Source organism: Ochotona curzoniae, unplaced genomic scaffold, assembly GCF_017591425.1.
Source record: "Ochotona curzoniae isolate NIBS_2020 unplaced genomic scaffold, NIBS_Ocur_1.0 scaffold_3835, whole genome shotgun sequence".
NCBI lineage: Eukaryota > Metazoa > Chordata > Mammalia > Lagomorpha > Ochotonidae > Ochotona > Ochotona curzoniae.
The window spans coordinates 2,975,620-3,046,526 of NW_024467114.1; the positions used below are offsets into that span (position 1 = coordinate 2,975,620).

Consider the following 70,907-nt stretch of genomic DNA (forward strand, 5'->3'; position numbering starts at 1 on the left):
CAGGGAATTCCAGCACTGTCCACCAGGCAAAGTGAGCTAACCCAGGAGCCCAGGAGGGAGCCCTCACCTCCTGGCCTGGGAGCCCTGTGTCTGCAGAGGACAGGAGATCCCTTCCCAAAAGGTGCCAGCCTCAGGGTCACCAGGAGAGTGGCACTTGCTGACAGGTTTAGAACACACTTTGGACATGGTATCAGTCTAGGTTCTGGGAATGCCTGGAAAGCAAGTACTACACACCTACCCACCAATGCCCAAGCCCTCAATTATCCCTCCTGCGAGGTGGGGACACAGCAGCAGCTGGCACAAGTGTGTAAGACGGGCTACGCAACTCACACCACTGGAGTGACATTCGCAGGGCCCCCTCACCCACTGCTCCTAACTGCCCGAACAGCGCCTCCCCGATTCCCCCGCAGGCAGCCGGAAGATTGGGCAATCCCCACTCTGAAAACAATACGCAGAGGCCAAGGGCAAAGTCGGGCTTTCAAAGGGAAACACGATGCAATTCCCTGTGGAGGGGAAATTGTTTTTAACCTGGGGACACACACACACACACACACACACATGCTCTGCCCACATTCAGGTCAACACAGCAATGATGTAATCCCAGGCAAAGCCCTGGCTGGCCTCGTCTCACAGGCAGGTGAAGGGCACCGCTGTGCAAACTAAACCAAAACAGCCCAAACCCACGCTCCCCACGGCGGGAAAGTCACTCCGCTCTTGTCACATCAACAAGCCAGGTTCTGAACACGGGGAGTCAGAGGTGTCCCAGCCAGTGCCCAGGGCCGGAGCCCAGGAGACTGGTTAACAGGCCTGGCTACTAATGCCAGGCCATCCTCGAGCACTCACATTCAGGTTACAGCTGTCCCCTGGTCCTCTGGGTCCTCAGTCAACGGGGGAGGTGTGTGTAGGCACAGTCCGGCCTCAGGCTGCCTGGGAACCTCGGTGGAAATGCAGATCCCCAGGCTCCCCACACCTTCTGGCCTCTCACTCATTCAGAGCGCCTTCCAGCACAGAAGGCTTGAGGGCTGAGGGGGCCAGAACAGGTGCTTCTGGAAGGCAGGGCAGTCCCCAGGGGCCCGAGTGCATCCCATGTCTACCGAAGGCCTCCACCTCAGGCTGGTCTTGGGAGGGAGCCCTGGGGACTCGACCCCCCAGGAGACCATTGTGTACCACCGGGGTCACCGGTGTGGAAGCCCACACCCCAGCCACCTGCAGGACCCCGGGATGGACATAGATCTCCCCTCAGGCCTCAGCTCATTGCTAAGTGCCCCTCACACAGACTACTGCATGTCAGGACCACCAAGGCTGGGCCACTCCTAGCCATCTAGGGATCCATGACACAGGAAGGCAGACACGACCCCAAGCCTGAAGCCAAGTACTCTCAGCCCCTGGTCCCGTGCACCTGGGGAGGCCCTGTCTCTGCTCTGAGCTTCCACCACCCCTGGCCCTGCTATACTCAGGCCCACCAGTACAAGCACACCACCTCTGCTTGAAATTTGACCCTCATCTCCATGGGCAGAGTGCTCTTGGCTATGACCAAGAGGACCAACAGGCTCCGGACACCGGGCATGGCCTGAGCTCTCTGCAGGCCACTGTCCCAGGCCATGCAGCACTTGGGACACAGTCAGGTGTACCTGTCTTACCTCGCCCTGGCCCCAGGAGCTGTGCTGTAACGCACCTGCCATGTGAGAATGCCTCGCCCTTCCCGTCTTCAGTCATAGCAGGTGGCCAAGCCTCTCCCCTCTGCTCTGTCAGCCTCTCCTGGAATGGACCATGCCAAGGGAGCTCCCCTTGTTAGAATTCTGTCTTATTCATCTCAACCTTCTTACAAATGTATGAAAGGGAATTTAAAGTCCACCCCAGTTTGCCTGCTGGATGTCACTGATGCTACCTCATCCTGCCCCTAGAAGATGCATTCATTTAAACACACACACACACACGTCATCGGCTGCAGAGCTCTGCTTCCCTTAAGGGTTGTCCACAGGGACTTCTTTAATGTCCTTGCAGTGTGCGGTGTGCCCAGCTGGGCCCTGAAGATAACCCTCAGGGGGTTGGCCATGGCACTGGCATTCCATAGGCAAAACCCTGTGGTCCTCTGCTCACTGCCTGCGAATGCCTGCTTGCACCCCAGCAATGCTCCATTCCCAGAGCCCCAGCAGGGGGACCAGCCCTCTTCCCAGCACCTTCTACAGTCATACTTTCTGCACATCACCCAGCTGGGCAACTGCACCACCAGGACAGAGCAGGCGGGTCCCAAGGAGACCCCGCCCTCTGGACCTACACGCCAGCCCCAGGCATCAGGCATCAGCCTCTCAGGCTCCGACCATGCCCTCAAGGAAGCTGTCGGGGTGGTCTATGGGCACCTGAGCTGAACGCTGCAGTGCCCTCTGCAGCCACCTGTGCCCGCCTGCCCAAAGCTCCTTTGTGCACAGAGGCAGGGCCAGTGGCTGGATTCCCTGGGACCCAGGGGGCGGAGTAGCAGCCTTACTTTTTTTTTTTTTTTTTTTTTTTTGCGTTCTCACAACAGCTCAAGAAAAAGCTGTCCTTTTTATTTACTCAGACACCTCACTAGCTTCTACACAAGCAACTAATTATTCTATTTTTACTTCAAGACTAAGGGGGCATGTACAGACATTGGGTCACTCCTTATGCACTTCAGGGCTGAGCAGGTGCCCCTAAAGATAATTCTGCAAAATATTGTATTCATATTCTTCAAAGCAAGCCATTACTCATTCTTCAACAGTAGCCATGGAGCAACAGCCAGGATACTTTTTTATAATATAAGAGAACAGGGGCCCAGCTCAGTGGCTAAATCCTTACCTTCAATGCACCCAGATTCTATATGAGTGCCGGTTCAGTGTCCTGGCTGCTCCACTTCCCATCCAGCTCCCTGCTTGTGGCCATGGAAAGCAATCTCAAAGCTTTGAGATTCTGCACCTGCATGGGAAACTCAGAAGAAGCTCCTGGCTTCAGATCGGCTCAGCTCTGCCCATTGCAGCCACTTGAGGAATGAACCAGTGGATGGAAAGATCTTTCTGTCTCTTCTCTCCGTAAATCTGATCTGCCTTTCCAATAAAAATAAATCTCAAAAAAATAATAATAAATAAATAAATAAATAAGAGAGCAAGGTGGGTACAGAGTGCTTGAATCAGACAGTCCTGATGGACATCACGCCTCCCCCCGCCCCCACACACACACCCTGGGCTTCGTCTTCCCCTTCACCGCAGGGATGAACACCGCTCTCTGACCTCCAGCTGCTGGGTGCCCAACACCAGCAGAGTCCTCCAGAAAAGCAGCCAAGATGAAATTCAACAGCAAGAATATTCAAAGGCCAGGCATGCTAACACAGCTTTTCCACAAACTCACTGACGACCGGACTTATGTCTGACAGTAAGCCGTCCAGGCGGCGGCTGGCTCTGGTCAAGGTGTGAGGTGCCCCAGTGATCGGGGGCTGGCAGAAGGGTTAGCTTGGTGCTGATTCCTGCCCACCTCTGAGGGCCCGCTGCAGAGCACCCCCTGCCAGTTCTGAGCAGGGCCCAGCTAGACAGGTCAGCCAGGTGGAGGCCCTCCGCATGTAGGCGGCTGAGCTTGCCCTGCACCTGCCCCGCACCTGTATCCACGTGCTCATTGGACAAACTCGGCACAGGTGAGCCAGCTCCTGCTCGGCCCAGCGTGCACAGGCGGGGCCACACCGGTACTTCTTGGCACTGGAACTCTGGGGGCTTGTAGCACCAGCACCATTCCCTCACCCTCCCTGGTCGAGAAACAGGATGGAGCCCAGGACACAGGTAAAGGGGAGAGGCTTTGGGCAGGAGGCAGATGGGGTGCAGGACCTTGGGGAGCAAGGGTGCTGGGGAAGGCAGGCCTCAGGCAGAGTGAGGACCCCACAGGTCCACAGCGGTGCGAGACTGCAGCTCGGCCCTGGCTACCCTCCTGCAGGAGCTGACCACACAGGCACCCTGGGGTCCTCCAAGACTCGGCTTAGAACCCCTACATGATGACCCAGCCAGGCAAACTCTACCTCCATGTCCTCTTTCCTGGGCCAAGGCTTAGAGAGTGCACCCCAGGCCTGGCCAGCACTTCAGCAGGGTTTGGGGCAAGGGTGTTCTGTTGAGACAAGGCAGTGGTGGGGTTCGGGTGGCCATCCTGCTCCCCAGAGTCTCAGCCAGGGGCAGTGGCGACCTGGGGAAACCCTGACACAGGTTGGGCAGGTGCCATGCCATCCCAGGTGAGGGCCCGTTCTGACCGCCCTGATGATGACCTTGTAACCAGCTCTGAGCACCCTGAGGCCCCTGGTACTGGGATCCACGTTGGTACCACACGTGTCTGTCTTCAGGGGTGTCAGCTGCTCCCAGGGGTGCCCCAGTCGACTCCCTGCCCTCTCTCACTCCCTGGTCTGTTGCTTCACCCTGTAGGTTCCAGCCCTGAGCCCTTCTCCAGAGATGAGCCCACCTGCCAGACAGCCCATTACACACAGCACCCCTGCAGGGCCGGTCCTGGGCTACAGCCCTCCATCCCAAGGCGGGGCCTCCTGCCTCGGCGAGTCCCCGGAGCCTGTGCTCACCTCCCAGGGCCTGGAGTCCCACCCAGCAGTGGTCAGCCCCATGGCCACTGCTAGGAGGAGGCGGCGGCTGTCCACCATCCGAGCATCCAGCCGGACTTCAGGAGCCCCCTCAGGTCTCTCTGCTCCAGGGGAAGAGCCAGGCACGTCAGTCCCTGAGGTTCAGCTGCAGCAACCAGAAGTCACGCAAGCAAAGAGCTGGCTGGGCAACACCGGCCTGCCTGGGATTCCCAACACTGCCAAAAGGAGTAGACGCCACCTGCCAGCACGCGCTGCTGCGGTAGGCCCTACCAGCCGCTTCCTTGGGGGGAACAGGGTCCCCGGGATGGTCGGGGAGTGACACTGCCCTGGACGTGGGTTTTCAGCACCTGCCTCCAATGGCTGCCGTCACTGTGGTCCTGGGCTCCAGCAGGTAGTGCCACCACACTGCAGGGGAAGAAGCCACACGGGCTGCCCCCACCCCCCACGGCCTTGAAGTCAAGGTTTCCCCACATGAAATGGCTCTGCTCAAATGAGCTCAGGTGCTCTGCATTGCCCTCAGAGAGCTCGCCCTGGGGTCCCGGCTGCTCCTGGCCTCTGCTGCCCCTGCTCAGTGGTGGGGGAGGGGCAGCAGCTCCTTGTCACAGCCTCTTCTGTTACAGAATTCCTGGGAGCCACCTCCCAGGTGGGAGGCGGGAAAGTCTAGGCTAGGCCGTGCCCTGACTTCCTCCCGCCGCTTCCCAGCAGACTGTCTGGTCCTGGGCTCCAAGGTGACGGCAGCATGGCCTGTGGCTAGAGCTGACCCACCTGCACTCCACAAGGCTTCTGGTCACCTATGCTGCTGGGGACTGCCGCCCCTCCCCCACCAAGCAGGAGGTGCTCTGTCCTGCAGCCCTGCCAACATCGGGGAGGACTGCCTCTTGGCTGTGACTTGGGTAGGGGTCTCCTGGCTGGGTGGGCACACCTGGGTGAGGATCACAGGCTTGGGACACCAGGACCCAGCCCGCCTTCAGGGAAGACAGGGTGCTTCTCCTGTGTGCAGATGGAGCGAGTGAGGCAGTGGGAGGTCTGCCTGCTGCAGGACATCGAGGAGGCCGTCCAGCATGAGCTCACCGTGGAGGTGGAGTGAACGCCGAGCCCCGACCAGGGCTGCAAGGGCTGCTCCGGGGTCGCAGGGTGGGAGCCTCCTGGGGTCACAGGAGCCGGCAGCGAGGCAAAACTATGGCTGCATAGCAGAGGTAAATTGTTCACAGTAACGCAATCTGAGAAAATAAACTTCCTGTGAGAACTGTTCCGGAAGACCTCATCAAGGCTTGGTGGGTCCTGTCTCAGACGTTTTCCAAAGATTTTCAAGTTCGGAGAGCGTCGGGGCAGGGGTGGAGGGGGAGCAGGCACTCGGAGAGGTGTCAGGTGAACAAGGACTTCCTGGGAGTTTGAGATGATCTCTTACTGTACCCCAAATGGCCTTTTATTTGTTCAACTGACCAGGTAGTTGTCCCTGGCACAGTAACATAAATAACAGCACGTGGTTCTCTGGGCTCGTGCAGGAACTGGAGTCATGGGGACAGGAGCCAGGACGCTGTGAGATGAGGACAGGCGACAGGGATGCTGTGTGACTGCCCAGGCGACGGGAGCAGCTGGGCTCCGAGGCAGGGACGTCTTTGGGGGCCGAAAGGGCAGCGGCCCTGCGGCGGGCCCAAGTGCCCGCTTGGAGCTGGATGGCTCTCATTTGTGCCATTTGTGGCAGGAAGCATTCCCCTACCCTCGAGATGTGTACAGACCCTTGTACTTGGCAGAAATCACACTTAACAACCTATGCGCAGGAGAAACGCATTTTTGGCTATGTGTCTACAGCTCCATGAAGTCTAAGCACTTATTCCATCTAGTCTCCATTACAATACTTTTTCCAGCTAAAATAAAGGCCCCATTTCCACACACATGCCGGCGTCACACATGGCAGTCACTGAACATGGCTCAGGGACCTGCACGGTAGGAGCTGCCCATGTCCCGTGGCGAAGGCTCCTGTGATCACACCGTCTCATTGGCAGCCATACAGCCATGTGCCCCTGCCTTCCCATGGCTGTGAGAGGGTTGGGACAGATGCTCTGGAGGATGCCAGTCTCATGGCAGTGGCTCACCCCCTACCCCAGCACAGCAGCCCACACAGTGCCCGTGAGCTCCTCCTGCAGTGCTCTGATGTTGTGGGCTGTGCAGCAGATGCTGTACACTCGGCTCTGTCACTGGCCACCCCACCAGCAACCCCCGCCCCCCGACCCCCTGTGCGCCTCAGTCCTGGGCTCCAGGGTGGCTCTCAAGTGCGACTGAGAAGAAGCCACTCAGAAACCCACCTACAAAACGGCTTGGTGGGCACAGCCCAGGCTGTCTCCTCTGGGGGTCTGGGTGGCCGGGGGACTGCCATGCTGGTCCAGAATCCCCGAGTTCCTCGCCACCTGGCCTCCCCAGCCTCCCAGCCCCCAAAGGCCCAACCAAACTTTCCACCTTGAAAACCCTGCCCCCTCTCCCGCCTCCAGCCAGTCCCCGCGCCAAAGACTCCCGTGAGACCCATCCCAGCCCCTCCATGGGCTCAGGACACAGGGAGGTCAACGTTAGGATTCTGCCTTATGTTGAACCCGAGTTCCCGCTGAGACGGCTGACCGCGATGCCCACTTGGGCACAAGGATTTGTTGCTGTGCCTGCCCGTCCATCAGGCTCCATGCCAGAGGCGATTTTACTGGGCTGAGCAGGCACAGGTGTGACCTCAGGGAGGCCTACCTTAGCCCTTCATCCTTTACAAATGGTCAGCACGTGAACAGGTGGACATGGAAGGCATGTCCTGAGCTGGCCGGCCCTTCTTCAACAGTTGTATGCAGCGCAAGTGTCCAAGCGTGTCCCGCTTGGCAGTTTCTCAGAATGCCACTCGTGCCATTTAGATTATTTTCTGTGGCAGGCTTGCTCTTTGTACAATGACTTAAAACAACAACCCTTTGCTAGGATCTGACTTGAAGGTGGGAGGCCAGTGAAGAATGACTCTGCTTTCCATGTGTAGTGGCCAGTTTCACAGGCGGACCTGGCGGTGGCTGCGTGAGCAACTCATGAAATGGCTTTGAGCTGGGACTCGTGGAAGGCCTGGGGGATAGCTTGAGGACAGAGACTAGGCCCCCAACACATCCGACTGCAGACGCAGCCCCAGCCGGCTCATAACCCTCACACACCCAGGACACTGAGGCAATTCCTGCTAGGCTCCAAGTGCACGTGCGTTTCATTGCTGCCCACTCCTCTCCCAAGAACAGAGCTGGGTCTATGCAGGCATAAATACGCATATGCACACACACGTGCGCTCCAGGGGTTCCCCTGGGAACCGCAAGACAGCATCTCAGACCTGCTAACATGAACAAGGCATCTTCAACGCTGAAGGGGACTGACCAGCCAAGCCTGCCTGTCTCTTCAAGGAGACGCAAGGTTCAAGAGAAACAAGAAGGAATCCATCGCCAAACCCTGGGCAGGACCCGCGATGCCACCGGAAGGGAATGTCAGCGGTAAGCCATGAGTACAGCTCAGGGTACGGGGCAGGCACTCGGCCAGCAGCTGAGATGCTCCATCCATCCTGGGGCCTGCCTCAGGCTGCCAACTCCTGGCACCCACCAGGGAGACCTGGCATGAGCTCCAACTCTGTTTGGGCCTCAGCCAAGCCCTGGGCACTATGGCCATTTGGGAATAATATAGCAGATAGAATGTGCCCCTGTTAGGCACAACGCGTGGGGCCAGGAGCAGCTGTCCAGCTCTTTGTCTGTCATATAACAACCCCCTCCAAAGGCACAGAGAGGACGCAAGGCCCCTGAAAGCCCCAGATCCACATGACTTAGTCAAGCAATTTTTTCCTTTATTTTTGTTAAATAAGACTCCCGAAAGTCTAGTGCAAACACTCGGTACAAAAGTTGCAGTTAAGAAATGTACATTCACAGACAACGTATCAGGCCATCCACTTTGTGAAATAAAAATAAGAAATTATTCCATGACTTGTCTCAATTGAACAACCTTGAAAAAGACTGGAAGGAGCTCTACAGTGTTGACATAAAAATAGACCCGTATTGATCATACAAATCTATCAGGAGAAGTTACCCAGTGAGACGGAGTGACCGTCACTTGGAGAGCAGCGTGCGCCCCTTGCCCACGACGTACCCCCATCCCAGCGAGGACCACAAGCCCCTCTGGGAAAACCCAGGATGCAGGGGCTCACACAATGTTGTCAACGGGTAAGTCCGGAAGCGGGCTGGGGACCCGACCTGAAGTCGGGATGGAATCTACTGCGGACGCAGGGTGGTGATGTCACATTCCTCCGTGCACAAGGGGGGAGACGGTGCATAAGTGCACGGGCCACGCAATGCGCAGGCTGCACGGCATTTGCCGTGGCAAGTGGCTCAGAGCAGACTTAGGCCTGTGCCTCCGTGCATGCTACGTGATTTTGAATTCAAACTCAACTCCACCCATCAGGGAGCTCACGGCATGCAGACCCGCAGCGCTGTTGGCTTGCACATACACGGTTTGAATAGGAATGAAGGCGACACCGGAGGCCACCCCCACGCCGGGCAGGCATGCACCGGGTGGCAGGAGGTGCTGGCACTCCCGGTATGTGCTGGAGGCAGCAGTGGACTTCCTCAAGACCCCCACTTGGGGGAAGGGTCCCCTGAGACTTGAGCTTCAAGTGCCCAGGGCCCCAGGGTGAGTGGCGCTTGCTGGTGGGAGGTGAAAAAAATCCAGGTTCTGGCTGCTGTGGGCCGCCTCCCTACTGCCCTGCACGGGAGGCGGCGGCTATGGGTGGACACTCAGGGCAACTGTGCTCACTGCCGGCCCCGTGAGTTGGCTGAGCCCGAGAGATGCCACCGAGGTCTTGGAGCTCATCTAGCATGTGCCTCTGATTAAACAGGGATTCTTGACCCTGCAGCTGGATTACGGTGGGGGATGCTGGGCTCCCTCCCTGTCTGATGTCAGAGCCGACCCCTCCCCTGAGGCAGAGGGCAGCTCTCCCATGTTAAAGAACTTCTTGGACACCAGGCTGTACACCTGCAACGCTTTGGAACCTAAAGTGTATGCCGACTAGGCAGCGAGCTCTCAAGCCCACTGCTGTGTTTCCCTGCTGGGAGGGGTTTCTGGTAGAGGAGTGTATGGCTCAGCAGCATGCGGCCGCTGCACCCGGGGTAGGCCTTGGAGCTGGCCTTGCCCAGAAAGAGCCCTAGCTGCACAGAGAGCCCTCCAGCCAGGGGGCACTGCCACCCCAACACTGGAGTGCAATACCCACTGTGAGGTCTGCAGAGGCTGCAAAGGAAGAGAGATGCGGGGGGGCCAGGATGCGACACACAGGAGGTGCAGTGTAGTCCTGCTTCTCAGGGCTGTCGCCAAGCTCACCTCCCAGGTCTTCCACAGAAGACTGCATGGCAAGGTGTAACCTCCCCCTCCACACCTCCCGTCTCTCCTCAGCTCCTGAACACGAGCACCAAGACCCAGTCACCCAGCCAAGACGGTCCACTGGAGACCTGTTCACTGCACAAGAGGGCAGGAATCTGGGTACAGCGTGGTGATTCCCAGACCTGGAGGAAAAAGATGTCCATTCCCCAGCCTGAAACAACGGAGACTGCAGGGGCTAAGGACACACAGGAGGCCAGAGTGTGGCACCCACAGCTCTGATTTCCAAGGTGCTTTGTCCAGCCAGCTGAGACCCCATATCCCAGAGGGCCATCTGTTCCTCTCCCCCTCCCGCCCCGCCTGCCTGCACACCTAAATGGGAGTGGACAATCTCAGAGGGAGGGCCTAGGAAGAGAGACGGGTGGGGCCCGGGGATCCCAGCAGCCACACCCACCCGATGTATGGTCCCCTTGGCTTCCACACAGCAGTGGACCAGTCCATGCTCCAACGTGCCCAGACGTTAGCGCTGATACTAAGCAGAGCTTCATGTTTCAAAAGGAGACCTGAAGTGTGGCTGCCATGGGGAGCTCAGGAATGCTGAGACTCTCTTGGGGGGCCTGCCCTGCCCCTGCCCTGCCCTGTTGCTCCAACAAGAAGGGTTTTCCAGGGAAATTGAGCTGGACATGGGTCAACAGGATCCCTAAACACCCCCACATGGTCATCATAGCTGGCTGAGAATACGTGTTCCTTAAGTGAATTCGTCTTAATCCCAGGAATAAGTGATTTTCATTGCCCATGCTGACACATGCATGACACAGGTGAGGGTGTGCAAGCATGCCACACGTGCTCAAACACGCACATGCAATCCCTCAGAATACACATGCAGACATGCACAAATGACCCATGTAGGCACATTCACATGTGAGGCATGTTTCCAACATGTATGTGCAGCACACTTGGACAGACACGCACATGTGTGCAGAATACACATATCAGTGCTACAGGCACACAACACACATGTGCAGACGAAGGTGTGCGCTGTCCCACTGGCCTGGAGCATGGCCCCCACTGGACCCATTATGTTCCAGACAGTGAGATCCGACCAGAACATAAGGATGTAAACTTCCAGGGGACTGAAAGCGACAGGTGTCTGGGCATCACCCGGCGGTTGAGGGGTAGATGGGGCTTACACGACAGACTAAAGTGACAGGTCTCGCTACGCCCCATTGCCTGTCTGGCCTGCCCCAGCAAGAGCAGGGACATGAGGACAGAACAGGAAACCAAACCTTCTGAGTATCCCCGCAGGTCCCCATACTGATGCAGCCCAGAAGGCTCTGAGCTCCCAGGGCACCTAACCCTGCCAGAGACCCTGCCCTGCCAGCCCTGGAAGACGTGCTCCCGACCATTCCAACACCCACAGCCCCTAATGCAGAGAGGGCACAGCAGACACCAGAAGGAGGACTGAACTCCTTAGCCATGCCCACCAGCATGCACAAGACCCTCACCCCTCCACCCCGCTCAGGGGCGCCAGCCAGGACATTCACCTGGTACAGGAAGCAGAAGCCACCTGATGCGCCACCACATGCCCAGCCATGCCCTCCCTCGCCAAATGCCTTGTGATTTGTGGGCAGATAGAGATCTCAGCTTTCTGAGATCCAGTTTGTCTCTCTCTCACTCTCTCTCACTGCCCCAAGCTCAGTTTGGAGGCTGAGCGGGAGGGTTCTCTTGCTACAGCCAGGCCTGCCCCAGGCTCCACAGCCCCTTTCATCAGACACACATCCAGTTCTGGGCAGCCTCCCAACACCCTGGCCTGTGGAGCCATGGACCAACAGAAAGCCAGGGCTGGTACACACCGGGTCACCTGCACCTCATCCTCTCACAATTGAAGCAATTTCTACAGGAACCCGCCAAGCAGGTGGTGGGCAGCTCAGGGCCTAAACAACCCATGCCACTTGAGGGCAGTCAGGTCTGTGACCACAGGTCTCTATGTGTCCCAAGACGAGCGCTCTGAGATCCACTGTCATCTAAGAAGGCCTGGCTTTGCAGGCAGGCATTCCTCTACACAGTTTCCTAACTCATGGCCCTGAGTGGCCCCTCTGCCAAGGCTGCGGATGCAACTGGAAAGGGCCCCTGTGGGCCACAGGCTCCCTGGGGACCACCAGACAGGCCCCTCACACAGCTCGAAATAGCATTACAAACCTGTGAAGCCACGGCCCAGGCCAGCGCCAGGACCTCACAGCCTGCCTCAACCAAACCACTCCTCCTTGCCTCTCCTGCTGCTCACTTGCTCAAACCCACCTGGCTGAGACCCCTCCAGGCCTCTTACTGCTACCAAGTACAGCAGCCACCTGGCCCACAGGACAGAACTGGGTCCTGAGTGGAGGAAGGGCTACCCAGCAGCCGCCTCCCCCCAGATGAAGCCAAGGGCATGAAGGTCAGGTGCCCACACTGTCTGCTCACCTGCTGGAACACGGAATATGCAGAGGAAGGGGGGTCACACAGCTACGCACGCACGTGTGTGTGTGTGTGTGTGCGTGTGTGTATGGCTCATCTCTGGGCAGACTCATCTGGACTGGTGGAGTTGGGGTTATTGCTTCTCTGACAGAAGGGTCTAGAAACCCTGAGGGCCTTGGTTAGAGTCAGAAACCTGGGCTGGCGGCTCGGCTGCTGTGGGGCACAGGTGCCCGGGGTGGAAGCATTGGGGGCGTGTCCTCATGGAGGGCAGAGGCACGGGAGGCATGCGAGGGGCACCAGAGCCCCACAGTGTCCCGCCGAGCAGGGTGTCTGGTGCCAGGTTCTTCCTCGGGTTTGGTACGAATGTGCAGGCAGTGCCTGCAGCAGGTGCACTATTTACACAGCATCTTACAGGAAGGAACCGAGAGAATCCTACACGCAGGGCTGTTTGTACATGGGTACTTACAAGGTACAAAGTAAATAAGGCAGTATCATACAGTTTCTTGTACATAAAAGAGGCCTTTCCCCCAGCCTCTTGGAACATATGGCTAAGCCTGCTGCTGAGCGCGCAGAAGGCGGCCTGGGTTTGGAGCTGCTCATGCTGGGAGCAGTGGATCCGCCCAGGCCTGCTGCCCAGGTCCCTGTGGCACTGCACACACACGCATGTGCCCAGCTGTGTCAAAGTCCTACGAATCCAGTCTCGGTGTCACCGAGGCTCTGCTGCGGAACGTGGCTGCTGTGGCAGTGGGAGCCCCGGGTTGAAGCATGGCAGCACGGCTGCCTGGATCTTCCCCCACCCTCCCAGGGCTCAGTCCCTGCCCCATCACCTCCACAGTTCCTCCCAGTCCCCCCCGGCACACCTCCCTGGACATCCTGGAGGAGGGGCTCTCACACCTACACAAAGACAGGCCCTCACTTCCCTTCTGCTGTGGACACAGCACAGCCACAGGCATTGGCGGGGTCACTTCTCCATCCCCCTCCAACACGCACACCTGGCTAGCCTGGGCCCACAACAGCACTGGGCACACAGAAATGACCAGGCTGTGCCAGGGACAGGGGGTGGCCTTGACTCTCCGAACACATGGCAGTGGAGGCAGCGGCCCCGGCCTGCAGACCAAGTTCTGAGAGACAAAGACCCTGACCACCACACACTGCTCACGCCTCATGGTAGGGACAGAATGAGGAAACCCTATGGGAAGGAGACAGAAAGGACAGGCCATTGCCCCCAAGCAGGAGGCATTCCCAGCCCCTGGGTTCCAAGGGCCAGGCTTACCAGATGGCCCCTGCCCTCAGCGGGAGCTTCAGCTCAACACCACTTCCTGCCACACCTTGTCAGGCCCTGGGGCAGCCCATCCTGCCCCAGCACCCACGTCCACAAGCAGTCTGTGAGTTCAAGACCTGGAGGAAGACGAAGCTGCCACCTTCATCCTCCAAGTGCAGAGTCAGCCACACCCAACAGGAAGGAGAAGGGACAGGGCTCCTCCCAGGTCCCACCTGGCCCCTGAGGTTCCCCAGCCTCGGGGCACACAGGCAGAGACCCCACACACAGCTCCCTCGTCCCATCCCCAGTGCCACTCAGCCACAATCACCACCCGGTACTGAATATGCACTCAGTTGACCCCAATCACCACACGCCACCTGGCAAAGCCACCCGGCCTCCCATTCCAGCTTCAAGAGAACACCACCCTGACCGGATCCACGCACAGTAGGGGCCACACAGGCTCTGCACGCCATGGGGGGGACTCTGTGCTCACCTTGGATGTCCAGGAAGGGAAGCAGGGGAGAGAGGCCCCAAGTCCAGCAGCCATGAACAGGGCAGAAGCTCCAAGCCAGCCTTCTAGCTGCCCCTCCCATCCAGAGGCCTCCCAACATCCCCACGACATCACCCTCCCTCCCATCCAGAGGTCTGAACGCACCGGCTCCGTCTGACCGCCTAAGCCCGGCAGTGCCCCCACAGCCTCATCTTCAAAGCAATCCCCAAGACAGCAGGGGGCTCGCCCATCAGAATCACCAGTGGATCCCACCCCAAGCAGAGGGTACCCACCCACGCTGCACTGAGACACCCACCATCTTCAGCAAGGGCACCTGCCTGCTCTGGTGGCACAGGGTCCCAGACATGGCAGGAAGGGCAGGACCAAGCTGCCCCTCTCCACAGAACACAGCAACAGCACAAGGCAATGTCCCTGGCCAGGAGGTGCAGCACGCACAGACCATGCAACTGACAACCACAATGCTGGACGTGAGGCAGCGGCACTACCCACTCCCCTTCTCTAAGATCCGCCCTGGGTCTCAGTCAAAAAAAGAAGAAAAAGCCCCCACTTTCACACAGTGAGAGGCACATTTTAGTTCTCTCCTCTTGGTCCCCTCTGAGACCACCCGGCCCCAAGCTGCACCCATGGATGGGCAGTCCAGGCCTTGGGGCCCTGCCCAGCAGGCCTGGACTGCCCCATGGCTCTCGCAGCTGCTGCTTGTGGCTGGAGCCAGGAGACCCGCAGGCCAGGCAAACATGAGCTGTCTTGGGTTTCCCCAGTTTTTGCCAGGCAAACTTCACACCCTCCTGATGAGGCTGGCAGAGGCTTTCAAAGGCAGGTCCACTGAAAACAGGCAGGGCTACTCAGGTCCCCAAGGGGGAGGCTGGCACAGGCAGGGCTCCTGCTGGCCCTCAGGTCATGCCCCAATGGTCCCCTGCTACAGCCAGGACACTGGCTGCCTACGAGACACGTCCAGCTGGTCCTGGCCGGAGCCATGGCGGCATGTGTGGCCTGCAGTGTTCTCGCCCTGTGTGCGTGCCCAGCAGCTGGACTGGGCCCTGCTAAGCTTCCTTTCCAGCAGCCGCGGGGGGCAGGCACTGGCCGGCAGGCTGTGGAGGGAGCCCAGGACCCAGGGGGGGCCTGGCCGCAGGGCCCAGGGGGGGCCGCCTGCCCTGGAGGCCACCTCTCCCGTAAGGACACAGCCTCTGGTCCAAGGGCAGGGACCTGGCGCCGGGGCCATTTCCATCAGTTCTGCCTTCCAGGAAGTAGGTCAGCATCTCCCCTTTGCCCTTCACGCTGACTTTGCCTCGGCACACAAAGTGGTAAGGGCACCGTTTCAGCAGCCGGTGAACATCCTCCGTCACCTGTGGGGGCAGACAGAAGCCAGCGGGAGGGTCACGCTGGGGCAGAACATCCCAGAACATTCCATCCCTCCTCTGGCCCTGTCTGTGCAGGTTTCAACTCCTGCCACAATTGTTCCTTCATTCCATAAGATGGATGAGACCCTGTAGCAACCACCCAGGGAATGTGGAAGGATCTAGAGGCAGCCAGGGGAAGCAGAAGCAACCTTCTCTGGGACTCAGGGCCCTGAGTTGGGAGCGGGATCTGGGGCACTTCAACACACGGGGATCAAGTTGAGCTGCCATGGCTACGCTCCAGCTAGAAGAGCAGATACAAGACAAGGAAGCACACACGTCCCCCTGGACCCCGTCCTGCAACCAGCCTGCTCCATCCTGGGGCCGCTTCCTTCCCTCCCTGTTGTCCCAGCTGAACTGCTGAACCTGAGGTTCCAGCCAAGGCACCAGTCCCAAGAGGCTGGCGGAGAGTGACCAAGGAGCAACCTGGTGACCTCCTCGGCTGGAAGCCATGTTGGCCGCTGTGCCGGCCACTGCCCTGTTCTGCCCTCCCCACAGACGGGGCAAGTACCTGCACCCAGCAGGTTGCACAGGGTGACCGAGCCGGGTGCAGGATGCTGAGGGAACAGTGCCCAGCTGGACACACAGCGACAGCTGTGGCTGCTACTGCCAGGAGTGGAACCAGACACCGCCTCTGTGGCTGGTGGCCTAGCGGGAGGGACCAGCCCCACCTGGTAAGCACTGCCCCACTGCCACAGGGCCCCAGAGACCAGCTGAAGCGCACATGTGGCTGCTTGTGCACCTGCTGAGCCTTCCCAGTGGGAGGTCACAGGTGCCAGTTTGTGTCCCACCTGAGCAGCACAGGGGTTCCTGGGATGCAGCAGACACTCTGCCAACCTTCCCTGCCCATGGCAGCATGGAACTGGGCCCAGGACAGGAGGATGCTGGGCAACACCTGGCACCTACAGGACACCACTGGGCCACACACGTGTCCAACAGCAAACTCCAGCCCTGAGCTGCACAGAACCCCCAGTCCTCGACTTTCCCACCCACAGAAGAGATGTTTGTACCTGTAAGGGGTTTTGAGGAACTGACCTGGATTCGGCCCTGGACCCCGGTGCTGTCCATCCGACTAGCCACGTTGACTGTGTTTCCCCAGATGTCATACTGCGGTCGACGAGCGCCGATCACCCCGGCTACCACAGGGCCCACATTAATGCCTACAAGACAGCCAGGCATGTGCAGCCCCAGTCAGCTGGACAAGTGCCTCACACACCTGTTGGGGCAATCCTGAACCAGACACCATGCCTGGCAGCAAAGAGGCGGCTCCCTGTGGAGTCAAGTGGCATGGGGTGCCACCCTAAGCAGAGAGTCCCCCAGTCTCACAAGGAGGTAGCCATGAGCCCCACCTGCACGGGGGACCCTCACATCACTGCTCCCTGCCCCCTGCAGCTGCATTGGCCAACCAGCAGGGACTCTGAATTCTGGGAAAAGCCCCAAGCCCTGGAACTCAGCCCACCTCCATGGCCAGTCTGTCCCCAGCACATCTTCTTGATGCTGGTTCCTGCAGCTGTCTCAGGACACTGCCCTGGACTGCGGCTCCCAGAACTGAGTGAACTCTCAACACACCCCAGGGGAGGATGGGTCCCGCATCTCTAGCAATTCAGAGGCAAGTGACCTCCAGGCAGCTGTGCCTCTGGGTGGCACTGCCTAACCCAGGCTCTGTGCCACCTACAACAAAGCACTCACCCTCTTTGGGCCCAGGTTCCTTGCCCTGCAAATGGTGTGCCTGAGCACTGTGCTGCCTGATCTGGACTCCCCTGCGCAGCTGGCCTGGCCTGGGCAGGGTGTCTGGCAGGCTCTGAGCACAGAGCTACTGGGGACAAGCTAAGGCTATCTCCTCCTTTCCCTCCTGTGCACTGGGTAGGTGTTTCCGAGCTTGCCCTGGAACATACCTATGGGGTCCTGGGCAGCAGAGATAGGTATGGTACAGGGACAATGAGGGCAACACAGGGCTATCAGTATGGGGGAACTCCAAGAGGAACATCCAAGGGCTGCTAGGACCCAGGGAACCGCCCCCCGCAAGTCTTGCCTATCTGGAGAAGCCTGGGCCAGAGCTGCTGTGGGGCACAGTGGCAGAGCCCACCAGCCGCTTCCCCATGAGGCAGGAGGAACATGGAAGGGGATTCCTGGCCAATCACATCAGTAGAGTTGTGAGCGGCAGCCCAGGGCCCACCATCCAGCTCAGCACCTGCTAGCACATCCTTCAAGCTTACAACCACAGTCAACTCCTAAGGGCTCTCGGGAGCCAGATGAAGACACAGCCCCAAGAGACTTCCACAGCTTCCTCTTTTCCCAGCTGCTGTCAGGGTGCCCTGCCCTCATCCTCAGACTCCAGGTCCCTCCTCCCTGTGCGGGGCCACCTACCCACGCGGAGGACGAAGTCATTATAGGACTGGTAGTTGATCTCGTCCAGGACATCGAACATCTCGATGGCAAAATCTGCCAGGGCGCTGAGGTGGCTGGAGATGGACTTTTTAGCCTATGCAGGAACAGATAGGGGCTTTGTGTTGGAGACCAGCCAGCACCCAAGGAGGTCTGGCTCCCACATTCCTGACACAGCAGCCTGGGATAGCAAGGGCGGGGGGATCACCCCCTCCAAATGCGAGAGCTGGGACAGAGACACAGTGGGCACAGAGAGGCCACGTGAGCCACAGCAGCAAAGCCCAGGGCTCCAGGACCTGCACGGACAACAGTGTGTCACCACCATGCAGATGGGGACAGAGGACACAGGACAGGGAGCAGCAGCAGCCTCCTGCCCCAAGCTCTGGGTGTGACACAGACAGACTGTATGGATCTGCTGCGTAGGATTATATGTGTGTGTGTGATATTACGTACATGTGCACATGCATGAGATTGTATTCACGTGAGATGTGTGACTGCATATGTGTATCAGCATGCCTGTGTGAGACCATGTTCTGAGATCATGTGAAAGTACATGTGTGTGTTGGTCTGGCCGGGTGTGTGTACATGGAGGTATATGTCATCGTGTGTATACAATGTGAGGTTACGTGTGGATGTGTGTGAGTACATCTGTGTAGCACCGGCAGAGGGAAGGGGCGTTGAGGTGGATAAGTCCTTGAGGCCTACCTTCCATGTACACTGCCCTAGGATCTGTCTGTCTGGAGAGAGCTGGCCACTGACGCAATAGCCCAGGGCCCTCCAGAGGTTCACGGGCCTGGCATGGGCACTGCCCAGGGCTCAGAGGAGACAAAGATCCAGTGTAGGCACTGCCCAGGACACAAAGGGGACACTGGCATGGTGTGGGCATGACCCAGAACCCTGGGCCCACCCTGAGCATGCGGCCCTGGATGGGACTCACCCTGGGCCCCGCCGTGGGCGCCAGGCCCACTGCAGCCATGTAGGTGCTCCCAATGGTTTTGATCTTCTCAAGGTCCTTGTAGAAGTCTTTCTCCATGAGCTTTGTTGGAAACACAACACCAGTAAACATCCCACAACACTGGAGATGCAGCACCCAGTCAGCGGCTGCCAGGTACTGGGCAGCGTGGGCCGGCACCTTCCGGCTCCATTGTTTCAGGTCTCCCCTGGGTCCTGGGGCCACCTTGGCAAGGGGTGGCGAGGGCAGGTCAGTACCCAGTCGTACAAGGCCTTGCCCACCCAGCGGGAGAGGAGGCTGCCCAACCACAGAGGCGCTAAGGGCCAACCCTGGCCTGGGCCTCACCTCGTCAAAGTCAGCGATGATCTCGTTGAGCAGCCGCAAACACTCCACCCCCATGTTGTTGCCGTCCAGCTCAATGTAGAAGTCATTGAAGTTGGGGATGGAGGCGAACATGACGCCCACCTGGGAGTAGGACTGGTAGTACAGGTCCTGCAGGACAGGGACACTGGTCAGTACCCACAGCTCTGCCACCTGAACCACACAGACAGGGGCACAGGGCAGCTCCAAGCCACAGAAACTCCATAAGAAGCTGGGCTCCCAGGCAGCCTTCGGGACCCAGGGATAGGCGAGGTCTCATTCCAGATCTGACCTGGTGTACAAGGGCCTGGCATGGTCATGGGGCTCCAGAACACCTGTGGAAGGTCCGATAGCCCCACCATGCCCAGAGTAGCATGGGAAACAGGCTCCAGATACTGCAGGGTGGGGCCCGTGGCAAATCAACCTGTGCCTGTCACCCAGAATCAGCCACCGGGGAACCCCCTGCCAGGATCGGGCTCCCAGCCCCACCCAACCGCTGGGGAACCCCCTGCCCGGGTCGAGCTCCCAGCCCCACCCCGTCCTGCCATGGGAGCTAAAGCCCTTCTGTCTATTCCCCCATAGGAGAGTAAAGGGGCCCAGCAGAGAAGGAAACCATTGTACCTGTCACCCAGTGGCTGGGGCTTCCTCACAGCCCCACCCTACCCCTGCAGCCCGAGAGGCCTGTCGCTGCGGAAGTCAGCCCTCAGCCAGACAGAGCCCCGGGGATCCAGGTAGCCAGGCACTCACCATGTTGCGAGGGTTGGACATGAGGAAGTGCTGGGCCACGTGGGCAGGCAGGAGGTTGAAGAGGATGCGCTTATTGTCCACCTTCACCTTCTCCATGTCATCCCGCTCCTCTTCTGCCTGCAGGCCAGGAGCCCCGTGAGTCCCTGGCCATGGAGCTCTCACTGCTGGCCACATGCATGGGGCCTCAGGTGCCCGTGGTCTGCACGCACACCTGCCCCTCCGCCCTACCAGGCCAGTTGCCACCAAGGGCATAAGTGCTAGTCACCCTCCCCTCAGGGTGCCCGTGCATTCTGCCTGGCCCCAGTGGCAGGACCTAGGTGGTGGCTCCTCCCTAGGACTCCTGTTTCCTCTGGATCTGTGATATCACTCCAGGCACAGAGATGGACCTTGCAGGATGGCCAACAGCCCAGGATCTTACAAGGGAGCAGCTGAGGCCCCAGCTCCTCTGTGCAAGCCGCAGAGCTCTGCAGAGGTGGACACAATCTGCATGGAGGACCCCTGCTCCCGGCCAGCAGGTAGTCCACAGCCTGTGGTCAGCACAGGCCACAGAGATGGCAGACAACAGTCACACAAAACAGCTGGAGTCACGTGAGCGCCAGTGTTGGAAATCGTGCAGCTGATCCACACCTGGCACAGAGCAGTGGGCAGCTGGGAGATGGGCTCCGGGCCACAGCTCATGGCAGAGAGCGAGAGAAGGAGGAGGCAGGCAGCAGCAGGGGCAGTGAGCCTGGGCAAAAGCCCCATCCATCAAGGTCGTGCTCAAGGTCAAGGCTCCCAACATCTTTCACTCCCGCCTGCGTGCTTACCACCCCCTGTGGAAGACACGTGTCATTGGCACACATCAACACATGTGCTGATCTACACAGGAGAGGCCACTGAAGGTGAGGTGTGGGAGGAAAAGATGGCACCGCATGTTTACACCACAAAGCAGGGGTCACACTGCATACCACGTCTCTGACATCAGGCTGCGGCAATCCTGAAGGTCCCTACTGATAAGATGTTCAGACAAGCCTGCAAGCCCGCCCTCGTGTTTTCCAGAATGAGCTGTGTGGTGGGCGGCCGGTCATTCCCGTGCACCGGGTCACATGATGGAAACATATGCTGTCCAGGAAGTTCTGACAGCCCCACTTCTTCTATCCTGACAATGATTGGCCCAGTGCATTGATCTGTGGTGATGGGACATTTCTGAGGCAGGCACAGCCTGGATCACAATGCACAACTAGGCTGGGACCACGTGTACACTGCATGGACTGGGCGTGTCCCAGGGTCAGTATGTGGCCCCTGCCCAGGAACAGCATAGGGAGGTGGCCTCGGCCCAGCCCTGCCGCCCACCTGCCAAGAACATTGGGTACCCGCTCGGCATGGGGCACCACTTCCAGCTCACCCTGCATGCTTCTTACTGGCTTCAAGTGCCCTGTCCCCACCCCCGCTGAGCCATCTGAAGGGTGCTTCTGGGACACGCAGCACCCCTTGGGGATGCCCAGAGCAACAAGCCCCAGCACCATGCGGAGGGACTCCGTCTCTGAATTTGAGGCTGGCTCCTCCCCACAGGAGGTCACAGTGTGACACAGACCCACCACAGATGGCCACCACAAGACAGACACAGACGGCCCCACTGGCCAGCACTGCCTTCTCGGAGGGAGGAGACAGTACCCATTCTCTCCGGGCTAAACAAGCCGCATCCTGCTCCTGGACTGGGCCAGTGCCCATCCCATGCAATGGGGATCAGGGAAGCCAGGGAGGCCTCCAGGCCTTACCCCACAAGGCACACATCACAAGACTAGGAAGAACCTCTGAGGGAGCCACGGGGACCTTCTGGGAACGCTGCCAGCCCAGTCCAGGAGCTGCCGGGAAGGGCCATGCCCCAAGGACTCCTCCCATGGAATGAGGCCCCTCCTGGACCCTGTCCCCTCTCCAGCCTCTCTCCCTGCCTCCCTTGCCCTCCTACAAGTGTGCAGGAATCACACACTGGCCAGCTCTGCCCACAGCTCCTTCTCTCACACATGGGCATTTCCAGAGGTCACCTTTCCTCCACAGGAGTGGCTCCCTGAGCCACTGTCCACTCTTGTTCCAACACCCAGCAGACAGGGGGTCATGCCCAGCCCTGCCTCATCCACCCACAGATGCCAGACCTCCCTCCTGGGCACCCACAGGTCCACATTTTGGAGGGACCCACCACCCAGCCGTGCGTGGAAGAGGGATGTGGCAGCCCTCCGGCCACGCTCCAGCAACACTAAACCCACTCACAAGGGGGATCTCATTTCCTCCCAAAGATCCCCTCTCCCCTGTCCGCCTCACTCCCTCAGGGTCAGGACTTCTAAGGGACCGTATGGCCATGGCTGCCAGGTCCTAAGACCACGTGCAAGGTGGTTCAGGATCTCGCAAAAACGAGTGAGAGACGCATGTTAAAACATCACCACAGGGAACAGGCAAGAAAGTAAAGTAACTGGAATAAGTAAGGCAAAGACAGGCGGGAAAAGGGGCGTGGATACCGATAGCGGGTGGGACGGGGAGGCCAAGAGCAGGCGGGCAGGGTAAAATCCAGCCACGTCCAGGCTGCACCGCGGCCCGATGAGCGCCAGCAGAAGGTGCGGATTTACAAACCGGAGACAAGGAAGACCCACCATGAGATAGCCTAAAGAGGCAAGGATGGGCAAAGACACAGGAAGGCTGAGCTGTACAGCAAAGGCGTTACTGGAGACAGAGTCAGAGGGACTTTCTGGAATCCTGCAGAGTGGTGAGGGGTCAGTTTGTTGGGGCGACACAGCTCTCAGCACTCATGCGACAGCTCATCAGAATGCATGGGCAGAACTGACAGCACTGCCATGCAACCAGACCCCAAACTATGGCTGGAGGCCCTAACCTCCCTCCCCACAGGCCACCAGATCGCTGGGCGGGACCCAAGGAGGCCCATCCCAGGCAGCTGCCGACAGACACTGACAGAGCTCGGTATCTGAGCTGTACAAACAACTCCCCACTCCGCCTCCGGTGCCAACAAGTCCCCGTCTGTGCCATGCCTGAGCCATGTGACAAGCAAACCCACGACAGAGAATCTGCTGGCACAGACACAGGTGGTTGGGACTGTGCTTACACCAAACAGCACCAACACTGGCACTGTCGTTGCCATGGAGATCATCGGCCGAGTCTGAGCACCTGGTGACCCCAAGAGGAGCACCGAGGGCAGCCGGGGATGCCATCTGGGGGCAGGCCCGCCTCCTGACGCGACTGTGCCCCCTCCCAGCTCAGTGAACGGTTAACCCGCCTGACGTAGCCATTGTGCAACCACTGGAGGCCATCTGGTGTTTGCCATCCGCCCACATGCCTGTCCTGGACACACAGGCCAGCTCTGGAAAGTTCTGTGTTTTGTTAGGGTTAGGAAGGTGCAGTGTCACCTCTCGTGGCAGACCCATGCAGAAATCTGTCTGCACATTAGCTTTAGGGAACGCTTCCTTTGGGACTTGCTGGCACACTCACACAGTACGAGCCCCACACAGGTCAACTTGCTAGACTCTTACACCCAGGACACAGCACCAACAAGGAGAGAATGGCTAAAGCCCCCCTAAGACCCAGCACTCAGACTGCCCCCCAACCCAGTCCAAGCACCATGTCCACACCCTTGAAACCCCTACCTTCTCACCCCCACCCACTGCACCAGATCCCTCCGCTCATCTTGACTTGATTCTTCTCCCACTCCGAGTAGCACTGGGAGAGCGGGGGCTAGCAGCCAGCAGAGGGAGCAGTCAGCTAGACACCACGAATGCTCAGCACAGCCCCACACCAAGCTCAGGCCCACCTCAGCAGGACAGGCCTCCTTGCCAGGAGCCTGCTCCCCAATGCCTGTGCCAGGGGGCCCTCCCAGCGCCCCGCCCCAGGCTCCCTGGCTGCCTCAGAAGCTGGCAGGGAAAGAGGGAGGCTGTAGGTGTTCCAGCTTGGCAGCCGACCTGGCTGATGTCCACCAGGGCCCCAAAGTGTGAATCCCAGCACCTGCTCAGCCTGCCAAGGTTGCCCTGGCGCCCAAGCCAGCCTGGGGTGTCCTGCCCCTGCCTCCTTTGCCAGCCCAAGAGTCACTAATGTTTCTTGTCCTCACTGGTCAGAGTGTGACCTCAGCTCTGCCAAGACCTCATGACCCACATACAACTGCGTAAACTGACCCCCTCCACCACTGGCCCCTGCCGGGTGACCACCTGTGCCTAGGCCCTCAAGGTGACCATAGGGCTCCCACCTGCTCCCTCACCCATAAGCTCTGTGTCTCCCCATGCAGCCACAAGGCAGGCATAGGAGGCACACGCCTGGCAGCCCACACCTGTCCCACACCAAAACAGGAAGCCACCTACAGAAGTCACAAAGCATGACCCTGCTTGGTACCAGACGATTGGGGCCCAAGGTCACCCCTACCACCGCTTCTTTAAGTCTCGTTAAAAAATGGTCTTCACCTCCCAGCCCGAACCCCCAGTCCCTGTTCACAGGCCCATTCTGCAGTGGCACCTGAAGTCCAGTGAAACCAGACATCAAAAAGCCCCTGCAGAGGCTGAGCCACTGACCGGCAGGGGTGAGGGGAGCTGACTGCCCTGAGTACCACATCCACACACAACTGCCACATGAACCCTCTATTCCTGTCCTGCATGGGACTCCTCCTTCTAGGGCTCCAGGCACCCTGCCGGGCACAGCCTCCCAGGGGTCCCAGCCATACATGGTCACCCCCAGGAAGCTTGTCTTGCCTGTGCTGCCCAGAGGTAGTCCAGCCGTAGCCTGATGTCCACCTGCCTGGCGTGCAGGGCCAGCGTACAGGAGAAAAGCAGGATGGCCATGAGTGGCTCGTAGCTGCGCCCGGGGGCGGCACCGGCCCTGCGGGGGGGAGACACCATCAAAGCTGGGATCGCTACCCTCAGCATCTTCAGGACAGCCCCCTCCCATATGGTCATCCACACTCCTGCCAGAACGGCCAGGCCCAGAGCCTCGCCACGGAGGAGCCCTCACGACATGGCAACAAGCAGAGTCAGAGTGAGAGGGAAGCCACCAACCCAAAGCCTTTGCCTCACTGTTCCTACACATCCCTTCCCTCAACAGGCGGGCACACAGAGCATACTCACCCGGCCTTGCCATATCCACTGAGCTCCAGGGTGAGGATGTAGGAAGCAGTGAGCCCACACAGCAAGATCATCTTGGGCAAGGAGGACACCCGCAGGAACACAGCCAATGGCAGCGTGCCCACCAGGCAGCACAGCAGGGCATGGGGAGCTGACTCACAGGGCACAGCAGGCAGCATGGTGCGCCGGCCGCCTGCTGCCAGCACCACCACGGAGCTGTTGACCTTGGAGGGCCAGGCCCAGGGCAGGCAGCCCACCTGGGAGCAAGGGCAGAGCATCTCAAGGGGGGCCAGAAGGTGGACCTCAGACTCCATCCTCCTGGCCCCACAGCCTTGCTGGGATAGCCCCAGGACCACCAGCAAGGCCTCATGCTACTGAGCACCCTACCTTGCCAATGCCCCGCTACAGGCTACAGCAGGAAAGGGGCCAGAGAAGGAGCAGGGAGACCAGACCCAGCCTCTTCCCAAAACCTGGAAGTCCCTTCCTGCTACTGCTGCCTTTAACTCATCCAGTCCTCCCACTACACCCAACCATCATTCCCACCCGACTCCACCGTCACCCCAACCCAGTCCACTGTCACCTTAACCCACTCCACTGTCACCCCAACCCTGTCCACTGTCACCTTAACCCACTCCACTGTCACCCCAACCCAGTCCACTGTCACCTTAACCCACTCCACTGTCACCCCAACCCAGTCCACTGTCACCTTAACCCACTCCACTGTCACCTTAACCCAGTCCACTGTCACCCCAACCCAGTCCACTGTCACCTTAACCCACTCCACTGTCACCCCAACCCAGTCCACTGTCACCCCTGCCCGACTCCATTGTCATCCCCACCCCACTCCATTATCACCCCAACCCATTCCACTGTCACCCCAACCCACTCCACTCTCCTCCTAACCCACTCCACTCTCACTCCTGCTCTACAGGATCCTGGTATTCCACCCCTGTGACTTCTCCCTGCACAACAGTTACTCTGGGGAAAGGGTGTTTGTCCTCCACGCGGTGCACTGTCATTTGCCTGCCTCTCAGGGACCCCGGTCCATCCTGCTGGTCTGACCCCCCTGCACCTGTCCCCTCCCCACGGCCCCAGGCATTGCAAGAGTGGCAAGTGCTCACCATGCAGCCCTGGGCGACGGAGTAGATGAGGACGACAATGCAGACGCACAGCACGGTGCGGATCCGGATGGTCAGGCACCCCGGGAAGCACTGGAAGGGGACACAGCTTCAGATGGACGCTGCTGCCCCAGCGCATGCGTGCACACAGCACCCCACCACGCGTGTGGTCACACCACGGAGCCCGAGAGTCACACACATCCTCCCAGCACCACCCCCTGTCCTCCCTGCACCCGTCCACTCTCCTGGCTGTTCCCACGCATTGATTCTCCTAGGTGACAAACTCGTCAATGATGACAATAAAATCCTGACGTCTTCACAGAGACAAGAACGATGCCCCTCCCTCTCAGGCGTGGCGGCTTTGATTGGCACCCACGCCAAGGGCATGGGGAAACGGGCAGCTTTGGAACGCAGCAGACTCTGGCCCACCAACGGCGAAGCGTTGTGTCCTCTTGTCAGGAGCCCCAACGGTTCTCACCACGCGTCCCGCACAGATTTGTGCGTGATTTTTAGTGATCAGAAACTGCACTTTAAAACCACCTTAGTTATTCTGAAACAGTCAGCAAACGATTCCAAAGACAGAACTAAGAAATCCTTTCACCTCCACAACCCTGAAGGCAAAGTCAAAGCGGAGCTACTCAGGGGTCTGCCATGACACAAGGCGCCACAGGCTGCTTCCCCTGCTGGACTCTCACCTCCTGAGCACGGCACAAGGCTGCGGTCTTCCGTTTAACCAACATTCAGCAGCAGCACAGGGTGCCCAGCCAGAACCAGCCTTAACAAGCACCTGCTACAGGGTTGAGACCTCTGGTGCCAAGAGGACAGGCTGAGACAACTCATGTAAGCCTGGGCGGGTGACGGGCAGGTAGGGCACACTCACACCCTGACCAGAAGACACACGGTATAGAGCACACGCACACACACTCACACCCTGACCAGAAGACACACGGTATAGAGCACACACACACACACACACCTGGACGCGGGTGATGTGCAGGTACAACACACAGGCCAGCAGAAAACAGATGCAGAAGACCAACAGGAGAAGGACAGCCAGGCTCCTGCAGACAGAAGAGGCGTGAGGAACTGCTGGCCAGGCGGGCAAGGTGTGCTAGGACTCTGGGACCCACCCCTCCTCCGCCCTCACTCCCCCTGTCCCCAGGAACCTCCTGGGACCCGCCCCTCCTCTGCCCTCATACCCCCGTCCCCTCCCCAGGAGGTAGCAGTGGTGTGAGCGCTGCCTGCTCTGGTCCCAGGGCCCACAGAGAGGCTCCTCCAGGCACACACTCCCAGGACAATGGCATTTGTCTTGTACACACCCCCACTTTGACCACCCTCACCCCCAAGACCTGGCCTGACAGAGCCTCACACAGTCTCTGATGAAACCTGCCCCAACCTAGCTCAGCTACCCTCCTGGCTAGCCTTCACCTAGGAAGAACTTTCTAGAAAGTGTTTGACCCCAAATAAAGCCATGGGTTGGCCACCGTGTGCAGTCTGCATGTGGATGGACGTGTCGTGCCCACGACTGAGGACCCTCTTCCCCACAGGTCCTTGTGGCAGGCCTCCCAGGCACACTGGCCCCACAGGGAGGCTCTGCCAGGAAATGGGTGTGCCTGGAGCTGGCATTGTGGCATAGTGTAGTGCCAGCATCCCACATGGTCACCAGTTAGCGTTCCGGCTGCTCCACTTCCAGTCAGCTCCCTGCTAATGGCCTAGAAGAGCAATAAATGATGGCCCAGCTGCTTGGAACCCTGCACCCATGTGGGGAACCCTGATAAAGTTCCTGACTTCTAACTTTGGCCCGGCCAAGCAGCCAGCTATTGTGAACCTGCGGGGAATGAACCAGGTGACAGATGATCTCTCTCTCTCTCTCTCTCTCTCTCTCTCTCTCTCTCTCTTCCCCCGCTCCCCACCACCCCCAACCTCTCTGTAGCTCAGGCTTTCAAGTAACCAAACCCACTGAGCCACCTTCCTAGACCGACAGTGCCCCCTGCTTCTGAGAACACCTCGAAGGCGCTGCCTGCTTCCTCCTGAGACAGGCCAGGGTGTGTGGGTAAGAGACAGACAGATAATGCTGCACCTCAGCCCAGGAACTGGCGAACCAAGACCCTGCCCCTCTAGCACCACGCCTCCAGGCTCACCAAGCTCCCGACTCAGTACCTGCAGGACGGCCGGGGACTGGCGCCTCCCCAAAGGGCTGTCAGGGGATGGAGCAGCCGGCACCCCCTGGGAACATGCAGCCTTGCGCCCAGGGCCAGTACTCACTGTGGAATGATGAGAAGGTAGACGAGGCCAAATAAGGCAGCCAGTACAAGGGCGAGGACCACGGCACTGGTGAAGTACTCGTCCTGCAGCTGGTGGTACTGAGGGCCAGACGGGGAGGGAGGGGAGGTCAGCCGAGAGGACCCCCAGACTCACCACTCCCCCGCCCCAGGCACCCCCAGTGCCTTCCCCAGAGGCGCAGGCAAGCAGCTGCCTCTCACCTTCCTCTCCCGCTCCCCCTGCTTATACTTCAGGGTGAAGAAGTTGAGGTCGGCCATCTCCAGTTCTGTCTGGCGGGCCTCCAGGAGGCGGCTGATGTACCTGTTGACACGCGTGCCCGGCGTGGCGTAGACGACGTTGGCGGAGAAGGACGAGCGGTTCCTGACTTTCTCCGAGGCCGTTCTCAACGCCCTCCTCTGCCAGGCAATGTGAGGGCATCGGTGAACTCTCCCCCACAGGCAGACCCTCTCCACGTGCCCTCCGGCCCCATCTCCTCTGGCAGGTGCCGGGTCCCCAGCCTGTGCTAGCACACGTGCAGTCGGGGGACAGACACCTGCAGAGAGGCCCTGAACAACAGCCCAGGGTGCACGCCCTGCTCCAGAAGACGCCATGGTCAATGGACAGTGCACACTGCTCAAAGCTTCCAGCCAAGTCCGCTTGCCCTAGGACCCAGCATGGAGGGGTGGGGCGGGGTGGGCAGACCAGGGCCCCCAGCCACGGCCCCACTACCTTGTCATCGTCCTCGCAGGTCATGACGTTGGAGAAGGGGATCTCTGCCTTGAACATCCGCCGGCAGTGCATGAGCTGCACCAGCAGGTAGCACACGGTCTTGAACTTCATCCGCTTGGCCGGTTTGATGTCAGAGAGAATCAGGCCTGGGAAGATCTGCGTGGACACAGCACGCAAAGGTGGGGGGTGGGGCTGCGAAGGCCCCAGGATGCCGCGATTACCTGCAGAGGGTACGGGGAGCCGGCCAGGAGCGGGTCCCCAATTCCCACACACCCACGTCCTCTGCAGCACAGGACCTTGCTGGGCCCCCATGCGCGTGGTGGCACCTGGGGCAGCTCGGCGTCGGAGGAACACACAGTGGGACCACGGAAGGCTCGGAGGGGACACACGCACCTTCCTGTGGCCAGTTTCTCAGGGTGTCTCCAGCCCTAACCTACCAACACCCCTTCTCCCCCAGCAACAGTGCAACGCCCCTACACCACAAGACGAAAGCCCAACTGCACTTCAGGCAGACTCTCGTACGCTCCCCCAAGCCCCTGCCACTGGGGCTGCCGTTCTCCCACCATGAGCCCAGCTCGGCCTCACTCCGCAGGACGCCCTCTCCACACCACAAAGCCTCAGCGCAGGGTGCACCACACTCCCCGTTCGTGGGACCCCAAGGACTCCTGAACACCCATCCAGCTCCCCCTCCTTCTAAACCTACAGCCCATTCACAGCCTCTCATTCCTGGAAAACCACTGAGGACCACTGAGCTCTCTCCCCCACCACGCTAGCCTATCCCTCCCACCCCAACGCCACTCACACCCCATCAGAACCCAGGAGGAAAAGAGCCGTCCTGCCTGCCCTACAGACCCCCAGCTGCTCCTTCCTCACTGCTCCTCACCCCTACCACAGCTCCTGAGTCAGATGGACATGGCTCCCATCACCTCCTCCTTGCCTCTACTCCCACTAGTGAGGAGGCACTCTGGCCAGTAGCATGCCCCCGGCCAGAGGAGCACAGGAGCATGGTGCTTGGGTCAGAGTCGCTGCTGGACAGAGCGGTACATCCCATACACACTGCACACTGTCCACCCAAAAAGACCTGTCCACACACACAGGGTCTGTCCACGCACACAGGGTCCGTCCACGCACACAGGGTCATACACACACACACAGGGTCTGTCCACACACACAGGGTCCGTCCACGCACACAGCCTGTCCACACACATAGGATCCATCGATACACAGGGTCTGTCTACGCACACAGGGTCATACACACACACAGGCTCTGTCCACGCACACAGGGTCATACACACACACAGGGTCTGTCCACACACACAGGGTCATACACACACACAGGGTCTGTCCACACACACAGGGTCATACACACACACAGGGTCCGTCCACGCACACAGGGTCATACACACACAGGATCCGTCCACACACACAGGGTCTGTCCACGCACACAGGGTCCGTCCACGCACACAGGGTCATACACACACACACAGGGTCTGTCCACACACACAGGGTCCGTCCACGCACACAGCCTGTCCACACACATAGGATCCATCGATACACAGGGTCCGTCCACGCACACAGGGTCATACACACACAGGATCCGTCCACACACACAGGGTCTGTCCATACACACAGGGGGTTCATCCACACACAGAGAGGGTTCATCCACGCACACAGAAGGTCTATCCACACACACAGAGGGTCCGTCCAGGCACACAGGATCCAACCACGCACACAGTGGGTTCATCCACACACACAGAGGGGTCTATCCAACATACACAGGGTCCATCCATGCACACAGGGTCTGCCCACGCACACAGTGGGTTCATAGACACACATACAGGGTCTGTCCATGAACAGTGTCTACACACACAGGGTCCATCCTTGCATGCCAAGCCGAGCTCTTCCCAGACCGAAGGCTTCAGAGCCATGGGCTCCTGAGCAGAGCTCTGAGCTCAGGACCTGCCTGGGGCAGACAAGGATGCGTCCTGCCTGAGCCCCTTCCCCGAAACCTTCCCTGCTCCATTGGGAGAGCCACCTGGGACCCCTGACTCAGGGCAAGTGAACACCCAAGAGCCCTTAGCACACACAACGAATACTGAGCCAGGTAAGACCCCTCGCCCCTGGGAACCCTGGTGTCAAGAGCCGTGTGCCCAGCAGATTCCCTGTAGTGCCCTGCAGTGCCCTGCAGAGGACAGGGGGGAGTAGCCAGTGATGCCACACTCTACCCCCAACCACACCACAAACTAGAAAAACACCACACAGGGCATGACCCTGCCCCTCACCTGATCCTGCACACCCACCGTCACCCAGGGTGGCACCCAGCTCAGCTCTATACCCACACCCCTCACCCTGGACACTGGTGTCACCCCCAGATCTTCCTCAGACCACTCTGTCTCTGAGCACATAGGACAGTCTTGGCTGCCCGCATGCACGGAGGCCCACAGCTCACAGAGCCCCCCACCAGTCCCCTCTAGGCCTCAGGGGGAGGTCACAGGGAGGGGAGCATGCGCACAGGGTGACCACATGACCATGGGCTTTGGGTGAGGATTCCCCCAACACCTGCAGGAAACCAGGACGCAATGAGTGAGTGACAGGCATAGGACAGGGGCTGGAGGGGGTGGGTGGACACAGTGACATCCAGGCCCCAAGGGGACGGGGAGGGGGGTCCGAGGCCCACCTTCCTGCGATGGGACGGCACGATGAAGAAGGTCTCAATGTTATGAGCCTTCAGGAAGCTGTTCCTCTCGTGCCCGTGGCCTGGCTCCACCTCGTAGTCCCCGTTCAGGCATGCCAGCGTGGCCTTGGTAATGTGAACCTTCCTGGGAGAGGCATGGGCAGAGAAACGGGTGGGGACATGAGCAAGGCCCAGGCCCGATCAGAGCCCTGGGAGGGCAGCCGGGCTCCTCCCCGCCTCACCCCGGCAGCCCGGCGGCTTCCATGACATTGGCCAGGGTCACATCGTTGGACCACACGTCATACTGCCACTTGCGCAGGCCCAGGACGCCGCAGAGGACACGGCCGGTATGCAGCCCCACACGCATGTTCAGGTCCACCTCGGTGGCCTCAGCCACAGACCTGCAACACGATGGGGAAAGGAGGGCACGGGCTGGGGTGGGTGCCTGCCGGGCAGGCTGTGGGGGCCCGGAGCGGGGGCTGGCCCTCGGCCACAGAGAGAATGCAAAAGGCTCCTGGCCCAATCAGTGAGCCGAGGGCCCTTGGAAGACATGCCACAGCTTCTGCCCCAGCACTGCACCCCCAGCCCCTCCAGCTCCCGCTCCAGAGCAGCCCCCAAGCCCCATGCTCTCAGCCTCCCCCCTTGGTGCCCCCAGCCCCGTGCCCACGCTCCCGGCCTCCCCCCTTGGCTTCCCCAGCCCCGTGCCCACCCTCCCGGCGTCCCCCCTTGGTGCCCCCAGCCCCGTGCCCACGCTCCCAGCCTCCCCCCTTGGCTTCCCCAGCCCCGTGCCCACCCTCCCGGTGTCCCCCCTTGGTGCCCCCAGCCCCGTGCCCACGTTCCCGGCCTCCTTCCCCCCGGCCCCCGGCTCCTGCTAGCAGCTTCTCTCTAGGGCATGGTTTTCACCTTCACCTGCCCAGAAGTCAGGATGAGGGCTTGGGAACAGGAAGCTGCCCACCTCACCCTGGACCCCCCACCCCAGGGCCAGTGGGCGAGAGCGGGCAGGGGAATAGGCCCAGGGTATTCAGGGTAGCAGGCGGTCCCTGAAAGAGGTGCCCACACCAGCTCCCTCCTGGGACTAAGCACCGCTCCACAGGGGAGCTCACGGCGGGCACTCACGTGATGGTGTCGATCATGTCCAGCCCCATCTCCACGCAGCAGTGGGCATGGTCGGTCTTGGGTTGCGTGAGGCCCGAGACGCAGTAGTAGCAGTCCCCAAGGATCTTGATGCGGCGACAATGATTCTCCTTCAGGAGGCAAAGCAGGGGTCAAGAGTCACCGGGCTCACTCCCAGCCGGGCCGCAGCCGTGCACTAAGGATACAGCTGCCCCAGGCCTGAAAGGGGACAGGTGGCTCTGTGCATGCTCCTCCCACCCCATGTCTCCCTCTGCATATGCTCCCACAGACACATGGATAGCGAGGATGTGAACAGGTCTGGGGACGCTGAGCCTGGCCCCCAGAGCCCCTGTCCTGGGCTGCACAAGCCCCTCTAAGGGCTAGCGGCTGGTGACCACCAAGCTCCCCTCGACCATGTGGTCACTTAACCCGTAGGACGCTGGCTGGAATGGGTTCCTCCCACAGGCCCCCAGCAAGTCTTGTCGGGGTTCACATGAGCCAGTCACAGGCTCAGAAACAGTGCAGGGTGAGACAAGGTCCCATGTCCACCCAGCCCAAGGGCCAGCCCTGGCCTCACAGCTGCCTCTGCTGAGTGTCCAGGGGTGCATCTGCACCCCAGGCAGGGAGGGCTTGGGGGCTCTGAGGACCTTTCAGTCCTTGGCACCCAGGACGAGGCAGGCAGGGGATTACAGGAGAACCCGGATCCTCATGCTCCTTTTCCAGGAACTAGGCAGGCAGTGACAAGGAGGAGCTAAGACAGTCCGTGTCCGGGACCTGCCTGGCTCCAGCAGCGGCCCCAGGAATGCTGAGGAAGCTACGGCCACAAGAGGGCAGATGTCAGCAGCAACAAGAGCTGCGCAGTCCAGAGCCCTGAGGTGCCCATGTCCCGCTAGGACCAAAAAGGCCAGAGGGCAACGTGGGCACCCCACCCCACATACCCCAATTCCGAGTCTTGGCAGCCCTTGCAGGTGCAAGAGAAGCCTGAATTAACCCAGCCTAGGCCCCAAGTGACTGTGTTCCAAGCCCAAAACGGCCACTTTCTGCTCATGCTAAGACAGGGTGCAGCCCTGTGTGGACTAGGCTCATGTCCACGTATCACTGTCACGACCCCTGCCCACCTGGGGTTCCACCCCTCCTGCCCTCTCTACTGAGCCAAGCCTCTGACTCAAGGTCCAGATACAAGGGAGCCCCATGGAGACATGCCCCAACCCAAGCTTGCCTGGCCCCCTCCCAGACCGTCGCCCATGAAGCATGTGGGCTGAGGCCACCCCTGCCCACAGGTATCCACGGCCCTGATCTCCCCACCATGCGGCACATCCGGGTGCTGGATGCCCATGCTCTCCTGTGTCCAGCAGCGTGCAGAATGCAGCCCATGGCCCCCTGCCCACCCCCAGAGATGCCCAGCCTGTGTCCCTGGGAGCACACAGCATGTGCCTGGATGTGGTGGGTCCCGCCCGTCACAGGGCTCAGAGCCAGGCACCCTGCAGGGGACAGGGTGTGCCTTCTGCCCCTCCTGAACACACCACACACTGCACTGCATGCCACAGTCTTGCATCAGCTAGTGACATTGTCAAATGCCACTTTGAACCTGAAAGGATGAGACGAATGACACCTGCAGCAATGAAACCGCCGGACTAAGAAGTCCCAGGGCCAGAGCCCAGAAGGTGGGCTTGGAAACAATGTTTCTAGAAAGAAGGGAGGGTCTCTGGGAAGACAAGGAGGGTGAGGCTGAGGCCTGAGCACCTGGCTGCCACGGAAAAGCTCACGTGGCCCTGCATCTGCAGGGAATGGACTGATGTCTGGGAGCTGGCCCAGAACACAGCAGGGACAGCCGAGGGCACAGCCCAGCCAGCACCAGGGAGCCCACAATGCGCTCCAGCCCACGACTGCCAAGACTGAGAAACAGCAACCGGACGTTTGTTATCCTTGAGGATGAACAAAGAGGTAGTGAATTGAATAAACGCTGTTTTTTAAAAAACAGAAAGCAGGAGCTACTCAATGCAGAAATGACAGAAGAAAAAAAAAAAACCACCGTTTGCAAACCAAAATTCACCAGATCTGAGCAATACGTGGGAAGCAGCCACAGTGCAAGGCAGGTGGATCAGGACCACAACCCAGGTGTCCGGTGGTCAAAGGAGAGTGCCCTCTGCTGGGCTGAAGCCACCACACACCCACGGTAGCTCAAGGAAGAGATTTAAAAGGCAAAAGGACCCCAGGCCTTACCAAGTCCTGACGGGTGAGGCTTACAGCACGCGGGGAGAGCCCACAAAAACAGGAGCACTGCTGACATTCAGAAGAAAAGTAAAACAACAGCACCAACAGACCCCAGGCGGAAGGCCTGCCCCGTCACAAGCAGGGACCATGATGGGCCTCGGAGAGGCTGCAGACAGGACCATCTGTGACAGCCGCTGTTCTGGGGCACAACAGCAGGTGCACACAGCCTAGCTGGGAGGCTGCTACACAAAGACCTTCTCACACTTCCTTGGGGAACTGCAGTAACTTACACATCAGGACCACCACCCCACCAAGGCTGGGGCGGGTTTGGGGCTCCATCTTAAGGAATGCTGGTTGAGATGCTTGCGGCCCACACTGGAGTAACTGGGTTCAAACCCTAACTCCAGCTCCCAGCCCCAGCTCCAGCTTACTGTTAACACACCCTGAAAGGCAGCAGGTGCCTGCCACCCACCTGGGAAACCACGACCAACTTCCTCGCCACTGGCTTGGGCCTTGCCCAACCCCAGCTGTTTCAGCAATTTGGGGAAAGACCCAATGACTGCAAACTGTACCACAAGGGGACCCATGGTGCTTGGGACCCCAAAACAACTGCATCTGAAGCTCATGTGTTGCCTTTTAAAACACATGCTTGAGAATACACAGCACTAGGCAAGCCACCACCTGTAATGCTCTCAGCCCATGTGGGCGCCAGTTCACACCCAGCCGTTACACCTGCCGAGCAGTTCCTGCCAGTGCCTTGGGAAAGCAGCGGAAGATGGCTCAACTCCCTGGGACTCTTCACCTGTGTGGGACACCTAGAAGAAACTCCTGCTCTGGCCTGCCACAGCCCTGGCCATCATGACCATCTGGGGAGTGAACCAGTAGGTGGAAGTTTTCTCTGTCTTTCTGACTCTCAGATAAATAAAAATGTTTATGAACACAGCACTCTGCCAGTGCTGGGAAGAAACACAAACAGGTAACTGAGGAAGAACAGACACTGCCGAGCCCAGCAGTCTTCAGCACGTCTCTGAGCAAAGAAGGACCCGCACGGCCCTCACACGACACCTGTCACACCTGACACGGGACCCGCACGGCCCTCACACGACACCTGTCACACCTGACACGGGACCCGCACGGCCCTCACACGACACCTGTCACACCTGACACGGGACCCGCACGGCCCTCACACGACACCTGTCACACCTGACACGGGACTCCAGCAGCTGCGCACAGGATGAAACCCACACTGTCCTGAACTATGTCAGATTTGGTCCTTAAGCCCTGGCCAGTGAGCAGCAGGATGTACCCCCTGCACCGCTGCGGGCAGAGGCGAGCAGCTCAGCGAGTGCCCTCTGTCCACAGCTCACAGCCCAGCTCTGCTCTCCATCCACGGTTCGTGGCCCAGCCCTCTGTTTCCAACCCTGCTTTGCAAACACCAGGGCGGCCAGCAGCAGCCCTCAGGGGCCCGTGGCCAATGGCTGAATTTCTTGAGACCCCAGACCAGGCTCCCTGGCAGCCAGTCAGCATCACTGCTCCACTGGGCATCCGAACATGCATGCTCCCCGACACTAGCACGGCCCTGGGCTGACCTTTAGCAGGCCCTGCCAGAAGCTGTCCCAGCAAGAACTTCCAATCCCCGGGCAGCCTGCCTTGGGCACAGGCAGCCCCTTCTGGGCCAGCATGGGCAGTGTTGGCAGGTGGCCTCAGTGGGCAGTGTCACCCCAGGAGGCAGCACCAGCAGGCCCAGTCTAAGGAGAACGGTCATGAAGGGGGCGGCTGCAGCCCATGGCCTCTCACTGGCTGGCAGAGCTGCCTCGCCCGGCCTGGCTCCCATGCTACAGCCAGGAACCCTCCTGGCCCACAGGAGCAATTCTACCCAAACCCCTGTGCCACACCACGACGCTTACCGTGGCTAACTCGTCAAACTTGCCAAAGAGCTCGTTGAGCAGCTTGACCAGCTCCTGGGCCGTGCACTGGGATGCCAGCCCCGTGAAGCCCACGATGTCTGCAAACAGGATGCTGCAAGAGAGAGCAGTGACGGGCACCTCCTCTCCACCCCTCAAGCCCGTCACCACCAAGCACCCACTCCCTCCTCGTGCCCGTTTCACAGGTGGGAAGCCTGAGACACCAAGAAGCTGCAGAGAGGGGAGCCACTGAGCGCACTGGGACACCTGACACCTCACAGGGAGACCCCGCCTGTCAAGGCAGAGCATGCAACGGGGTCGTGGCCAGCAGCTTCCACGAGGTATGTGGGCTACCGCACACCCGCCTGGCCCCTTCCGCCAGCTGGACGAGGATGACCACGAGGACCTCGGGGAGAGGTTCGCATCCCTGAACTGCATGCCAGGCTGCAACGCAGACGCTCAGCCTCAGCGCCCAAGCTCCCGCTGAGCAGGCTGGGTCAGCCAGGAGCCAGTCTCGTGCAGAGAGGACCATCCTGGGGAGAAGACGCCCCTCCTTCTTACAGAGACCTGAGAAACAAAATCCCCCACCCTGCCCTATAGGTCCTGATCGTTCATCAACCCTTGTTCAAGATGTTCCTTGGCTTTCCTAACTTTGGGACTCTCCCCTAAACCCAGCTGATCTCCCTCCCTCCAGAGAGAAGCCAGAAATGCCGAAAGGAAGGGGCCCTCAGGTCAGCAGTGGCGGGGGACACCGCAGCGGGGCCCAGGACCCCAGGGGACCCGCCAGCCTTTCCTGCTGGACCGTTGGTGAGGCTCATCCAGAACCATGCGTGCGCTGCGCAGCCATCCATCACGGAGTTGTTTGTTATTTCACGGGCTCATTTGGCAAGGACCAGCACTGAGGACTCCATGGGCAGGTACTGTTCTGGGTGCTTAGCAGTGAACAAAAGATTCCAACACGTGCTGGCACTGTGGCATAATACGCTAAGCTCCCACCTGAAGCGCCAGCATTCCAGATGGGCACTGGTTTGAGTCCCAGCTGCTCCACTTCTGATCCAGTTATCTGTTTACACACTGGGAAAACAACGGAGTTCGGCCCAGGTCCTCGCTTCGCTGAGCTCCAGTGGGAGACCCAGACAGAGCGGTAGGCTCCTGGCTTCAGATCAGCTTAGCTTTAGCCATTGAGGGTATTCTGGGTGTGAACCAGCAAATGGAAGATTCTCTAACTCTGCCTTTCAAATGAAAAAACAAATCTTACAATTCTGTACTCAAGGGAGGAGTCGCAAGGTGTACATCAAAGATGGCTCGGGGACCATGGGGAACTGGAAGTTCAGGGACGCAGGCGTCAGCCAGGGCTGGGCAGCAGAGCTGCGTGCTGAGGGAGCGAGGAGGCAGCAAGGCCATTATTGCTACCACAGCCCCAGGAGGCATGCTCCCATGATCTCTGGGCTCCCATGAGAATCTGGTCGCTCACTCGTGTCGGTCCGACTCGGTGCCTCATGGGAGCCCACCTGAGGTCCACTGAGAAGCCCACGGCGCCGTCTTCTGAGCATGCCCAGCAGTGAACGCTTCACTTACTACTCAAATCTGAATTTCTGCTTGATTGGGTTTTAAAAATAATTTCTACTGCCTATTGCTATTCTGCTTGTTGAGGCTGCAAATCCTTGCATTCCGCAGGCAGTTTTTCTCAGCGTAACTTAAAAATAGCTGATTTTTTGTCTAGGAAGCCGTGCACACGCCTCCCCTGCTGTCTCCTGGCCTGTGGAAGCCAGTCTCCATGTCCTCGTGAGAACACGCACGGACATGGCAGCCCTGGCAAGGGTTCCACCACAGCCCCTGCTGTCACTCCGTTGGTGCTGCTTCTGGGACTTCTCAGAACTACTTCTGCACAGATGTGGTCCTCAGAAACTCCCAGAATTACTCCAGACCTCCTCAAAGCACCCTGCAGCAATGACCACGCCACGGGGCTCCTCAAAGCACCCTGCAGGTGGCCCATGCCATGAGGGTTCCTCAACGCACCCTGTAGGCGGCCCATGCCACGGGGGTTCCTCAGACCACCCTACAGGTGGCCCACGCCACGGGGGTTCCTCAGAGCACCCTGCAGGTGGCCCACGCCACGGGGGTTCCTCAAAGTTTCCCGTGGCCTTGTTGCTTCCTTCAACTGGCATCACAGACCGAAGCAGTTGGGAGCTGCTGACTGCTTCTAACCGACGTGTCAGCTAGGGCTGTCCACGCCACGCTCTGAGGAAGCTCACTGAGAAACCAGGTGTGGGAGCCTCCTGGGGGACACCCAGACTGCTCAGGTACTGATGTGGGTCAGGGGCCCCCCATCTGCTGCTGCCCTAGACACCACTGACTGCAGCTGGGACAGAAACAGAGCTACCAGTACTCAATGCAGGCTCACCCAGGGGGTATGCGGGCACCCCACGTGGTTCCTTAGCCCACTGCACCACAACAGCCACCTAGAGCTTTTAATAATAAACTTGGAGGCCCAATGTGGTAGCCTAGTGTTTAAAGTCCTCGCCTTACACACACAAGGATCGCATATGGGTGCTAGTTCCTATCCCAGCTGTCCCACTTCCCATCCAGCTCCCTGCTTGTGGCCTGGGAAAGCAGTCAAGGATGGCCCAAAGCCTTGGGACCCTGCACCTGCATGAGAGACCTGCAAGAGGCTCCTGGCGTTTGGCTTTAGACTGGCTCAGCTCCAGCCATTACAGCCACTTGGGGAGTGAGCAAGCAGACAGATCTTCCTCTCTATCTCTCCTTCTCTCTGTAAATTTGACTTTGCAATACAAATAAATAAATATTTTTGAAATAATAATAACAATAAACTTGGGTGGGACACACTGTGGTGTAGCCGGTTAAACCTCTAGCTTCGATGTCAGAACCCCACATGGGCACTGGTTCGAGTGCTGGCTGTTCTGCATCCAATCCAGCTCCCAGCTAATGCCCCCAGAAAGCAGCCCAGCATGGCCCAAGTGCTTGGGAGACCCAAAGGAGGCTCCAAGCTCCTGGTGTCAGCCTGGCCCAGCCTCAGCCACTGCAACCAACTGGGGAACGAAGCAGCAGATGGAAAGTCAGTCTCTCTCTCTCTCTCCATTTTCCCCTCGCCTCATCCCACTTTTCTTCTCTCTTATTCCTCCTCCTCCTAACTCTGTCTTTCAAATAAACTGAAGTTAAGATTAACCCATGGTCCTCCTATTCGCTCTGTAACTCCCTGACAACCGTGGCCCCCTGGGGCTTCCCCACGATGCCCTTAAAGTCCATCACGCCTCCCAGATTCTCTTGGTTTTGCTCCTCTGACTGCAGTCTTTCCTGTGGCACAGCTGGGCCTCAATTCCGTGCACTGCCACATCCTCCTGAGCAGAATGTGGCCAGCACAGCTCTCCCACAAGAGCGAGGCATGCAGCAGGTGTCTCCTAGGTACACAGGGACAGCTCAGGCTGGGCCCGAGGCCTAACTTCTCACTGTGAGTCCCCAGTGCTGCTGGACCAAGGGCAGAACCGGCATTTTTCTCCTCTTGTGTTTTCAGGGGTTGAGGGCACACAGACCCCCACTCAACCCAGCAGGGCCAGCAGAGGACACCTTAAAGGGGGCTCTGGGGTCCCACGAGTCCTGTTGACCCCATCTCCAACCCAATTCCATCAATTCCAGCAAGCAGCACTAGGCTAGACCACATTCATGACTGACCAGCACATCCCAGCCTGCCTATTGCAGACATATCGACTCCTAGTACTTGGCTTCCTCCCCCTGTAACATGGGAACCATCTTCTTCCCCTCCCTGGCTGATGCGAGAAGAATGCACAAGGATGAGTTCTGCAGCATCCTGCGGCTGGACCTCCCAGCCACGCCCACCTGACTCCCAGCCACGCCCACCTGGGCCACCCCAGTCACATCCACCTGCCTCCCAGTCACATCCACCTGCCTCCCAGCCACGCCCACTGCCTCCCAGCCATGCCCACCCCAGTCCTACCTCACATTGTCATGCCTCTGGATATAGATCTTGTGGAAGATCCTCTCCGGGGGCTTCAGGAAGTCCTCTTTCATCTCCATGGCAACGTTGCGGGGCAGAAGGCTCATAAGGAGCCGCTCCTGGGCATAGGAGAGGGGGACTCACATCACCCACCCAGCAGGTCCCCCCCACCCTTCTTGGTCAGCCCAGCGCCTTGGGAAGAAGTGAATGCCTGAAACACACTCTGCTCTCAACGCCGACGCTGAGCCCTGAGAGGCAGAGCCAAGGGGAGAGACACAGAACACTTGCACAGCGGGGCGAGCAGCAGCCTTCCTCAGGGCCGTGTGCAGCCCGCACATGTGGCCAGGCTTGGCGAGGCATCCTGAAGGCCTGGATGCCGCCAGCACACACACCCTCAGAAAAGGAGGCAGCAGACAACCAGGCTAAGTCCAAAATGCTCTGAAACAGAGCAAGGGTGGGCGCCATGGACAGCTGGCCCAGCCGCAGCCTGCGACACCGGCCCGCACGGCCCAGCACTGGTTCAAACGCCAGCTACTCTGCTTCCAATCCAGCTCCCTGCCACTGTGCCCAGAAGACACTGAAGATGAAGCAAGGAGCTGGGCCCCTGCCACCCACACGGAAGACCAAGCTGGACCTGGAGGCTCTTGCCTTCAGCCTGGTCCAGCCTTGGCCACTGCAGCCATTTGAGCTGTGAACCACAGAATGGAGGGGCTCACCCCGACCCCTGCCATATTTCAAATAAATAAGTCTTCTTAAGACCATGAATACATATGTGAAAATCCTTAACAAGATGTCAGCAATTCGGTGATATATATAAAAAAACCTGTACATGCTGTCCAGGGGTGACGGCTCATGCACCTGAGTCTGTGCCGCCTACATGGCAAATCCAGATGGAGCTGCCGGCTCGGGCCCAGGCCCTGTCAGGGACCAGCAGCTGGAGGGGTTCTGTGAGTATGTGTGTGTGTGTGTGTGTATACATATACGTGTGTGTACGTGTGTGTGTGAACAAGACTGTCAAGGGGAGACTGACTCTGGCTTTTAATTTTTTAAAAAGGCACTTCAATTTTTTTAAACCAAACACTTTATAAACAGGATAAAGAATAAAACCTGCATAACAATGGGTACAGCAAAGGGCAAGGATGACACCAGAACCCGGCCATGATTAAGAATGCCAGAGACGAGGACACAGTGAACTTCCTGGACAAGCAACAACAGGAAAGCCTGGGGCGTGCTCGACCCTGAAGGCCTGGATGCTAACCACTCCTGCCAGGAACAAGGCAAGGTGTCAGTTCTCATCGCTCGGACTCACCATCACACCGGAAGGTCTAGTCAGCGCCACACGCTAAGATAAGGGGAAGAGAAGGGGCAGGCAGACAGAGAAGGAAAAGATGAAAATGATAGGAGGGTCACTCAGGAAACAGAAAGGAGGCCGCAAAGACAAAACAATACCAGGATGTCCCAGAACACAGAACTGAGTCATTCAGGTCACAGGGCACAAGGTCAACAAAGTCGACTGCATTTTGAGAGACTAGCAATAAACACATGTAAATACCACTCAGACTCTCTCAAAAAATGAAATACTCAGGCCTTCTGTAACTCACACAGGTAGAGCACTTGCACGCTTACACTGGTAAGACACTGGTTAGAGAGACCAGAGGCGCTCCAAGTCAGTGGAGAGACATACCACATCCATGGACTAGAAGACTCAACCAGGTCAAGAGGTCAGTTCTCTCCAAATTGACATTCAGGTTAAACACAAGTGCTGTCAAACTCTCTGCAAGGTACCGTCAAGATTATCCCAAAACTTCCATTACAAAGAAATAATAATCCCTCACATGACCTTGAAAAAGAACAGCAGGCTGGGAGGGATCAACCTACCGGACTTCAGTGCTTACTACTGGCAATACCATCAATACCCTGCTATTGGTTGGAGGACACACCAACCGGACAACAGCACAGGATCTGGAACCCAGAATCTAAGAAGAGACCCACACAGATAAACCCAACCAATTTCTAACAAAAATTCACAAGCAATCCCATGGAGGAAGGGCAGACTTTCCAAGGAATGCTGGAGCAAGCAGACCTCTGTGTGAAAGACACAAACTTTAACCCAAACTTCACACGTTATGCAAAAGTTAAGCAACAGCATTTCACGGGTTTAATTGTAAAATACAAAGCAATCAAACTTTCCAGAAAACACATGAGAAAATCTTCAAGGGAGCAGGCTGTCTTAGATTGAACACACAATCTGTAACAGAAACGCTAGTCAAGGAGAACTCACCAAAATGAAACGTGTGTTCTCAGAGAGCCCTTGTTACTGAGAGGAAAGGGCTCCCACAGGGAGACACACAGCCCAGGGGAGGGCTGGAACTGAAGACAGGTAGAGAATTCTCAAAGCTGAGCTGTTACAAAGAACCCAGCTAGAAATCAGGTGAAAGGCGCGCACACACACGGTGGGTCAGAGATGCCGTGTCCATCCTGCAAGGCAGCTTCCCAAGGTTTCCAGAGCTAGCTCTGAAGCCATCTCGTCTCATTCACAGCCCCTAGTGCCAACGCAGAACACTGGGAAACATGGCCCACCACCCCAGGGTAAACTGAGGCTCCGAAGGAGAGAGCAGAGGCTCCCTCCAATCCACAGCCATTGCCACCCCACCCCAAGACTGTCCCAGAAACCCAACAACCTTGCAGCCTGAGAGGGACAGAGCTACTGGGTAGGGGTCTGCTGGGCAGAGGGACCACCAGACAGAGGGGCTGCCAGGGCAGGAGGGCAGCCAGGCAAGAGGGCAGCCAGGCAGAGGGACCACCAGACAGAGGGGCCGCCAGGGCAGGAGGGCAGCCAGGCAGAGGAGCCCCTAGCACAGAGGGGCCACCAGAGCAGATGGGTCCCTGGGGCAGAGAGGCTGGCAGGACAGAGGACCTGCCAGCCAAGCAGAGACGCAGAGGAGCCACTGGGGCGGAGGCCGCCAGGCAGAGGGGCCACTAGGCAGAAGGGCCACCAGGGCAGAGGGCCGCTGTGCAGGGGCCACCGGGCAAGGGACCTCTGGACCAGGGGCCACTGACCTGCTTCTCGTTCTCATCCTCCAGCCGCAGCCGGTCCTCAATGCAGCTCCGCGCTTGCAGGAAGGCCTTGCGCTGTGAGCGCTCGGTCAGGATGCGCACAAACACACCATACATGTTCACGCCCACGAAGAGCAGGGCGTTGGCGCCGAGCTGTGGGCAGACAACATGCCATGTGAGGCTCCTCTGCATGCCTAAGAGCCACAGGCCATCCACAGAGACACTCTCCGCCCTGTACCCCGCCAGGGAGCTGCCATGGCCACTCAGGCTAAAGCCCCAGGAGCCAGGCAGCACGCCCGCTGTACCCATCCCAGTCAGCCAGGCTCAGAGCCAAACGGGATCCCCCAAGGCCACACACTGAACACTTCATGCCCAGTACTTCCAAGCACAGCTGCACTCAAAAACAGGGCCTGGAGGGAGGTGACCAATGTCACCAGGGCAGGGCCCAACCAGAGCGGCTGTGTTCAAGGACCCAGGGTGGGCACAGCAGCTGCAACAAGGAGCAACGCCACTTATGGCGTGGGGCTGCCCACACCCTGACCTTGGCCTTGGCTGCCCAACTCAGAGTGTGGCACCAGCCCAAGCTGACTCATTGGCCGAGAGAATGGGGTTGAGGGGCACTGGGCCCACAAAGGCCATTAGGGGCAATTGAGAAACTAATTGGGCAGATGAACCGGTGGCCAAATGCCGGGCAGGAAGATGTACAGCAGGCAGTGGGAGCAAGGCATCTGGAGGCTGTGTCCGCGGGTTACCCTGTCAAGGCTGAGCTCCACAGGGTCCCAACAGCTCCCATGTGACAGGCAGGCCGCAGCCACAGACACCATCTGCAAGAGGGGCCCAGGAGCACGAAGGGTGACAGCTTCCCCAAACCCAACTCCCCTTACAAGGCAAACAAGGAACCATTGCATAGGACATGCAGCAGCTGAGGGCCTGCCCCATCACACTGGGGGAACCAGCACCCAGGGCAAGCTCTGTCCCAGCCACAGCCCCAAGCACTAACCCACCTAACTCCTCCAGTCTGCCCCTGCAGCTCCCACAGCACAGAGCTAGCGAGGCTGCTGAGCAAACACTGGCCGGAGCCTTTGCTGCCCGCCCAGCAGGGCTGCCAGCTGCAAGGGCCATTCGCAGCCATGGGCTACAGAGGGACAGGGACATCCATTCCTGACGAACGCTGGGCACTTCCTCCTCACCCAGGGAGCAGGGGCCTGCCGTAAACAGACAACCACGGTGCCAGGCACCCAGTCATGTGCCCCTCACAAGTACCCAGGCACAACCACATGCCTCACACCCAACAAGAGGGGCAACCCCAGTACCCAGGCACAACTGTGTCTCTCACACCCCAACTACAGGGTAACTCCAATGCCCAAACACAGCTGTGTCCTTCACACCTCAACACAGGAGTAACCCAGCACCCAGACACAAAGCAGCTTGGGCAGAAAAGACTAGCTTGCTGTACAACTCACTGCCCCTTGTTTGGTGTGCAAACATAAGGAGAACTTAAGTGTCTGTGTTGCTTGTTCCCTGTTACAGGAAAACAGAACTTCAGCCCAACCCATTGGAAGGTGACTTTGCAATGAAACACTGAACAAAGCCAAGTGTACCATTGTAACAAATCTGGTAACATGTTTGCCCTGCAGTCACCCTTTGCAGCTCTGTGCTCGCATCTAACAGCTTTCAGCCTCATAAACTGCATCCAACTCAAACTCTCCAGGCTTCTTGTGCCGTTTTTAGAGGACACTGTTACACCTCAAGGTAAATTCATAAAGAAGCTGGAAAGGAAACCTATGGTCCAGTCACAGGAAATCCAGAACATTCCACAGCTAAATTATCTAGAACATTCCACAGTCACTGGAAATCTAGAGCACTCCACAATCTTGGGGAATCTAGAACAGTCTAGTCTCTGGGGATCTAGAACATTCCACAGTCACAGGAGTGGCATCTGCACGGCCCCAGGGAAGGTCAAAAGCCTCGCCGCACTGCAACATTTGCCCACCACAGTGCTCCCCAGACAAGCTGGACCCTCACAGGAGCCGACATTCAACACCACCCCAACCACGGGCCTCAAAAGAGAGAAGGCAGGTGTGTCTCAGAGAGGGCAGCGCCACATCTAAAGAGAAGGGTCAACAGGACCCAAAAATCACCATGATGACCTTTAAATCTCCACCCAAAACAGCACAGTAAAATGCACACTTCTGACATGGCCACCACACTGTGACATGGACACTGTGATGCAAACACTATGACACCTGAACTCTGGCAAGGGTCGGCCAATCACCCATAGCTCCAAATAAGAAAATGAGTGACAGATCACAGAGCAGTGGCACACCTGGAGATGCCCCATGTCAGTTATCAAAAGCCTGTACCCAGGCAACCCTGCCTCCCTGTGGGGCTGGCCCCACTGCTGCCCCACAGGGCACAGCCAGGAGAGAAAGGTAGAAGAAGACAGCACGCCTCAACCTGGCAATCATGGGGAGAGACCTCAAGCAACTGCCAGGTGGGGTGGGACAGCACGCCCCCAAGGTCACTGGGTAGACATCCTTGTGGTCAATGCCATGGAGGCCCAGGAGAAAGAGCCTGCGCCCACCCCCAACCCATTACAGCTCCGGCCTCTTCCTCCCCATCACCTCAACTTCAGACAGGCACCCTGCCCAGGCCAGACCCCACAAGCCCTCTGACCTCTCTCTGTCCCCCCAGCTCTCTTTATCCCTGCCCCAAGGGTCCAGGCCCCTACGGATCCCCCCTCCCTAGTCTGTAGTGAGCTGTTGTAGCAGTTGACTCCACAACTCCAGTATGCCACACCCTGGCACACTGCAGATGGCCGAGCCTGGGCTCGCCTCCCCTCACCCCCGCACACCCAGCATGCATGCAGGGTGTGTACAGCACACACTGGCACACACATGCGAGCACGCACCCCAAGCAGACTATGCCCTCAGGCTTGCCTGTCGCCAGTCCCGTCCTTCTGACTCTGGACCCCACCTTGTGCCAAGTCCTGGTCACCTGTATTCACACACAAGCTCCTCTGCTGGACTCTCTACAATCTTCAACCTACAACCTGCCCAAGCTGCCCTGTGTCTGTCACAGTGTCCAGGTGACACCCAGCCCTCCCCCTCCCAGGGCAGCAACTGCTAACAAGGACAATACAGGACACACATGAGCCCTGGGCACCCCAGCCTCAGGCCAGAGAAGGAGCAGACCCACACAGCACTGGCACAGTCTCCCCAGGACCTGCTGGCTGCCCTAGGTGTGGCTGCTGGGCCCATTCTCCAGGCTGTGGCTATTCTGTCAATACCCCAAGTCATGTACAGAAGTCATGCTCACCACCGCCCTGCTAGTGTCCTCTCTGCACCCAGTCCCTGCTCCAGGAGGAAGGCGGGATGTGAATCGACACTGGGGACAGGCATGCCACACACAAACACACACACCTGTGCACACCCCACTGCACACACACATACCTGTACACACACCCCACTCCACACACATCTGTGCACACCCCACTGCACACACACACACACCTGTGCACACCCCACTGAACACACATCTGTGCACATACCACTGCATACACACATCTGTGCACACACCCCTCTGCACACACACACACCTGTGCACACCCCACTGCACACACACCTGAGCACAACCCACTGCATAGACACCTGTGCACACCCCACTGCACACACACCTGTGCACACCCCACTGCACACACACCTGTGCACACCCCACTGAACACACACCTGTGCACACCTCACTGCACACACACCACTCCACACACACCTGTGCACACCCCACTGCATACATACCTGTGTACACCCCACTGAACACACACCTGTGCACACACCACTGCATACACACACCTGTGCACACCCCACTGCACACACACACACCTGTGCACACCCCACTGCACATAAACACACCTGTGCACACCCCACTGCACACACACATCTGTGCACACCCCACTGCACACACACACACACACCTGTGCACACCTCACTGCACACACACACCTGTGCACACACCCCTTTGCATACACACACACACACACCTGTGCACATCCACATCCACACCAGACTCTGCCAATCACATGTGCGGATGCAGACAGCCCCTCACCTGCACCCTGAGCCTCCCACCCTGAGCCAACTAAAGGCCAAACAAACCCCACGCACATCCCATACGCCATGAATATGAAGGCATAGACAGTGCAGACCTGTACTGCTTCCAGCGTGAAGCCACAGTCCAACTGCTAGATGTGAGCTCCGCCATGGCTTCTCTCTGCTGCTGATATACACATGGCATGTGAGGAGGGACTGAAATGGGGCCCCTCTGTCACAAGGAACCTACCCCAACAATGTCTCACAGAGGATGCCAGGGCCCGAGGGCTAAAGCAAACAAAGGCAGAAGCTAGGGAGGAAGGGGAAACAGGGCAGACAGCCACACAGCAGTGGGAGCCACTGTGGAGGGACACAGCAGAGCACGGGAGGCCAGCTGCTCCAGCCTGGCTGCAGGGGTCATGGCAGTGGGCGGCCCCACACCCTCTCTTGCATACAGCATTGTCCCCACAGCCACCAGGTCTACCACAGATGGCACCAAAACACCTCTCCTGAGTGTGGGGCAGCTTAGTGCCCAAGGAAAGGAAAGCACTGACCCCACACATCGGCGGACTCAGGACTAACATCAACCTACCTTGACCTGAGCCCCCCGACACAGGTCCGCCCGAGGGCATCCAGGGTCATGGACTTGGAGGTGCAGCAGCTGAGCCTCTGCAGGGTCTTTGCACAGTGCTGCCAGGACAGGCAGGACACACTGACTCTCCCTTGGGGACAGGGACGTGGCCGTGCCCAAAAGCAGCACATTACCAAAGCAGAATGCATGCATGTGTGGGCGGGAACATGAGCACATGTGTAAGGATGTGTCCCTGTGGATGTGCACCCAGGAGTGCATGCACATGTGTGAATATACACAGGGCAGCTAGGACAGCCTCAAATGCAGTAAGACAGTGCCCTGCAGGGTGGGGAGGCCCCCACTGTCCTCACTCAGCCAGGACACACAGGAGACCACAGTAGCAGTAGAAGCAGGGTCCTGCTGCCAGGCTGGGCATGACACCCAGGTCCTGCCTCCTCAGTCCCCATTGCAAGGGGCCACAGTACAGAGAGACACACAGAAAGCCCGAGTGCCCATGACAACACAGGCACTCTGGAAGGCTGCCATGCTCTGCCTGTTCCTGGCCCAGGAAACCTGCAGGCTGGCCAAGTCCACCACCCCACCCCAGGCCACGTCCATGCATCCAGGGCTCAGACCCATAGACGCAGACAATCCACAGGCCACCAGCTATGAGCAGCTGTGACACGGACACAGCTCCCATGGCACAGCTCAGAGACTGCTGTAAGGCAGCAGCTCTTGGAGGACACTCCTGTCCCCACACAGGGTGACACCACGCACACAGCTGCACCATGCCCTGGGGTGCTGGGAAGTCCGCTCAGCAAACCTTGTGTCCAACTAAGTGGACAAGTGACTCCTGGCTTCACCCAGTCCAGCGTCTACTCAGCCAGGAAAGCACAGACTCTACCCCCTGGACCCCCAAGACACGACAGAACCATCCTGCAGGTCCACCATGGACCCTCTTGTGAGTTCCCTGACCATTCTGAGGGTGCCGGACAACCCAGCAGGGTCACTTCCACTCCCTCTTCACTCTCCAGGCCCCTTCTGCCTCCTGCGATCAGGCCCTCCCCAAAGCTGTCAGGAATTCCTGCCCAGCACAAGCTGCAAGCCAGTGACTTAACTTCCCAGGAGACGGGCAGACCTCAGCCCCCAGCTGGAGCCTGGCACACAACTCTGCCTCCTCCTGGGAGCATCGCAGGGAAGCACATGTGTGTTCTCCTGTAGCAGGCTTGGAACCCAGCACCATCCGGGCAGCAGTCCCTCTGCGGTGCCTGCCAGAGCCCCTCTGGGCTGGGGGACAGAGCAGGTGGGAGGCCCCAGCCTGCGGTGACCCCCTGCCAACCTCCCTGCCCTGATTCCACTCCGAGCTCACTGGACTAGAGGCAGGAAGAGCACAGAGGTGGGTAAGAAGAGGGCCAGGAAGCAGGGCAGGGGCACAGGGCATCTATGTCCACTGTGGGCTGCACAGGACACGGCCTGGAAGGAGCAGCAAGGCTAGGGGTAGAGGGGCATGCAGAGGCCTAAAGCCAGAGGTGGACACAGTCAGGAGGCAGACCTGGGGTTGCGGAATCCAGCCAAGGACACAGAGGCCACCTGCAAGCAACTCCCTGCCTGCTCCCATCTGTCGTCTTCCCCGGCCAGCCGGCACAGGCTCCATGCAAGCCCAGGAACAAGCCAGGGGCAGGTGGGCCAAGGAATATGGGCCAGCTGGGAAGTTATGCTGGGGAGCAGGGCCAGCAGAGCAAAGGGGAGGAGGCGGCCGGGCAGCAGCAGGGGGTGTCGTGGGGTGGAACACAAGGCCTGGAGACAGGGAAGGCAGCCTGGAAGCAGGAGAAGGCCATGTGCCTGGCCAGGGACACAGGCCAAGCGCTGAACACTGAGCATCCCCGGCGTACACCTGGGCTGCCGTCTGGGCCATGAGCAACCAGGTCATCCATAGCCCCACACTGGATTCTGCGCACTGCACTACAGCCTGGCTCTGTGGGAGCGGTTGGGAGGAGCTGGGGAATCTCAGCGTCTTGGGCCTCACAGCCACAATAGCCACCTCTGCTGTCCTGCCCACAGCTTACAGAGACGCAGCTCACCAACAGAAAGGCGGCTGAAACGCACACACACTCCACGACACAAAACAATGTAGATCATCCTGCCAGGCCGAGCTGCCAGCGCCCACACAGGGCTCTCGGACACAGGAGCCTGGCGGTCAGGAGGGCGACACTTGTGGGGTGCCCCAGCCAGCCCCAGGCAATCCTTCACCAGGGTCCATGGTCCCCCAGGAACACAGCAGGACGATGGCCTTGTGGTGCACACATCTGCTTTTACCTGCCTGACTACACCCCATTCAAGATGTCAGCCCTCCCGCCCCGGAGTCCCTGCTGGGTCTAGCCCTCCACCACACACACTCTCACCCAGCAGCCCACCTGGCCAATCCACAAAGGACCAGCGCAAGCGCTCCCAGAACAGCCGGAGTGACAGAGCACCAACAACAGGCAAGGCCTGCAGCCTGAGAGCAGCGGTAAGCAGCACAGACACCAGGCACCCTCGCCTTGCAGAGCAAAGCCACCCCCCAGGGCCACTCCACTTGCAGCACACCCACTGGGGGAGGAACTGAGTGAGCCGCAGCTACCAGATTCCCCCTGCTGGCACCCTCCAGGGCGGACAAGGAACAGATCCCCTGACGCGCACAGAGCAGGCGCTGGCAGCAGCAGGAGCCCAGGGTTGCTGCAGGGGATCCCCAGAGCTGTCCTGTGGAGAAGCAGGAGCCCTGGCAGGAGAACACACGCACCCGCTGAGCAGTCAGCACAGGGACCGGGCCCAGGCACCTGCAGTGGAGAGGCCGCCCCCAGGCCCCCAGGCTCTGACGCCAGCGGGGCGGGGAACCCCAGGGTGGGATTCTGGAATCTGCCCAAATGGGCTGCTCCCTGGTGCCTGCCCACGCCCTCTCCTGTCTGTGGGGACCCAGCCCTGCAGGACACTCTCACCCAGCAGTCGTCCAGGCGGTCAGTCAGCCTCCTCACGGGCATCTCCCCGCAGCTTGCAAGGCTGCCACAGGCCCAGAACACCCGCCGGCAGCAGGTGACAGCCCTGTGTGACCTAAAGACCTACCGGGATGCAAGGTAGCACCTGTCCCTCCCCGGGCCACGTGTCGCCTGCCTAGCCCACCTCGAGGACATCGGGAACATCAGGTGGAATGCATGAAACAGTCTTCACAAACTCCCGAAATGTTCTGGCTGGAAAACAGGACCCCCAGGCAGGGATGACAGAGACACACACACCCCAACCTTTTCCCCACATCCAGTTGTCAGCACAACCAGCAGGGTAGACGCAGGCACCTGTAAGAATGTTCAAAGTGCCCCTCCCACACAGAGGGAGGTGGGGTTTGCTGGCCCTTCCCAGAAGGGGATAACTGGGGCCCAGGGATGGGGGTCAGCATTGCCCAAGGAGCCGGCAGCAGAAAAACCCGCATGTTGCCTGTTTGTCCCTCCAGAACCCCAGTGCCCACGAGGGGCTTGCTCCCCACCCCCGCCCCCAGGAAGCAATGGGAACACAGGCGAACCCACCCCAGGGCAGGGCCATGCACTGCGACCCTGGACCCCTGTGGAGCCCACCTTACAGCCCATGCTGCTGCCTTTCTAAAGCTTTAATTTTCCACCCCAAACACCTAGGGGCTCTGCAGAAGGTTCTTAATTTAAAAGGAAAAGACAATAACGCAGCCATTTATTGTACCTATAGCTCCCCGATGCGCAAAGGGGGGACACAGCCTGGGCTGGGAAGGATAGTCTGAGGGCCAGGCTAAACAGACCAATGGGGGAGACCCACAAGTGTGCCTGAGGGGAGGAGGCAGGCCCACCTGCTGTCCACAGGAGAGCCCAGCCCCACCCTCGAGGGCTCCATTTCCCTGCTGCCCCTTCCGCCTTCGCCCCTGTTTGGTCCCCTCCTCCCATCCCGCCTCCGTCTGGTTCCAGCCCAGGGTTTTGAGCACATTCTCCCTGCTCTCCCTGTCTCACTGTCTCTCCTTACATCCCAAGCCCGCACAGGTAACTGCTCCCGCACCAGGCTGCAGGCAAGCCGCAGTGCCCCGGGACCACTGTCTCACCCTCTCTGCTCCACGCCGTCCTACCCACTGCAGCTAGAGGCAGAACCGAACCGTCCCCACGCTGCTCACGCCCCACCCCCACCGAGGAGCGGCTCTCTCGGGGGTAGAGCTGCTCCACTCCTTCACCATTCCCAGGAGTAACCCTCAGCGGCAGGTGGGGGCATCCCCAGCGACAAGTTCGGGTGTGCAGAGCCGGGGTCAGGACGACCGCGGAGGCAGTGGGGGCGGAGGCGGCAAGCCCGCGCGTGACCTTGGCAAACTGCTCTTTCTCGGCCAGAGGCGGGTCCACACCAGGAGCTGGGGTGGGGGGGACGGCCAAGTCTCACCGTGCACATCCTCCCTGGAGCCGCAAGGCTGGCAGGCGAGCCCGGCGTGCACTCTGGAGCTGCGCGCTCTGGCGGCGGAGGTCCCCCGCGCCCCTCGCCCATTCTCAGCCCTCCCTGGGGGGCGCATACGGCAGAGTTAGAGGTGGACGCGGCTGCAGCTTCTCTACCACTCAACGGCCGCCTGACCTTGGACCGATCCGATCCCCTTCCCGCCTGTCTCCCCACTCCACGTCCCTCGGGCGCTCGTGGACTGTAACTCAGAACAGTGCCTGGACCAAGGGTGTCCCCAAGTCGCTGGATGACCTTGAACACTCCCACCCCTCATTCGGGGCCTCGGAGTCCCCCCGCCCGGCAGGAAAGAGCGCACCCCAACTCCCGGCCCCGACAGTGTCCCGGGGCAGATGTGTCCCGGACCAGACACCAGGGGAAGGGGTGATTGCCCCAGAGACACTTACCGTCCTCCAGAGCCGTGGGCGCCTGGCGGGGACCAGGGTGGCCGTGATCAGCAAGTGCGAGGAGGCCACCACGAGCCCGAAGGCGACGGCCAGCAGGCTGCGCACGGGCAGCAAGGCATAGGACACGAAGGTGACCAGCAGGAGCTGCCAAACCCCCTGCTCGGCGGTCGCCGGTCCCGCCGCCGCGCCGCCAGCGCCCCCCGCGGGGCCGCCCAGCGCAAAGGGGCAGCAGAGCAAGGCGAAGGTGAGGCTGAAGAGCAGCGCCAGCTGGCCGACCTGCTGCAGCTGGGGCACCTGCAGGGAGCGCACGTTGGTGACCACGAGCAGCGCCAGGAAGAGGACGCAGTGTACCGGGTGCGAGCCCTTGGCCAGGCCGGGCGCGGGCCCCGGCGCGCCCAGCAGCTCGGCCAGCGCCAGCGCGCCGGCCAGCAGGCTGAGCACGGCCAGCGCCTTCAGCGTGGCCGCCTGCTCCAGCCGCAGCGTGTAGCCGCGGAACAGCGCCTCCAGCTCGGGGCACGCGAACTCCTCGCCGCACGCCCGCAGCCCGCGCCGGCCGGCCGGCCCGGCCGCCCGCTCGGCGCCCCCGGGCTCGCCCGCGCCGCCACCTCCAGCACCGCCGCCGCCTCCGCCGCGCGGCGCCCCCGCCATCTCAGCGCCATGCAGCGGCAGCCGCCGCGGGCGCGCCCCTCGCCGGCCCGGGGCGCCGGGGCGGGCGGGCGGCGAGGCGCCGGGGCGCGGCGGGCGGAGTTGGGGCGCCGGCTGCCCAGCGCGCGCGCCCCGAGCGCGTCCTTTCCCGCCCGCCGCGCCTGCGCACTGGCGCCCGCCCGCACCCCGGCCGCTGGCCCCGGCCGCTGGCCGCGCTGCGACAGCCGGGCCCGGGCGCCGCCAAGCCGGGCGCGCACCGCCTGCGCCCCACCTGGGGTCCCCCGCGTCCCCGCCCACCTGCACCTGCCTCGCCCCTCGCGGCCTCAGTCACCCCGCCCGCACTCGGGGGAGCCCTCCCCCCTCGGCGTCTTTGGGAACCTTAAAAAGGAGGAAATCCTCGAAATGTCAGGGAGGGAGGCGCGATCCTGCCAGACGCGCCTCCCCCTCCCCCAATAAAAGCCAGGCCGCTGGGCGTGGGGAAAGCCCGCGCTCGCCTGCGGACCCGGGGCGGGGCGGCGGAGCGAGGCCGGGGGACGCCCCGGGGCTGGGAGGAGCGTGGCGGCCCCTCCGCACGCGCGGGGGACCCTCCACGTGGCTGTTCCCCGGGGTCCCTGCAAACCGCGTGCGCAGGTGCGGGGCGTGAGGCTGCGGCAGGGGGCGGGGACACGTCGGAGCAGCCCGGCCGGAGGAGTCGGCGGCTGCACGGTCTCCGGGAGCTGCAGGTGCACGGATGGGGCGCTGCGCTTTGCCCAGGAGAGACTGGCGCCCGGCTGCCCGCAGCGGCAACTAGGTGCGGGGCGCGTCCGCTGGCCCGTCGCCGCAGGAGGAGAACCCCGCGCCGGCGCTTCACACAACAGTGATGTTCAGGGTGGGCACCGGGGTCTCTGCCTTCCTCTGGTGAGGACCCCGAGTCGTCGCGAGCACGGGAGTGATGGACTACGGGCAGCGTCTGTGCCAGTCATCGCTAGGCTGGGCCGGACCTGCGGAGCCCTGGATAAGGGCCGCGGGAGGCAGGAATACTGCAGAACCCCATTAGTCCCGGTGCCTCTCAGGGATGACTAACGCCCAGGCTGTTATCTGGGTGTAAGGCACTGCCGAATCAGCATTCGGTGGGACCACATGAGACAGCCATTTGCATCTGAAGTCCAGGGTTTTAGAGGGAACGGCTTGGAGCTCAAGGTAGGGGCTGACTGGCCCCCAGTAAAGAGCTGGACAAACTTGATGACTGCCCGGCTCCTGCCCCTAGGCAATCCGCTCAACAGCGGCTCCCACTTCCCTGCCCCTCCCCAACGCCACTCTGCAGCCTGCGTGCTGCCCTCCTATCCGGAAGCCCAGTAAGGCCAGTGAAGCTTCTCTAGGAGCCCAGTGCTGCATCCGCCCTCCTGCTGGATGCTGTGTGTTCACGGCCAGTAACTGGACTGTAGCCAAGGGTACCATAGGTGGAAACGGAGCAGGTGTGACCCAGTGTCTGCAGAGCCCACATGTGAACAGCCCCTCTTAGCACTGCCGGGGCCTCTCTCTCCTTGCAGCTTACATGGAGCGGCTTACCCAGAGCCTGTGTGCGCTTCCAGGTACCTTCGGACTTGAACAGCAAGAGGTTTGCCATGGGTACAGCACCTGGTCATGACCGCTCCCCCAGTCAAGGGCTAGGTGGTGTGGTCCCTGCTGCAGTCTGCTGCCTCTGGCTGATCCCCCGCTGGCATCTCTGTCAGTATAGCAGTCACCTAGAGACCCCCGGCAGTGGACACGGGCCACACCCGACCAGCCGGAGCAAAGGGCCCCTTGGCTGGTCAGCTCTCCAACGCCCCCCTGTGTCCTGGCTCACCACTTGGCACATCTCTCCTGCACGTCTTTGTAGAGTCCTGACCACCAAGGGCCCTGAACTTTTTTCTCCATCACTGAGTTTCCCAGATTTTGGGAGGGTGCCAAGGGGACCAGCCTGGAGCCTCAGCCTGTCTGCCCAGCACAGCTCACGGCCACTGCACACAGGTCCCGTGGCGTCACAGCTTCAGGCATGTGGCCTCCTGGGTTTGTTATGCCAGGCTGGAATCAGCACAGCCCTTCCTAGCAGGGTGACTGACAGCTGCTCCCCTCTGTGTGCTGTGTCTCCTGGCACCGGGCGCCCAGGACCTGTGGGGAGTGGGACCCACATGCACAGTGGACAGAGCACAGAGGCCACTCCTACACAGACACTGGCACGTGTCACTGCAGCCAGCCCAGCTCAGCAGGTGCATGTGGGGCCGGCGTGGGTGGTGGGGAAGCCGGCTGGATTCCCCTGACTCCGGCTGGAAACCTGGCCTTGGGCAAGGAGGGCATGGGACTCCATCCTGCTCTGCCTTCCCCGCTGGGGGACCTGCAGGAGCTGTGCCACCATCCACAGCAGTGGCCTCCAGGCACTGTGGAGCCCGAGCCTGGCAGGCAGGAACAGGGAGTTAGCCGGGGAGCAGCCCAAGCGACAAGTGGCCACAGCATGCTCTCGGGCAGGGTGCCCTGTACAACATCTGGCAGCCTGCTGAGGGGCCACTCCCGACCCATCCTCCCGGGACAGGCCCAGGGCGCCCACCTGTGTCCCTACCTTCCCTGCTGCTTTCCTCCTGTCCCCTGCTTGGTACATTTGAGCATGGCGGGGGAAGCATCACCCACGTGGCTTCAGGTTTCCCCCGCTCCGAGGCACGGCACCTTCATCCAGCACCACCGGACGGCAGGGCTATAGGGACAGAAGCCCGGGGTGGCAGGGTCAGGTCTACTATCGGCAGCTGTGTCAGACCCACAGCCCCAGAGCCAGAGAGGCGGTGGGACTGAGGCTCCACTGGAATGTGTCGCCCTGCCCAGCCTGGCCAGGGCCATGTGACTAGAGCAGGTATTACTGGTCACCCATGTGCCCCCCAGACCCTGACACCACAGGGAAGCCTGCCGTGATGGTTCACCACGACCCAGTGGCACAGGCAGAAGGAGTTGGTCTCCCTGACTCCAACCAGCAGCATGAATGTGGGCCACACTCCTAGTCCCCAGGGCCTTGGCAGCCTCAGCACCACGCCAGGGTCTCAGTCAGCATGGCGAGACACCGGGCACCAGGTATTTGCTGTGTGTCCCCGCGTGCAGGGAGAGTCAGCTGGTATGCCGAGGTTTGTATTATCCTTGTCATGGAAGCATGTGGCGCTGAGCAGGGCAGACCCTGTCCATCAGAGCATCTGGCCTGGTGGGAGAGGCACCTGTAACCCTGAACAGGTGCCTGTCCATGTGACAGGTGGCTACAACACACCTGTGTGCAGGAGAGGGCATCTGCTATGCACCTCCCTCCCACTGCTCTGGGAAGCGGCTGTGTGGGAGCCAGGGGACCAGTGTTCCCACCTGGGGACAGGCCAGGGTGGCAGCAGAGGGACCTGCATGCTCAGGGCTCTGGGCCCCACCCAGCCCAGGCAAGGAAGGAAGCAGGGATGGCTGGCCGTGTCCTGCTCCCAAGCCTGCATGGGACAAGCAGCCGTTCAGGCAGCAGACATGAGCAGCGGGGCAGGGTGCAAGAGGCTGGAGGGCCCTGGGAGAAGGGGCCTTGGTCAAGGGCTCCAGGCCAGCCTCCCAGCTGGAGTAACAACACACATGGGGCTCTTACTGATCTCAGACCTCGCCGGTTAACCCTTCATGCTGGGGTGCCAGCAGCTCTGGCTCACGTCGCAGCTGCTCCGCTTCTAACCCAGCTCTCTCCCGATGACCTAGGACAGCAGCTCAAGTGCTTGGGCCACTGTACCCGCGAGGGAGACCCAGGAGCCCTGGCCGTCACAGCCATGGGGGCGGTAAAACAGTGGATAGGCCCTCTCTCTCTGTAAAATAAAATTTATTTAGTTCAAATAAATCTTTTTTTTTCAGTGTGCAAAGCAAGATTTATTAAAGATATTCAAAATGGAGGGGGTTTCCAAGAAAGACCCCAAGGTACATAAATGTTTAAACACACATACACTATGCTCATAGCAGGAACACACTGGGATGGCTGGAGTGGGGTCCCTGGGGAGTGTGTGTGTGTGTGTGTGTGTGTGTGTGTGTGTGTGTGTGTGTGTGTGTAGTGTGTGTGTGTGTGTGTGTGTGTGTGTGTGCGAGTGAAGAACTGGACAAGGCTGGTAAATCTGAAGCTTGTGCGGTGGGTTGGCTGCCTGGCTGGAGAACTCAGGGCAAAGACAGAGCCACAGCCTGCTGGAGAAATGAACCTTTGTCCTAGGTAGGCATTCTGCTGTTGGCCTGGGGCCCCGCCACCTGCCCAGGGTCACCTGCTGGACCCCAAGTCACACGCCCAGGCAGTGTCTCCAGCAGGGGAGGCTGCTGGGCGGCAGCCCCATCTTCTGCAGTCCAGCTGTGGTCTCAGGGTGAGGAGACCCCCACCCCAGGTGTAGCCCCAGAGCTCTGCTGATGGGGGGTGATGCTGGGTTTGGCATCCTTGTGAGAGTCCCTGGGAGGGTGGGGGGGAGAACAGAAGCTTCCAGAAGTATGTCACTGTGGACACTGCTGAGAGAGAACAGAGCTCGGGGAAACAGCAAACACAGGCTGCCCAGTCTGTCTCCGTCTCGCCAGCATCCTTGCCTTCAGGGACCAGTTCAGGTGAGCAGGTGGGTCCCGAGGCCCACCCACCCACAGACCAGCCTCTTGCAGGCTCCACGCTGGGCTGAGGCAAGTGCACCTCAGGGGGCTGGGTCAGAATAAAACACACTGCACGGTGTCCTAGAACTGGGACCCAGGGAACCCCCCCCCCCACCTCCTAGGAACCCAGAGGAGGGACGCCCAACAGACTGAGAGGCTCCCCAGGCGTCAGCACACGGGGCCTGGACATGCCAAGGAAGGGAGTGTTCTGGTGGGACGCAGGAAGCCGGGAGCATGGGTGGGGCTTTCTGCTGGGTTTCCCACCTCCCCTCACCCGCCGGCCCCAGGACCACAGCGGGAGCAAAGGCGGCAAATGCTGAGCACCCAGGCACTGCCCCAAAGCCCAGCTGCCCTGTTGTTCACAGTGACCCTGGAGAGCTAAGCTGACGGACATTAAATGGATTTGTGAAAACCATCCCAGGGCCTGCAGATGGGTGGAGGCCAGGCGCAGGCGAGCTAGCGGGAAAGCGTTTAAATCGGCCTGGCTCAGGAGAGCGGAGCAGGCTCCAGGCAGCTGCGGCGGAAAGGCCGAGGAGCCCCGGCCGAGGATTTGCTAAAAATAGAATCGCTGGCTTGTGGGTAGAAAATTTGACCCAATTAGAGATTACCCGTTTCAGGAATTACTGGGAAAGAAATCTCATTAAACAGGTTAAATATAGGAGCCAGAAGCTTAAAAGGCCATCTGGGATTAAAAGGAAAACCAAAACTGCACAAAGATTTGAAAATAAAGCATCCATCTCCTTTAAGGCAAGGGGTCCGCCCTGCCCTGGAGGATCCCCAGGGAGCGCCCCGGAGCCGCCAGCCGTGCCCAGCAGCCTGGACGCTGCCCGCGTCTGGCTTAAGCAGAGCTTCTCATGCTCATAGGTGCACTGTGATCACACCACACACATCACACACACACAACCCCCACACACCATACACACACAACCCCCACACACCATACACACACAACCCCCACACACCACACACACACAACCCCCACACACCACACACACACAACCCCCACACACCACACACACACAACCCCCACACACCACACACACACAACCCCCACACATCACACATACACAACCCCCACACATCACACACACACAACCCCCACACATCACACACACAACTCCCACACATCACACACACACAACCCCCACACACCACACACACAACCCCCACACATCACACGCACACAACCCCCACACACCACACACACACAACCCCCACACACCACACACACAACCCCCACACACCACACACACACAACCCCCACACACCATACACACACACAACCCCCACACATCACACACACAACCCCCACACACCACACACACACAACCCCCACACACCACACATACACAACCCCCACACATCACACACACACAACCCCCACACATCACACACACACAACCCCCACACATCACACACACACAACCCCCACACATCACACACACACAACCCCCACACACCACACATACACAACCCCCACACACCACACACACACAACCCCCTCACACACACACAACCCCCACACATCACACACACACAACCACCACACACCACACATACACAACCCCCACACACCACACATACACACAACCCCCACGCATCACATACACACAACCCCCACACATCACACACACACACACACACGTGGGCACGCTCCTGGCGGCCCCACAGCCCTGCCCCCAGCCCACACCCACTGCTCGGCAGCTTGCTGCCTGCCTTCCTCTGCTCCCCACGCCCAGTCTGTCCCCAGTCCTGCAGACAGCAGGCCCAGAATAGCTCCTTCCTCTGCGTTTCCGCATGGGGTCCTGGCGACTCCAGCAGGACCACTGCACCTGCTCTCGGCCTTGCCCTGCCCTTCCTCCTTGCCAGTCAGCACAGCGCTCCAGGTGGGACGTGGAGGGGCTTTTCCCATGTCTTGCTCTTAAAAAAGAAAAAATATACAGAGCTCCCAAGTGCCTCAAAGCATGCTCCCAAGTGTTTTCACAGCACACAATCCTGAGGAAAACCCTATAAAAAGAAACGCATGTTTGAGTGCATTCGAGCGAGACCACGGCGAAGGAGACACACTCCCATTCCTCCAATGCTGGCTTTCCAGTTTATCCAACAAGGAGCACCCACGGCCACCCCAGGAGCAGGAGAGCCAGAGACCGCTGTCCATCCTGGGGCTCCCCTGCCCGGCCCTCCCCCTGCAAGCCCCACCTAGAATTCTCCTTCTGAGTGCCTCTGTCCTCTGTACCCTTCTGTGCCCCTGCCAGACCCAGCTCTCCTCCTCCTTCTGGAGGAGACAGCAGGAACCCCGCAGCCCCACTCTGCACTCACACCTGGGCAGAGCCTCCAGCCCCACCACACAGTGCCCAGTGTAGACACTCTCCCTGTGGTGAGCGGCAAACCCACAGACACTCTGCTTGAGATGTCAGGTCACCCTTCCCCTTGTCTGCATCCTGGAGCTCTTCCCAACCCCCATCACTTGTGGGGGTTCAGGAAGCCAGGAAATCAGCGGACTGCCAAGGGACCCACCATGTGTCACAGGGTCCACCCAAACCAATAGACACAAGGCTGGCTGGCACAAGCCTGGGTCTGGTACCTCCCACCCCCACCCATGCCACCAGCCTGCAGCCCCTGGGTTGACTGATGGATGACAGGTCCACCAACCCAGGGTGATCTGCTCGGTCTTCAGCCCCTTGCCTTGACAGCAAAGGGGGAACCCTGCGTGGGGTTGCTGGCTCCAAGTTCAGGCTGGCTCAGCTCTGACTGTTGTGAGCGTCTGGGGAGTGAACCAGTACATGGAAGATCTCTCTGCTTCACTCTGGTTTTCAAATTAAACAGAAAGGGGAATAAATAGACTTTTGGGGTTTTTTATTTACAGCATTTTTAGAAAGGATATACTCTACAGAGAGGTTCTTTCTAAGCTGCCATGCTCTGTTCACACTAAAAATGTGTAACTGTCTCTCCGAGTTACCACGAGTGAGCGGGAGACCACGGGGTCGTCTCAGCCAACGGAGCAATGCAAACAGGAGGGAGCTTGTCAACCTGACAACAAATGCCCATCAGAACAATTATTCTTCATGATAAAAGTTTAGAAACATTTTCTTCCTAAATACAGAATTAAACAAAGAAACTGCTCATAAAACTTACATCCAGAATAACTGGGGGCCTCAGCAAGTGAAGACTGAAAGCTCAACAAAGAAGCCCCTGGGACAGAGCTACCGCTGTCAGATGCAGGCAAGTCAGTGAAACCCACAGCCGCATTGCGAGAGACCGAGGCACTTGAAATCCGAGCAGGAACATGGCTGCTTCCAAGAGAGGTGAGCATCAAAAGCCAACTATGCATTATCCTTCTGCAAAAATGAGCACAGAAGCTTTCAGAAGCTTTTGTTCAGAAGAGCAGTAAAAGTCACGAAAGATATCGGGGAATAAATCTCACACAGGTGGTGTGAGTGCTGAAGAAACCCAGGAAGTGGAGAGGTTGACACAGCTAAAACACAACCGTTCCCTCCACATCCCAGCCAAAATCCCTACAAGGCTTTTCATGTAAAAATGACAGTCTCATTTCAAACCCTGACTATAAAGACAAAAACCCAAGGAGAGGCAGGACCTTCTTTTGTTTTATTTTAAAGATTTTTTTTAAAAAGATTTATTTTTATTATTTTTTCATTGGAAAGGCGGATATACAGAGAGGAGAGACAGAGAGGAAGATCTTCCGTCCAATGATTCACTCCCCAAGTGAGCGCAACAGCCGATGCTATGCCAATCCGAAGCCAGGAGCCTCTTCCAGGTCTCCCACGCGGGTGCAGGGTCCCAAAGCTTTGGGCCGTCCTCAACTGCTTTCCCAGGCCACAGGCAGGGAGCTGGAAGGGAAGCGGGGCTGCCAGGATTAGAACCAGCACCCATATGGGATTCCAGGCTTGCAAGGCGAGGACCTTAACCACTTGCGCCACCGTGCCAGGCCCCGTGGCAGGACCTTCTTGAAGAAGATGAAGGAACAAATTGAACTGCAGAACAAAACAATTCAGAAATAGACCCAGGAAAACTATTAATCCTTGGAGGAAATGACAGGTGTTCCGCTGATGATGTCTGGTTCTGAGCGATGTTCAACTGATGATGTCTGGTTACTCTGACATGTGGCCAGATATTATCCTTTATGTTTGGTGATGATATTATTAGGTGGAGTTGATGTTTCAATCTCTAAGTTTGAATAGAACACATTGCCCTCTGTACGATCCAGGCTCTGGCAATCACGCAGCAAGAAAGAAGCCTGAGAGAAGGAGTCCTCCACAGGAGGAGGCAGGCGCCGCCTTCCAGCTGCTCAAGTTGAGCTTCGACCTCAGAGGCACCCAGGCTCTGCCTGCACACCGTCCCTAGAGCAAATCTCCCTCTGTGCGGGTGCTCATGAAAGTGGATACCCGGGGTACTTCTCAAAGCTTACGAGACCAGTTCATTTTTGTGCAAAACAATGTTGAAATCCATGTGCATCCCATGAACTTTCCGAAGTCCCCTCTCCTGCACGAATCTCAACATTTTTTTTTTTGCAACAAAGTAAATGTCTCCTTTCATTCCCTCGGCCAAGCCATGGGCAGGGCCCTTGTGCGTCCTCCTGACTCTCCTGGGAGTCCCAGGGATCCAGCTCCTGCAGGGGCCCCTGCTATCCCCGAGTCAGCAGGAGCCAGGAGCAGTGGTTCATCAGGGCTGCAGGTGGCTTGGGCATCAGTCTGCTCCGGCTGCTGGGACAAGGTCCCACATTCTGGGTGGCTTAAAACCAGAAGTTTGTTGTCTTGCAGCCCTGGAGAGTCAGAGTGCAAGCCCAGGGCTCCGGCAGGGCCCACGAGGGTGGGTGTGGCAGGCCTGGCTCCCAAGCTGGGTGTGGCTGGAGCAGTGTCATTCTAACTCCTCGGCACCACTCCTGGGAGTGTGCACTCAGCCAGTGCCTTTTAGCACAAGCATCTGTCGCATCAGATCAGCATCCTATCTTAATGATATGCCTGAGGACACATAATTGCAGCTTGACCTCACTTCCAATTAAGATCACCTGGTGAACATGGGGTAAGAGGGTCCTGACAGTGACATCAGAGCACAGCAGCTCCTGTGCAGTGCGATGACAGGCCCACTGCCACTCCAAATGATGTCTTACACCCTTCCCAGGTCAAACTCGGGAGCACTCCAGCCCCAGCTGCCTTCCTCACACCCATTCACTTACTTCTTTTCCCCCCAGAAGAGCTGCTATTTTGGGAGAGATTTTATTTTAAAACCAAAGGTCTATTTTTATTCCCGGATATCCATTTTAATCTCAGCTGATCCGCAGCCGTCGCCCCGCGTGGGCCCTTTCTGAGCCGGGGCCACTCCCAGGCACGTAGTTGCACCTGCATCTATCTGAGCTGCTTTTGGCCTTGTGGGTCACCAAGATCCCAGAGCTGCCTGAGGACCTGGCTTGCTCTGGCAAGTGGCCAGGTGGAGGCCGAAGCGACTGTCCTGAAGTCCCTCCTGACCCCACCCCCAGGAGGTGCCCTGGCCCGAGCCCAGCCCACAGGACCCAGAGGCTCTCTCAATGGGTTCCACTCTGCATCAAGAGCCAGCCCTCAGGGCTTAGCTGCCTGCAGTGGAAACTCCCTCTAGTAGCCACCCCACTGCAGGGCCAGAAGCCCTCCTGGGCACTGGTTCAAGTCTCGGCTGCTCCACTTCTGCTCCGGCTCCCTCCTAGTGCACCTGGGAAAGCAGAGGAAAATGGCCCACGTGCTTGGGCCCCTTCACCCGTGTGGGAGACCCAGATGAAGCGCTTGGTCCTGGTTTCTGCCAGGCCCAGCCTCGGCTGTCGCAGCCATTTGGGAGATGAACCAGTGGGTGGAAAGTCTGCTTCTTCCTCTTTATAAATGCCTCAAATAAACAAATTAAATTTTTAAGGAATAAAAATGGCAAAATTCTGGTTAAAGAAATATAAAGACATCTGAACAAATAGAGAAAAAACAGTGCTGTGTACTGGAAACATCTGTTTTGTCAACCTCCAGACAAGTTCCAGGCTGTGCCCTCCAAGTCCAGAAAGACTGCGAGCAACGGGAGCCTGCACTCACCCAGCGTCCACACAGAAAGGCAGGAAGGGCGGAGGAGGCAGAGCACCCTGACGCTCTTCCCTGGCAGCAGCGGCGGCAGCGCGAAGGGCAGAGAAGCACGCACACATCCACGCAGCACGCGGAACCAGACACAGACCCTCGCGCACAGCCGGCAGCTTTTGGAGTTGCAAGCCACTCAGAAGGAAATGTTACCAGAGTCATTGCACCTCCATAGGCAAAAAAAAAATTAACCTTGACCTGGATCCCACACCCTGCCCCTCCACATGAACTCAATACTGCTCACAGATTTCACAACATGGGAAACCCTGAATGTTCTAGAAGGAAAACAGTAGAAAGGTTTCAGGATCTTGGGCTTATTGCCTTAGTCTCGACACAAAAAGACAGCTGATAGCAGGGAGCGGGAGATGCACGCAGCTCGGGAACGGGGTAGGCCCAGAGGTTAAGATGCTGGTTCCGGCTCAAGCATCCCACATCTCAACGGTAGGATCACCTCAAAGCTCTGCCCCTAACCCCAGTTTTCTCCTAATGCAGACCCTTGGGGAATGACATTCCTACCAACTGGGCCCTGCCACCTGCTGGGCCACCTGGGTGGAACCCCAGCCCCCAGCTTTGGCCACCTGGCTGTACTGGATTTGCAGGAAATAAACAAGCACATGGGAGCTCTCTCTGTCTCGCAAATTAAAGAGGAAAAGACAAAGCCTCCATTCTGCAAAGCTCAATCAACTGAATAAAACATAATCTAAAAGCCAGGAAACAAACTTCCAAGCCCACATCTAACAAAGATGAGTATCTGCAATATATGAAGAATTCATAAAAGATAGGAAGAGCTAGAAAGTCTTGGAAGAGAATTTCAAAGAACAAAAGGCCTGGGAGGTGTCTACTCCTGCAGGTGCCCAAGTCTGCGGAGCAAGACAAACCGCAGCACCTGCTACGCGGCAAGGAAGAGGGCATGCTGGCCGCCGGCTGCGGCTGGCAGGGAAGCAGCACCGCCCCTTGGAGAGACAGTGTGTGGCGTCTGTGAAAAGACAATCCAATCGCGCATTCACACTCTGTGCAAGAAAACGACAAGTGAGACAAGTCCTGCACACACTCTGGAAGGCAGACATGTGGTCAACAGGTGCGGAGAAAAAGCGCTCGTCCACTGCCGGTTACTAGGGATTCCCCCTGGTCACTGTCCCTGAGTCCTCCCTGGTCACTGTCCCTGAGTTCTCCTGGTATTGTCAATTCACTTTTGTAAAGTCGCTACAAGGTCGTATCCTTCTTTCCCAGCAGGAATGGCCACATGTCCCTCTTCTGTATCTGCTGTCCTCCTGTTGCAGGAATTTTGATTCCGAGTATGGCAGCAACCTCAAATTCTTGTCTCGCAGGAAAGAAGAATTTTCATGCGGACACAGTTTAGTTTTAAAGTAAGATTTATTAGAAAAGTTGAGAAGAGAAGACTCCCGTCCTAGCGACGGGAGGGGGTTTGAGATAGAAAAGACCCTTACCTCCTGCCATAGTGGCAGGAGGAAAAGGACCCCAGTGCTCTGCCATAGCAGCAGGAAAATAAGAACCCTAGTCCTCTGCCATAGTGGCAGGAGAAGAATAAGCAAAAACCCTAGTCCTCTGCCATAGTGGCAGGGGGCAAAGAAGAAAAACCCAAATGAATGGTGGGGAATGCACCTTTTAAAGGTTTCCCTCAAAGATGTTTCTCCATAAACAAAGAAAATTCCTAGTTTCCATGGTACCTGGCCTTGGGACAAAAGGCCACACAGGTGCCAGACATAGGACATTCCAGGCCTTGGGCAGATGTGTATTACCTCTTCCTGCTCTCCTTTCAATGATAAAGAGATCGGCCTGAGACCCTCCCACAGTGGCCGGAGGTAATGGCCGATACTTCTGGTGGGGAATTGATATGCTAATAGCACCCCTGTCCCTGGGAGAGTGAGTTCAAGACATGGTGGGGAAATTCTCTTTTACTCAGGGACCGAGAATACCCTAACTGCCTACTACCCACTCTAACTCCTCTCTCACTCCCTGACTCTCCTTGTCCATCCACCTTCAAGTGGACTTGGTGTCAGGAATCAACACCTGCAGGTGCTGACCCATGCGTGAGTCGGAGAAGGCGTGGGCAGCCATGTCCTAGAAGGCCACAGAGAGAGGTTGTCGAGAGCCTGCTGTCCAGCAGGAACCCACTCTCTCCGCTGGACGGTCGGGATGTTTGGTCCATCCAATCAGAAGGAGGAAGTCTCAGGGTCTGCAGGCGCTGTGTGAGGGTACAGCTGCCACGAGCACTGAGACCATCCCTTCTGGTCCTTCCCCCTCCCACGAGTCACCTCCTTTTCCCACCACGGGAAATGATTTCAAAGTGTGACTCTAACAGCTGGTATTGTCGCTTACAACCTTTTAAAAGATGGTCTATTATTTTGCACACACACAAAAAAAAAACGTTTTATTGCTCTGACTCTGACCCCGAGCCGGCAGCCTCCCCGCTCAGCATCCTCATGGCATCTGCCACGACATTTTGCCAATAAGCCATCGCAGTCCAAATATAGCTCTGGTTCTCACAGCACTTTCTGTAGCAATTAAGTGTGTATTTTTTTTTTGGTATCCCATATTGCGTGTGGCACCCACTCTCGGCCAGCCTCCATGCTGGGACCACCTGCAGCCTAATTCTAGCCTCACTGTGCACCCTGTATGCCCTGTGTCACCCACAGCCCTCACTGTGGCGAAGGAAATCAGTGGCTTAGTAGCAACAGCCTTGGTAGTGGTAAGGAGGGGTCTCAGACCCTTGCCCCATTCTCACCTGCCCACCCCATGCTCCACCTGGGAAGCAGTCCCCACCACCACCCGTCCCTGCCAGGGCTGTGCAGTGTCCAGTGCTCCCAGCGTTTCCAGGGAGGGACAAGGCACCGGATGATAGCCAAAGCTGAGGTGGGGACTTTGTGCAGATGGCTGCTCAGGGACCTCCCTGGGAGGAGGGGGAGGAAATAGGCAGCGATGCATACAGGGTCGCACAGAGAGCCCAGGGCTGCACTGCCCAGCTGACCCTCGCACCCCCCGGGCACCGAAAGGGCCTCCCCAGGACTGAAGCCCCTGGCTCCTGGATCTTGGAGCTGCCACTTCCAGGACTGTAAACAATCAGTGTGCCCAGTGTGGGGGCTGAAATGTACCCTGCAACCGTCTTGAGGTCCTGACAAAAAGGCCTACAGGTGCAGGAGGGCCTGGCCCTGTCTGCTGGGCTCTCCCCAGGGCTGTGCTGTGGCTGAGCCCGGCCAGTGCAATGCAGGCTCCACAGGGAGCCGGCACACCCTCAGCTGAACCTGCAGCTGAAACTCCTGAGGTGTCCTGCCTGCAGCTTGCTGGGCTTGAATCTGCAGGATCTGATCTTCTGCCCAATGTGGGATGTTTGCAGCTCTTGCACCTTCAGATGCATTCTCTGTCTCACCCCTTGTCTCTTCCTATTCTGGAAGCCCAAGACAGATGCTAGACCCCTGAGGCCCACACAGGTCACTGAGATTCCAATACTTTCTTTAAATACTTATTTACTTTTATTGGAAAGGCATATTTTACAGAGAGTTTAAGAGACAGAGTCAAGACAGAGAAAGGGAGATCTTCCATCTGCTGGCTCACTCCCCTAGACAGCCACAACAGCCAGAGCTGAGCCGGTCCAAAGGCAGGAGCTTCTTCCGGTTCTCTCACGTGGGTTCGGGGGCCCACTGCCTTTGACTGTCCTCCACTGTCCTCCCAGTCTGCAATGCGGAGCTGTATTGGGAGTGGAGCAGCCGGAAAACAAATCGGAGCCTGGATGGGATGCTGGCCTCAGCAGGCACAGGATTGGCTCGCTGTGCCAGTACACGAGCCCCAAGATTCCGATCTTTTCCGGTCCATTCTACTTTTCCTGGGGTTGTAAACACTGACTCCCGTTTCACCTCTGCTCTGTACTCGGTGTGCTTTTGGCTGCTGTGTTTTCCACATTGGCCTTCTCGCTCAGCTTTCCTACACATCCTGTTCTAGATCTGAGCCTTCCGCTTGTTTCACGAATGCCTGCGATCGCCTCCTGGCCATTTTGATAAGAGCAGCCTCCAACCTTGTCTGGCAACGCCAGCCGCTCTGCCACCGCAGTGCTGGCCCCTGCTGCCTGCTGTCCCTACACACGTGGGTATTTTCTGACTTGCCGTGTGCAGTCCCTGGGGTTGAACAAGTACCCATGGCTACCTTCTATAGGCCTCAGCATCAGGCCTGTCACAGAGCCCATGCAGTGCTGTCCAGCTGTGCCCCATGGCAGAGCCGCCCAATGCCACCCAGGGCCCTGGGGGTTGTCCCACGGATCACATCCCATAACCTCCAGGGCACTGCACAGGGGAACATGGGAGCTCACACACAAGTTCACGGGCTCCTCCCCAACTAGTCCCCCCAGTGGACCCCTGGGGATGCCATGCTTTCTCTCCCCTGCTCCTCCGAGCACCATCCGTGGTGATACCTACTCCCTGGACCAAGCGGTGTGCAGCCAAGGACCAAGCGGCCAGTGCTGGGGACACCAGCTGTCTGGTGTGAAGGGTCTTCCTTTCCCCGTAGTTTTAAGCCCCTTCCTCCATGCTGAGCTCAGAACCTCTTGAGCCAGAGGCAGATGAGTCTGCCCAGGTCGGAGACCCTCTGGGCTTGGTGCCACCTGGGGTGCAGCCCAGGAAGGCAGGCAGGAAAGAACAGAGTCCAGGGTGGCACCTCAAGTCCTCAGCTGCTCCCCAACCTGCCTGCTGGTCCTGACATAGGGGTTTCACAGTTCTCTGTGCTGCCTGGGATTCCTGGGGGACACAATCCTAGGGGCTCCTCCAGTTACCCAATCATCATTCCTTGGGTTTGGCATCTGATTCTTTATCCTTATGAGATGCCATTTGCTGGGGTAAACTGCAGATGCCAGCAGCTGCCCCATCACAACCAACCCCACAGCAAACTCCTCTTCTGAGGGCTGCCCAGCACGATGCAGCCCACACGTCTATGTGATGCAGGTCAGGTGGAGTGGCCCGGGGCCAGGGCCCTATGCTGGCCCAGCCAGTCAGATGAAAGCATGGCATATACACTTTGCACAGAACGTCATGATGGCAATGACCACTCCTGGGTCCACGTGCATCGCTGTGTTCACACGTCCCTCCATTGCAGAAGAGCAGGCACGCTCCCCTGGGGGCAGCTGTGTACAGCTCCCATTTGCTGCACTGCTTGTACCAAGAGGCCATGGTGGGTGACTGCCCTGCACCACTCAGGATCAGCCAGCAGTGACTTCTCGTCTCAAAGCGTGTCCCTATTAAGCAGCACAGTGCAGAGAGGAAGGGACGGTGGCCCCAGGAAGGCTGTCTGCATGTTGGCCAGTGAGGATGAAAGTGACCTAAAAGCCAGGCACTCGGATGGAGGCCCAGCACCAACAGGGAGGACACAGCACGGTGGTTCAGGTGCGGCTTGCCTTGCCCACATCGCAGCTCGGGTCTCTGAGTCATTCTGCTCCTGTGAGGCAGCAGTGGCGGCTCCGGCAGGTGGGCACCCACTTCCCACATAGACCTGGATTCACTTCCTGGCTCCCAGGTGTTGGGGGAGTGAACCACCAAGGATGGCAACCCCAGGGTGGTCATGGCCCAGGGCCACAGCTGTGCCACCGGAATCTCCACCCAGGCTGAGTCCCTTCCAGGCCCCCAGGTCCCCAGTTCTGGGATTTGGGGAGTGCATCCTATCCTGCTCCCCAGAGACTGAGCGTGGGCCCAGGAGCTCAGGGGACAGTCACGGCTTTTTCCTGGAAAGGCCAGGTTGAGCGATCTGTGGACGTCCTCAGGCACGCAGACCTCCAAGGGCCCCACACCCTCCGCCAGGTGCAGGGCCAGCATAGGGCCCTGAACCCAGGCTATCCCACCTGACCGGCAGAAGAGGGGCTGTTAAGTGCCTGGAGAGGA

At 58.9% G+C, this 70,907-nt stretch overlaps 1 protein-coding gene across 1 annotated transcript; it reads right to left on the reverse strand.

Moving 5' to 3' along the window:
* Window positions 1-15,203: 15,203 nt before the first annotated feature.
* Window positions 15,204-54,316, reverse strand: ADCY1 (adenylate cyclase 1). The gene is made up of 20 exons (XM_040964891.1): window positions 53,657-54,316; window positions 44,136-44,285; window positions 41,076-41,194; window positions 37,106-37,217; window positions 32,988-33,115; window positions 32,114-32,272; window positions 31,875-32,016; window positions 29,198-29,353; window positions 28,690-28,884; window positions 28,472-28,569; window positions 27,183-27,267; window positions 26,210-26,299; window positions 25,092-25,345; window positions 24,720-24,846; window positions 20,002-20,118; window positions 19,240-19,386; window positions 18,880-18,978; window positions 17,925-18,039; window positions 16,593-16,717; window positions 15,204-15,506 (listed from the first exon to the last, which is right to left on the reverse strand). The coding sequence occupies exons 1-20, from the start codon at window positions 54,302-54,304 to the stop codon at window positions 15,204-15,206; spliced, it is 3,369 nt and encodes a 1,122-aa protein (XP_040820825.1). The 5' UTR covers window positions 54,305-54,316.
* Between the last annotated feature and the right edge of the window lie 16,591 nt (window positions 54,317-70,907).

What these genes read in the sequence shown, in the direction of transcription:
- ADCY1 (XM_040964891.1), bottom strand. Translation starts at nt 54,304, where the DNA reads ATGGCGGGGGCGCCGCGCGGCGGAGGCGGCGGCGGTGCTGGAGGTGGC. An exon ending in CCTGCGAGGACGATGACAAG is followed by an intron (nt 28,885 to 29,197) that starts GTAGTGGGGCCG and finishes ATTGCCTGGCAG; the next exon opens with AGGAGGGCGTTGAGAACGGC. An exon ending in AGGGGGAGCGGGAGAGGAAG is followed by an intron (nt 28,570 to 28,689) that starts GTGAGAGGCAGC and finishes TCTGGCCCTCAG; the next exon opens with TACCACCAGCTGCAGGACGA.